Genomic DNA, 72089 nt, shown 5'->3' with positions numbered 1-72089 from the left:
ACACCCACGGTGATGCGTTGATTGGTTCAATGACATCCCCCTCCACCAGGCAGCGTAGCTCCGCCTCCACTGCATCACGGAGGGCGAGGGGAATGCACAGCAGAGGCTGGATAACGGGGCGGACAGACAGGTCAACAGTAGGCCGGTGAACAAATCCAGACATGCAGCCCAGCCCTTTAAACAGATGTGGGAAACGGTCGGGCCAGGAAATGGCGACCTGCAGGACATGCAGGTCCCTCGCATCAGTCATAGTAAAGCCCAGGGCGAGGAACAGATCAAGACCCATGATGTTGGCTCCCCTCTGTGTGATGTAGAACTTGGTGTCAGGGGCACATTGTTGGTCATATCTGACAGGAAGGCGGGCCACACCCAAAGTGGAGATGGGGGAGTGGCCATAACCCGACAGAGCGTTACCTGCTGCTTCCAAAGGCACGTGTTTGAAGAGTCAATCATACGTGCATTTGTTCAGTATTGACACTTTTGCCCCCGTGTCCACCAGGAGCGGTACGCTTGCTCCACCCACACGACATGTGCAATGCTTGAGTGAGGTCTGTGGGCTCTGTATTGTGTTGATTGGAACAACAGCTGTATCTGAGTGGGCAGGAGGGGAGCGACAGCAGCGTGCAAAATGATTCATCATGTTGCAGTTACGACAGCGCTTGCCCACAGCAGGGCATGACTGATCTCTGGTTGCATGTCTAGAGGAGCCACAGTTATTACAGCACTTGGGCCCGCCCTCTCTAGGGCCTCTGTCCACTCTCTGTACATCCCAACTGTCACTCACCACGTCTGCAGCAGCGGTCCCCGCCGTCTCCTGAGCCACAGTCTGAACTGACGGGGCGAATGACGTCACAGGCTCGTGCACAGCGCGGCCCAACTTGCGCACCTCCGATAGAGCCGTTTCCAACTGCTTCCCAATCACTAACGCATCCGCCAGTGTCATGGAGTCTGGCTCCAGTAACAGCCTCTCTCTCAGCTGGTTACAGGACGTTTTCTCTATCAGTTGGTCCACTATAAGTCCATTCTCTAAAACCCCAAAGTCACAAAGCCTAGCCAGCTCGCGCAAGGCAGACACAAAGTGCGCGACCATCTCACCCGGCTTCTGAGCCCTCTGACGAAACTCAAAGCGGTGCATGCGTCGGCTCCTTCCCGTGCTGAAGTGAGACTTTAGGGCCGCGGTAGCTGTAGCATACGAGCCATCCGTTAACGTGAGTGTGGCGAAGATCCGCTGTCCCTCCTGGCCGAGGCAGTGGCGGAGGAGCGCGCACTTCCTATCCTCTTCCAAATCCGAGTGCCCCAAAGCCAGCAAATAATCCTCAAACGACCTCTGCCATCGATCCCAGGGAACAGCTGGGTCACTGGGGACGGGTAAAAAAGGTGGCGGCGGCGGCAAAATCAAGTCAGCCATCCTCGCTAAATAGGCTAAATAATCACACCATGTTGCTCGTTTCATGCTCTTTACTTCCCTGCCGTAAACCCACGCTTTTACAACAATGCCGTACATCGGGTGCAGTAACTCTTAAAGGCACAGTAACATGTACCTAAGTTAACAAGGCCAACCAGGCCGTAACATAACGTTATCAGACATAACAACCACCACCAAGCATCCAGTCAGCAATGGGTCGTGCCCGGCCACAACCCATTGCTGCGCAGCAGCTATAATTTTAATTATATTTCATTGGGGATACTGTAATCCTTTAAGGGACCACTCTCATTTGTTTTGAAACCTATAAATAGCATATAATACTATACCTTTCCCCGCTGTGTAAGTACGTTGAGGGCAACGTATACTTATTTATAGTGTGCAGTAGCTATAGTAAAGATAAATTAAAATGTGCAATGTGTATACAGTGTTCCTGGCCATGGCATAAGGGGTTATCATACCAGTTTTTTATAAAGCAGGCTCTGGTAATGTTATACCTTCAAGGATTTTAGTAACCACATACTACTACTGATGTTGTAGAGGTTTTAAAGGCAGCCGTGGGGGACCAGTTCCCACCATCAGCTGTCTCTCTCAAGGGCCTGGCTCAGGTCTTGAAGCTTGCGTTGACACGGGTGTGTCTGCAGGACACGGTCTAATAATCTAGTACTTCTAAATATCCCGTCCTGTTCCGGACTGCTATTGGCTTCGTCTCCTGAATCACTCTGCATGGGGCGTGGTGTTCGTGGCATAGTTAAGAAGAGCTCATTCTACTTGATGTCATACTTCGTCGGCAGGGGCATCACATCTGTCATGATGTCACAGGGCAGCATTGTGATGTCATGGATGGACTCAGGGATGTCATGTGATGGACTCAGAAGGCCCAGAATGTGCCCTGGGAGCTGGCCGGCCCCTGGTGTTGATGCGAAGTCTCCGAAACAACTGACATAATTATTGTTATTGTTATTATTATTGTTATTATTATTGTTATGATTGCTATTATTGTGATTACTATTATTATTAGTATTATTATTATTATTATTAGTATAATAATAATAATAATAATAATAATAATAATAACAATAATAATAATAATAAAGTCTAACATTTAGTCATTTCTGGTCATATCAAAATCAAGACTGAGCAATTACAACATTTTGATCAAACACAAATATAAGTAAAATTAATAACAAAAAAGAAGTCAGAGGTCTAATCATAAATCAAAATCTGATTGATTGTCTGTACTACCAACAGGAAAGACAGATCCTCAAGAACAGATTGGAGAGCAATCGAATCAAGCTGGAGTTAAAATAAATATTGCAGTTGAATTCAGGGAATGTGGGGTATAGGGATATATTTTCTTTTTTAGAGGAAACTGGACGAAATAGAAGAATATAGTCAGGATAGTGTTTTAGAAGTCCGTTCTGATCCACACTCCATTTCAGAAGGTGGCGGTAATGCACCATAAGTTGTTTGCCAACCGCCATAAAACACTACTAGAAGAAGAAGAAGCTGGCCTGAGTTTGAAGTTCCTGCGCGGGTTAAGCCATGAAGATGTTCACTTTTTGGCTCTCATCGGATGGTCTCATGGGATTAGCAGTATATTCAACTAAAGTAAGCAGGAAAGGTAAGTCCACTACTAGTAACAAATGAAGTTAGACCAGCCAAATCTGTGTTTTTAAGTCACGCAAAGTGACGCTAATGGCGTTAGCATTAACGTTAGCATTGAGCTAACGCTAATGTTATGGGCTACGATTGCAACTCCCCAGCAAGCTGTTGTTACTGTTAGCCTACATTACTAACGTGATTATAGGTACAGGACACACTGGGCTGATGTACCACAGCCTGCCAGTTAACTTTCAGACCATGTCCGGCTAATTTGAATGAGTTTAGACTTAATTTAGTTTAAAGTGTGTTGTTACTAGTTAGCTTGCTAGCTAGGAGTTCTCTTCACAATGCATGGCTTGCAGAAATGGAAATTCTGGGCCAAACTCAATTTATTTGGTGCAGGGTAATGGATAGCACAACTTAGTTGTGTCTTCTGATTTACTTCTCAACATGTGCTCATTAGCTCAGTGTCTATCAAAGTGTTTGTATGCAAAATGAGAATGTAGTGGGTAGCTTCAGCAGCACACATTGCTGTGTATTAATGTGTAAATGTATTCTTGTTAAGTTAGCTAAGAAAGCAGTATGATGAAACAGTATGAGATTTTGGTTGATTAAATTGATTGAGGACAAGGATGTTTGTACTCTATAGACCAGGAAATAACTGGGAGCCTGTAAGATGTTTCCCACCTGCTGCTGCAGTGTCCTCCCTGAAATCCATCCACAGCTTTCCCCCACCTGGATTTCATCTGTCTCCCTCTGCCTCTATGCTTCAGGTAAAATCTATTAGACTTCTGAGTACAAACTTGCTTGAATGATTCATAATTCACTGTATGAGAGAGTGACTGAGACGCTTTTATAGAAATGTCAGAGAAACCTGTATGTAAGTCATGCCTTTGCATATCTTTGCCAACAGCTACAGTGTGTCTAGCCACATATGTTCCGCTGTTCTCTGTTCCTCTGTGATCCACTCTGAACTCGCGTCACACAGCATAGCATAAGGAAATTGGGGAGTCAAGTGTTCAAAACTCTCTGCTACCAGTCTCCGACGTCCAATCACAGATCCAAAGATATAATAATATCCCTATGGAAGCCAGTAGTTTAGGCGGCAGTTAAAATGATATTCCTGCATGAAACAACCTTTAAAAAGCAGTCTTTCCACAGCCTGTGCTGAATTTACAGCAGGGTGTTTGATCTCACTATCATGGTGCACGCGTCTGAGCAAACATACAACATTGCAGTCACACGGATACGGCAGCACATTGATCAAATCATCAAATCAAGTGTTGAACTTGAATGATTTGTGTCTTGTAAGGACATACAGGCTAGGCACCACAAATATGGTGCATGACAGAAATAAAACTGATCTATCTAGTATCTATCCAGTGCACCTGGGAAGTAAAACTTCATGAAATATTATTATATCTTTGGATCCGCGATTGGACGTCGGAGACGGGTAGGAGAGCGTTTTGAACACTCTACTCCCCCAATTTCCTTATGCTATGCTGTGTGATGCTAGTTGAGAGTGGACCACAGAGGAACGGAGAACAGTCAGGCTGGGGACCTTCAACCTGCCTCTCGTCTCAACATCGCCCAGCAGATACAGGTAGAGCTGTTGTGTGGTGTGTTTCATTTCATGTTCACATGGATGACCAACAGAAGTTTGATGACCACTATTGACAAAGGCGCATTATCTCACAACACTACTATAGACGGTTTTCACAGAATGGCCAGTCCTCCACTTTAATGATTTTTTTAATGCAACAGGAAGTGAGCTGGGGTTCAATTTAGAATGTTTTTGTTGTCAAGTTAAAACCATTTATAATAAGGCATTATGACTGCATACAACCACACATAACATTACACTGCGTCATTGTATGGTAACACACTTGTCTGCTATCTTGTCTCTTGTGTCTGCTTCCAGGGCCAACCAAGTGATGCATCTGCCTCCCCCTCTGTCCAGCCAATGGACACCTCCACTGCCATCCACTCCAACTCCTCACACCTCTTCTGCCCAGTCTGAGGACAACAGCCCATGCTGGACCCAAGTAAGAAAACATCTGCATCTCACACTGGATATGCAGTACAAGCAACTTAAAAAAAAAATCTACTCCAAATTACAGGATTATTATTAACTTGTTGGATTAAATGTGGATGCAGGGGAATGTGATTGGCTCATTGTTGTTATACAATCTCTTTACTTCCACGGTGATAGACAGCTTGAAGTCTGGCATTGTAAGTGTGTATCTAACTTCTGTATCATGATGTACTTACTGCCGGGCACATTATAGAGAGCTAAAGTGAACGTCACTTCCTGCCTTTCTCTCGGTACGAGCATCTGGAAAAATATGAATGGGGGTGAATGGTGAGAGACAATACTTTTTTGATCCCGTTTGAATTCTGCCACGGGGTACACATGTACATTTGTCAATTTAAAAGATAACTTTGCAAGTCAAGAAAGTCGCAGTTTGTTCTGAAACTGAAACGTAAGGTTTAGTTTTGTCAATCAACTACATCTCTCGTGTCTCACAATACGTCACACCATCAACAACGTGGACTGGCAGGAGAGATGTCACTTATGCGACTGGTTGTGCATAGTCTTTCTGATTTATAACTTATAGTGGCACAGTTTTACCACAAACTGCGACTTTCTTGACTTGCATGGTTATCTTGTAAATTGACACAAAATTACATTTGTACCCCGTGGCACAATTCAAACAGGATCAAAAAAGTATCGTCTCTCGCCGTTCACTCCATTCATATTTTTTCAGATGCTGGTACAGAGAGAAAGGCAGGAAGTGACGTTCACTTTGGCTCTCTATATAATGTAAATCCAGCTTACAGTCCCTGGCTGGCTCACTATGCTGCTTCCCAGCCGGGGAGAAAGGCGCTGCCGTCATGCCGCCAGGAATGAGCCATGAACCGCGGATGGGACATTGTGAATAGCGATATTCTAGAATGAGAGTTATGAAAAGCCAATTAAATTACATAGGCCTTTGCATTAACATTAATCCAAGTAATCTTTTGCATGCTTATCTGCACAGATATGGACATTTCCGGTGATCTGTGCCTCCTTGTGCTGTTTGATGCCCGCCCGGTAGTGATGCGCGGGTCACCCAGAACCCGCCGGGTCCCGCGGGCTGGGCCGCCCCGCAGGCAGGCTGGGTTGGCAAATTATGAAAATATCGCGGGTGCGGGCGGGGCAGGCTCAGAACGTGACAAAGCAACATTATTAAATAATTTAGAGCAATGAAACACGCAGAGTAATTAACCTTAAAGACGTTAACTCTCTCTCGCATGTAGGTACACACAATCAGACAGACTCCTGCTGCACTCTCTATAGCCTACATGGAGTAAAGAAACGCTTCAATGAGGTAGCCTATGTGCTCTCAAAACAAACACTTTGGAAGGATTATTCGCTGTAATTATTATTTGAAGTGTCCATATAATGCCACCGCAGATTTTCTGTTGTGGACTCGACTGTGATCTATTTGTCAACTTTACTGCAACGTGAGTAGGCTGTGAACAATTGAGTGCGCATGAGGTAATTAAAAGAAATCAGACAGCGAGTCTGGCCGTATCTGCAAGCCGTGTGCGCACCTGCTGCACTACTACGTTTAGCCTACTACTGCAACAATTGAGAGCGCATGAGGTAATTAAAAGAAATGGGGAAGAATAAGAACTGTTTCTGTAGCCTGCCTAGTGCCTACCTCTATACCTGCTACCTCCATTTGAAACACTGCGCGGTCACGCCATCCGCACTTTGGGGAAGCGTAGTCGGTCGCGCTATCTGAAGACCATGGATTAATTGAAGAAAGACCGACATGAAAGCAGCAGCGCAACTCATCCAGAGCAGGCCTAGGCTACAACTGTTGTCGCGCAGGGCAGCATGTGAGTGTCTGTGTGTGTGTGTGTGTCTGTGTGAGAGAGAGAGACGGGGGAGAGAGACAGAGTTATTAGCTGCTTTGCACACCTTGGAAGCTCTGCTGTGCTCCTCCTGCGTCCGGAGACATATTACATTAAATTGGCCGTTGCGGGCTGCTGGGTTGGGCTGGGTTCGGAATTTTCAGATATTTTAACGGGGCGGGCGGGGCGGGCTGGCTCCGATGACGGGTTGGGTTGGGGCGGGCCTTAAAAAAACCTGACCCGCGCATCACTAGAAAGTAGACATCATTATTGTAGTAAGCTAAATTATTTCATACTTGTAAAATAAAACTAGAGAAATTATTCCATTTTCGATTTGGGTCTTTTGAGAGGGGGGTGGGTCGTTCTCGCGTGGGATCCTTACGTCACCTGACAACTTGGTTTTCACTTTGAAAAACATGTCAAAGAAGCTGTCTGAGAGAGCCAAGTCATTAAAAAAATCGATCCTAACCCCTAAACTAAAGATTATTGCTCCTAAGGGACCCTAAAGCTGCGTTCACACCGACCTATTAAAGTTTTTCGCTGGCATCGAAAATACGCTCTCCGCCCGGGATGAAATATCCCAGCTCGAGCTAAATTACGCTGGCATCAGTCGCTCCCTGTTCAACGCTGATTGGCTGCCGTGTGAGAGTGTGTCAAATATCACACTGGCTTGGAACAAACCGCTGGTTATTGTGTGGCAACAAACCGCATTGACAGCTGACATGAAGGCTACGTTCACACAGCCAGCCTTAGTGCTTGAATCTAATCTTTTCCCACCTAAGTGACTCAGGTCAGTCTTTTTTATGACTGTGTGAACAGTACAAGTCACATTGAAAGTTACTTTTTTAAAGATGACCTGGGCTACTTTCAAATGTGGAAAAACATCAGATTCGAATCTGATGTTTTGGAATGTGACTCCGGTGTGAACAGACATCTTGCCCATATCTGACTTAATGCTTCAATGTGACTTTTACGTCATTCCAGAGCGACATTCGTCACTATTCTGCACTGGCGGGAGGAGGGAGGACCAGATTGTGATTACAAACATGGAGGACAGCTGCGAGGGAGGTAATCAGTGGAGGAACAGTGAGGTTTTAGACCTCATAAGTATTAGCAAGAAGTAGCAGCTATTGCTCCACAGAAAGCCATTATTAAAAAAAAATCTAAAAGCTCTCTTCCTCGCTATCATCTGCACCTATATTCCCTGTCTTCCACTGCACAATAACTTGTAAATTGAACCGTAAACAACAGATGAAACAACATCGTCAGCTACCGCCATGTTTACTGCTGTCTTCTTCTGGGTTTATGTAGAACAGCAGTGTGCTGCACATGCGGGTCACTTCAGGTCCGCGACCTGTTCACACTGGAGTCTGATATGGGCCACTTTTAAAAAGTCTGTGTGAACAGCCACACAAAAAATCAGATGTGAGCAACAAATCAGATTCAAGCACTAATGTTTGCTGTGTGAACATAGCCGAAATGAAGTCTGTACTAGCTCACGTTAGGAGCACGCTGATAGGCTTAGCTTGTAAACAACTACAGTGGCTCGTAGTGGACAAATATCATGACATTGCGTAACGTTATAGCCCCCAGATGTCCGTCAATTATTGTGCCTGTTGACGAGCGATTTAAACAGAGCGACAGAGTGATTCCATAGGGTTGAATCAAGCGACAGAGAGAAAAATAAATATCTCGGTGTGAACACAGCTTTAGGAGCAAGAAATAAATGAGCACAGAATGATTAAAAAATGAGGAGGCTCTAGTTAGTCTCAAGAGATCAGAATGAGCAACAGATTTTTTTGCTATGGTTAGATGGATAACAGTGAAACTATGATCAATATAGTATTTTTTCTATGTTCTCCAATTGTGTTAACTATTAACTACTACTAACTTAACTACTTTATTCAGAATTGACATCACAACATACGTTTACTTGCATTTCGCTTATGGTTATCCGCTTGTGTAAAGTAAAGGTAAAGTCCCACTGATTGTCACACACTTGAGTGTGCGAAATTTGTTCTCCGCATTTGACCCATCCCCTGGGGGAGCGGTGAGCGGCAGCAGCACCGAGCTCGGGAATCATATGGTGATCTAACCCCCCAATTCCAACGCTTTGATGCTGAGTGCCAAGCAGGCAGGCAAATGGATCCCATTTTTATAGTCTTTGGTATGACTCGGCCGGGGATCGAACTCACAACCTCCCAGTCTCAGGGCGGACACTCAAACCACAAGGCCACTGAGCTGGTGTAAGCACACAAATTGAAATATATCATGAAACGACAATGGTTTAAGCAAGTGTACTCAAACTTTTGACTGAGTAATGGCTAACTTAAGTTCTGGCCAAGGGACAACAGTTGGAAATTAGCCATCTGGCTAACACTGTCACATTGACAGTGATGTTATGTGCACTGTAGTGCGAAAGCATGTGAACTAAGCACAAGGCCAAAACACATGCTGTGTGGCACTAAAAATCATTTTCCAAGGTTGGCAGGTCTGCTGTAGCAAGAGTGAGCAAAATCTCAGAACACTGGCAATTGTACAGGAAAGAGGAAATGTCACAATTAAAAAAAAAAAAGATAGTGGAATATCCTCAACTGTTATGTACACAAGGCTGAATTAATTCAGTGATAAGCTCAGTGTCTTCTTGCCCCTAACTGTAACTTCTGTTCCAGCTACTAATGTTGGAGAAGACTTGCTGCACTCACTCTCCCGGGATGAAATCAACAATCTTTTTCCCGGTCCTGAAAACTTCCTGAGGCTGTATGGCACCTTGTGATGTGAGACAAAAGGGTCAGTGCAGGGAGCACGTCAGTGCAACACCAGCCCCCTGCAGGAAGCACCAGCACCCCAGTGCAACACCAAGATCACAGTGATAACATGTATGTGGTATTGCATTTAATATACTGTATGCATCTGTGAGTCTTTGGATGAAAACGTTAGGCCACGCAACAGCTTTAGTGTCTGTCCAGGGATCTTAGTATTCCATTCATTTGTAAGAGTTTGGAAACCTAATATTTCCCAATACTTTTTTCTTCTGATGTAACCTGCAGCCAGCACCCAAGTGCCATGCCGATCTGAAACCAGCAATGCCAGTCACTTGCAATGAGCACCGCAGAGCAACGCCAGGATAGCAGTGATGAAACATGTATGTATTTTTTAATACTCTGTATGCAATATTGCAACAATACATAAGCCCACAGTCCACATACCTTTTGTTTTTGGGTCATGGTTTCACTACGCATTTTATGCATAAGGAGAAAAAAATGCTTCCATTTCTAAAATGGAAGCATGGAAAATGGAAATGCTTATTAGCAAAAAATCTATTTCTGGTCTATAATATGAAAGTATAAAAAAACACTTGCAAATGTAAAAGTGCTTCTTAGCCATGACTACTTGTAGGATAACCTAGGTAATAACATTACGAGACATTGTACATTTTATTTTCGAAGCAAATAGATAGCCGGAGCTACTTTCCTGATAAAACAGGAAATGTCAGGAAAGTAGTCTCTTATGGGGTTGTGTTTCTGTGGCTTTCTCTTTAAAGCTGGAGTGAGTACATTTACAATTGCTGGAGTGAGTACATTTACAATTTGTTTATATAAACAAATGTCCATTACGTTCAAGGCATTGCCAAACAAGTTCCCACAATGCTGTATTTCTCAATATACCAGAGTTTTCAATCTGACACAGTCGTGCCCGACAGGTAGAAAACTCAGGTATACTGAGAAATGCACAGAGAGAGTTATGTGGTGCAGATAGGCTTAATCAGCATTGTGTGAAGTCGTTTTGCAATAGCTGAATATGTGCATAACATAAACATTTGTTTATGTTATGCACTCCAGCTTTAAGCAGCGAGGCCCAGTTCCATGTCTTTACGGTGAGACTTGTGCAGTATATTGGATACTGCATGCCTACATTATGTTTTGTACTTTGTCATTTTCACAATGACATAAGGAGAAGTGTTCACACTGTGATTTTTGTTTTAAGAGTCGCTTTATTGAAACTTGGTTTCAGTATCTGGTCAGCAAAAAAATTATACAAAATCTTTTTCTCCGATTTGATGTATAATGATTGTTTTAACTGTGATGGTTTTTCTAATTGGTAGTTTTCTAATCTTTTACATTGACTTTTGTCATCTAGGTTTCAGAAGACCCAAACGGTTTCCTGCGCCAACAACCTCTATCATCTCCAGTTGTGGTCATCAGTGAGGAAAACTGCATGATCGCCATGGGAGCATTGATTGACCTTGTCAATTGTTGTCTGAGCTTCAGTTCTGTGTTGTAACAGTCATGTTCTGCCATTTCACATTCAAGACCTTTTAAATGTGTTTTTTTTCGATGTGAATATATATGTTCTCAATCATGATGTTCATTTACGCTGAGTTAAAAATAATTTGCGTGCTTTTAAAACAAATAATTTTATGTTACATGCATGTGACATTGTGTCCATGTGGGGGTGTGCGAAGAGTGCTCCAAGTGGTGCTCTGCTTTAACTCCCTGTCGTGGGCGTCCCCCCCCCCTCCTCTCTTTCACTCATTCAGAGCTTCAACACAACAAACATGGCTGCTGTGAGCACATACGGTCTTGTCCGGTCTTGTCTTGGACATGGACAGAGCGAAATATGGGATTATTTTGCTTACGTTACATTGCTGACAGTGACAGGGACTGACACTACATAGCCCGTCAGTAAACAATGTTTAAAAGTGCGGAGGCGAACTGGCGAAGGGAGCTGACCAAACGCCGACAAACATCCCGACTTAAAAGAGCAACAGGTTAGCGAATGTGATCGATAACCTAATTACATTCCCTCAAATAAGTTTTTTATTTTGTGACGAGCAAACATTTTTCACCGTCAGTTTGACGAGGAAATGTGCTCAGTACGAGCGACCCTCTGCCAAGTAACATTATTGAGTCATGACGCTGTTTATTTAATAGGGTGATCTGGTTGTAAAAATAAAACATTTACATCAGAAAGACATTGAAAGCAGTGATTGATAAATGAAATCCAATGTTTTTCTACAAATTGCATCATTGGGAGGTTGATTCTGGCACTCAATATTAAGGGTGGGCAATATATCGATTTTATATCAATATTGTGATATGAGACTATACATGGCAAGGCTGTCCAAACCCTTTTGAATGGGGGCCAGATTTGATAATGTGAAAATACCTGGGGGCCAGCTACTTTCTGTTGTATCTGAATTCTGTTGAATTGATACAGTACATAGAAGTTATGGCAAACTTAGTCTCGATGCCAGACCCATGAGAGTTCTTACGCTGATACACTAGGTTACTGCATGCTGCAGAGCTCTCTCTGGGTCTGGGACACTTTCCCTCAGAGGGCTGGTTATGGGAGGGAACCGTTCACTTGGCCAGTCATATGCCAGTGATGGCTTCAGTCCTCTCCAATCAGTAACGACTTTGCGATCAGACAACACGGGAGGCGCAGCCCATTTGCTCTCTCATCGGTGCTACGACCTGTCACTCATTCAATTTCAACCCGCCTTCAAAACCAGCAGTGGCTGTTAACTGGCACAGACTCACTTATGTAGTATACGGAGCGCAGCGATTCAACGTAATATTTGAGTCTGGGGAGAGACTATGGCAAACTAAGACAGATGGAATTGAATGCTTATGGGAGAGGAGAGTGACTGCTGTGAGGAAGATGTTGAAGATGATGATGGCTAAGACACATCCTTGTTTTACTCCTACTTTGACGTAGAAGGGTCAGACTGTTGTCCACTTATTTGAACGTGGGCTTGCATGCCGTCATGAAATAGCTTTAGAATGGAGAGGAATTTGGGTGGGACTACAAATCGACTGAGTAGGTCCCAGAGTAGCTTTTGATTTACTGTGTCGAATGCCTTCGAGAGATCAATGAAAGCCATATACAGGTCTTGCTTATGTTCTCTGCACTTCTCCTGGATCCAGGCAGTGGTGGCCGATACAAATTGGCACTGACCTCAAACTATCCAATCAGACAAAAGTTGACATTTTCTCGGAAACGGAAGGTCAGATCGAGATGCCTATAAAGGACTATAATATATTTTCTCACCCCAAATCCATCCATGAGTCTCTACGAGTTACAGTTGCAGAGATACGTCCGCCCTGCATGCAGGACTACAGGAGAGACATAGAGGACAGCGAAGTTGGGGGTTTAAGTCACTGATCAAACACTCGATTTCAGTGATTGCTGTCAGAATATAGAGCCATTTAACACTTATTTTAACACAAAAACATTGCTGAATGTACCTTTAATGTGATAATCAAATTTCTTACGTTCTGAAAATAAATCCTGTTTTCTAAAATTCTGTATTCAATGTTGATTTTTTTCTTTTTGTGATACGAAAGTTTTGACATCAACCAGATTTAAATTTCTACCCATGTCTAGCCAACATTGGAGGCTGATGCCTAGCCAACGTTGGAGGCTGATGTCTAGCCAACGTTGGGTTTTAATGGCAACCCCAACCAAAATTCTGTGTCTATATAACGTTGGAGGCTGATGCCTGGCCAACGTTGGAGGTTGACGTCAAAACCCCATGTTGAGTAGACCTCAACCCCAACCAAAATTCTATGTCTATCCAATGTTTGAGGCTGTCTATCCAACGTTGGAGGCTGATGTCTAGCCAACGTTGGGGGCTGATGTCTGCCCAACGTTGGGATTTGATGTCAACCCGATTTTAATTTCCAACCAAAATTCTACATCTATCCAATGTTGGATGCTGATGTCTAACCAACGTCAGAGGCTGATGTCTATCCAACGTTGGAGGCTGATGTCTTGCAAACGTTAGGTTTTGACGTCAACCAGATTTTCATTCTCAACCAAAATTCTACATCTATCCAACGTTGGAGGCTGACGTCTATACAACGTTGGGGGCTGATGTCTGCCCAACGTTGGGATTTGATGTCAACCCGATTTTCATTTCCAACCAAAATTCTACATATATCCAACGTTGGATGCTGATGTCTAACCAACATCAGAGGCTGATGTCTATCCAACGTTGGAGGCTGATGTCTTGCCAACGTTGGGTTTTGACGTCAACCAGATTTTCATTCTAAACCAAAATCCTACATCTATCCAACGTTGGAGGCTGACGTCTATACAACGTTGGGGGCTGATGTCTGCCCAACGTTGGGATTTGATGTCAACCCGATTTTCATTCCCAACCAAAATTCCACATCTATCCAATGTTGGATGCTGATGTCTAACCAACGTCAGAGGCTGATGTCTATCCAACGTTGGACGCTGATTTCTTGCCAACGTTGTGTTTTGACGTCAACCCGATTTTCATTCTCAACCAAAATCCAACATCAGTTCAACGTTGGAGTCCAACGTCGATATGACGTTAAACTGACGTCCCGTGCCAGCTGGGATATAAACAATTCAAACAAAAGACACACATGGGTCCACAATATGTGTGTGCATCATGTCATAGATTACTGTTTCAACATCAAGTACTGAAATGCAAGAAAGAGCTCTATGCAGGAAAAGGAGAAATGGTCGCTTCTATGGCTAGGAAATGTATCACTGAAACATATCTTCACAAATGTAGTGACACTTGTCTTCCAAATTGTACTTTCAAAAGTGGTCCTACTGGGCTTTTATGGCTATGTTACACGTGTCACCGGAAAATCCTTATTGGTACAATGCCAGCCGAAAGTGTTGCAAACAATTTGCATTTAGATCCTATTCCACCACAACTCAATAATTTGAACTCAATTGAACAGCACCTAATAGCAAAAAATATTCCATTCATGAAAATGCTGGCACTGCCGCGAGGTGGACAAAATGGTGTGCATGGACCAGTAATATGTGTCCCTTCAAATATCAGTGACATAACAAATGTCCTTCCAAGATCGGATAACGACGATATCATTATTCCTGTTAAGTTGAAGAGAAAGTTGTCTTACAAAGGCTTTTATGAATATCAGCATGTTCACGCAGAGAAAGTACGGATAGCGGTGATATATTTGAAAGACAATAACATATGGTATAAAGATGTGGAGTTCAATAATGAATGGGTAAATCCCTTAAGCAGAATCGAGGAAGAAATTGAGGAAGAAGCAGATGAACATAATGACAATGACAACTGTGAACCAATGTGTCCAGACCACAATCAAAGTACAACATCTGAAATTGAGGAAGAACCCATAGATGAAACACTCTTTGACAAACAGCAACATGGTATGTTCATGGACACATGTTTACAACCCATTGACATTGCACAAGAAGTTTTGGATCAGCACTTTGACCATATTATATCTGTGGCACCAGCAGAAGGAAATAGCCCTGTAAGATTATTAATGGATGAAACTAATGAAGCAAAATGTTTTCCCGTGCTTTTCCCAAGAGGACATGGAACCTTTCATGATCGCAGACCTGTGAAGTTGACATTATCACGATATTTGAATGTACGCATTCAAAATGCTGATGGAAGATTTGGAAAAAATGCAGTTTACATATTCTATGCACAATATTGGTCAGAGCTTTATCAGGTTGTATCAAACGTCTCAATAGCAATGAGAAAAGGTCATGAAACAGACAGGCCTGTAACAGCCGAAATGCTCATGAACCAAGACTCTCTTCAAAGGATTCTGAATTGTGATCAAGGCTACAAATTCATGAAACCTATAAGAGGTACACCTGCTTTTTGGCAAAGTGCACAAAAAGACTTATTTGCCATGGTGAGGCAATTGGGAATTCCAACATGGTTCTGTTCCTTCTCATCTGCTGATTTACGATGGCCAGAATTTCTGGAATGTATCCTGAGAGTAGAGGGATCCACAAAATCCATTGATGAGCTTGACTGGTCTGAGAGATGTGGCCTGTTACAAAGAAACTCTGTGATAGCAGCAAGAATGTTTGATCAACGATTCCATTGTTTCCTCAAAGACGTAATCATGTCCCCAGCACAGCCAATTGGTAAAATTGTGGATTATTTCTACAGAGTGGAGTTCCAGCAACGTGGATCACCTCATGTACACTGTCTATTCTGGGTGGAGAATGCACCTCAAATTGACGTAGACGATGATGATGCTGTTGTAGCATTTGTGGATAAATATGTGACATGTGAAATGCCGCCAGATGATGACACAGAGATGCATGAAATTGTCTCAGCTGTACAACAACATAGCAAAAGACACTCAAAAACATGCAAAAAAGGAGGCACAACTTGCAGATTCAACTTTCCTAGACCACCGACGAACAATACATTTATTACAAGAAGCAAGAAAGAAGATGAGAAAGACAACAATGCAAATGAGCAATCAGAGGAACATACCTGTTCAGAAAACTCCCCAGATGATGTAGTAAATGAAGAAATGCGTAAAGCCCATGCAGCAAACATTGTAGCAAAGGTGAAAGAAGCAATTCTGGACCCTAAAGCCACCTTTAACTCTGCCGACTAATTGTTTGCCTCGATTGGCATTACGCAGGAAGGATTTGAAGCTGCATACAAAATGGTAACAAACAAAACCACTGTTGTTCTGAAAAGAAAGATTAGTGATGTTTGGGTCAATCAATATAACAGACATCTTATGCGCTGCTGGAATGGAAACTTGGACATCCAATATGTGTGCGATGCGTACTCCTGCATTGTTTACATCATCTCTTACATCTCAAAAGCAGAGAGAGAAATGGGACTATTGCTGCAACGTGCACAAACAGAGGCTGCAAATGACAACATGGATGCTAAACAGGCTTTGAAGAAACTTGGCTCTGTGTATTTGTATAACCGAGAAGTTTCTGCCCAAGAAAGTGTCTATCGTCTAACCAACATGAGGCTTAAGGAGGGATCTAGAAAAGTTGTGTTTATTCCAACTGGTGATCACACAGTGCGTATGAGCTTGCCACTCCATGTCTTGCAAAAGAAAAATGCTTGTGACACAGAAGAAGATCAATGTGATGACACAGGCAACAAAAATATATGGATGACCAGCATAACGGAAAGATATAAAGGTAGACCTAAAAGTACAGAGTTTTCCCAAATGTGTCTGGCTAGCTTTGCATCTGAATATAGAGTACTGTCCAAATCGGAAAGATCAGCACGCAATACCATTGCATTGAAGGATGACTTGGGATTTGTAAAGAAGAGAACACGTACTGATGGTGCTGTTGTACGGTATGCTCGGTTTTCAGCTACCAAAACTCCGGAAAAGTATTTCGAGAGCATTTTACAGCTTTTTCTACCCCATTACACTAATGAGGAATTGAAACCATCAACATTTGCTACCTTTGAAAGCTTCTACTGTACAGGCTTTGTAAAGACCACTGATGGCATTGAGGCTGTAAAATGTGTTGTTGACACAAACAGAAACCTGTTTGAAAATGAGGCAGACAAAATTGAAGAAGCTCAAAAAGATGTCGAAATGAATGGTCCTATGGAAGATGCATGGGCAGAAATGTGTCCTGAATCTGAATTGGAAAGACTGGAAGATCGCAAAAACAAAGAAAAAGAAACATTGGATACTGAAAAAATTGGTGAAGACATTCCAGATTTACAGCCCAAACAAGACCCTGCCTATACAATTGAACTCAATGACCACAGAATGCCAAGGCCAGAGGCACTGAAGCTACTTTCCTCGTTGAATGAGAAGCAATCCAGCATTTTCTATCAAATCCGTCAATGGTGTCTACAAAAGGTTCAAGGGAAAAATCCTGATCCATTTCATGTGTTCATCTCAGGAGGTGCTGGCACAGGGAAATCACATTTGATCAAAGCCATACATTATGAAACATGCCGTATTTTGTCACAATTGTCTGACAACCCAGATGAAACACACGTGCTACTGACAGCTCCAACTGGTGTTGCAGCCTACAATATCAACGGAGAAACAATACATCGCAGTTTTTCAATTCCAATCGACGCATCTCAACAATATAATCCTCTGGGCCAAGACAAAATCAACACTTTGAGAGCAAAGCTGGGAAACCTCCAAATTTTGATCATTGATGAAATTTCCATGTTGGATCATAAGCTTATGAGGTATGTGAATGGCAGATTGAGACAGATAAAGCAGACCGGCGATTATTCTCCTTTTGGAAACGTCTGTGTTATTGCCGTTGGCGATTTCTATCAATTGCCCCCTGTGAAAGGAAAAGCCCTCTATACAGAGCCAAAGGATTTTATAAATTTATGGGGAGATAACTTTGCTCTTGCTGAACTTACAGATGTTGTGCGACAAAAAGACACAAAGTTTGCTCAATTACTGAATCGCTTAAGGAAACACCCTAAGAATGAAGACCTTGAGAAGTCAGATCTGTGCATGCTACAGAAATGTGAAACAGGTGAAGGAGAAGAAAGTGATGCTTTACACATTTATGCCACAAATGCACAGGTCGATGACCACAATTTCAACATGTTAACGAAAACCTGTTCTGACACTATTAGCATTAATGCACAAGATTACGAAAAGATTGCCAAAGGTGGAACACTACAGAAACAAAATGGATCTATCAAGGTTCATCAAACGTGTCTACCAAAAACACTCTGTCTTGGAGAAGGTGCACGTGTCATGCTTCTGAAAAACGTTGATACATCTGACGGACTAGTTAATGGGGCATGTGGCACTGTTTCTAAAGTGTATTTTGGAGATGATAAAACATTCCCTTCAATGATCTATGTCACTTTTGATGATGAGAAAGTTGGACGAGCTGCACGATGTAAGAAACCATGTCCACAACTTGGATTTGAACAAGCAACTCCAATTGGGCCTGATGAAGACAGAATGATTTACACCACTGCTGTACGCCGTCAGTTTCCATTGAGATTAGCATGGGCTTGCACTGTTCATAAAGTCCAAGGTTTAACAGTGGAAAAAGCAGTAGTTTCTCTACAAAGGATCTTTACTGCAGGACAAGCATATGTAGCTTTGAGTCGGGTGACATCTCTAGAGGGACTAATAATTGAAGACTTTGACCCAAAATCTATATATTCCAACAATAAAATTGAAAAATCACTCCAGGAAATGCCTGCATTCATTAAACCATCAACACAAGTACCACTGCCATCATGCAAGATACTTTTGCACAATATACAAGGACTATCATCCCATGTTCAATGCATAAGACAAGATGCAAGATACATGGAGGCAGACATGATCTGTGTTACAGAAACGTGGCTTGCACCAAATAATTGCAATGATGACACACATGTCAATGGATTTGTCTTCCATAGTAAACCACGGCATCTTGCATATGACACAAATGGAGAAATGTTTGCAGAATTGCAAGAACAACAACATGGTGGCGTTGGCGCCTATTGCAAAGAAAACATGCAATGTCATGTTACAGATGTGCCCTGCATAAATATTGAATGTCTCCTATTGGACATCCCACAACTGGAAACACAAGTTGCAGTGATTTACAGACCATCATCATATCAGCTTTCAACATTCCGCAGCAAGCTTAATGATCTGATTACCCATATGAACATGAAAACAGGAGGCAAAATCATCTTGGGAGATTTCAATGAAAACCTGATGGTAGCAAGTTCAATTAAAACACAAATGGAACAACATGGGTTCACTCAAGTTGTAAATGAGCCTACCACTGAGAAGGGGACTTTGATCGACCACATCTACATCAAAGACATTGACAACAAAAACATATGTGTAAGTATAATGCCCACATATTTCAGCTATCACGAATGTGTTGTACTTAATTGGTATTTTTAATCTTGACACTTGGTCTTATCTGTATGTATTTTTACATTTTTGTATTGCATTTCAAAGGCATCCAGAACCAAACAAGGAACCTTCATAAAATTGTAAAAACTTTGAAATTATTATTAAATTAATTAAATTAAAATTGATCTTGAAAAAAAATACAATTGTTACTCCATGTTGACCACTTTATTGTAGTACTGCTGTAGTACTGCCACAGCTAGGGTTGCCAACCGTCCCAACCCTTTGATGCACAACATATGCACATATGTTCAGGTCCTACCTGGCAGATGTTGATTTTATGATTTTATTGTTTTATTAATTTACTGTTTTATCATTTTTTTTACTGATTTTAGTGCTGTTTCTTTTGTTTTTACATATCTATTTTATTGTTTTAATGTTGCCTATGTTTTTTCTATTTTTATTCCTTTTTAGTTATTCTACATATTTTTATCTATTTTATTATGCTGCTTATTTCTGCTCTGTACAGCACTTTGTGCCCCTGTGGCTGTTAAGGCGCTTTATAAAATTAAAATTAAGCCCATTTTACAAGCACAGCACTTTGAAGCAGTAATCCATGCTTTTGTCACTACTTGGCTGGATTACTGCAATGCACTTTATATGGGAGTGAGTGGATCCTCTGTTACTCGCCACCAGCTGGTTCAGAACGCCGCTGCGCGTCTTTTAACTAGCACTCGTAAGCATGAGTACATCTCACCGATTTTATCCTTACTCCACTGGCTCCCCGTGCATTTTAGGATTAATTTTTAAAATTATTTTATTTGCTTTTAAAGTCCTTAACAACCTTGCCCCACCCTACCTCTCTGAGCTGTTGCACTTCTATTCACCTTCCCGCTCTCTCAGGTCAGCTGACCAGCTGCTCCTAACTGTGCCTAAAACTAGGCGTAAGCTCAGGGGGGACCGTGCTTTCGCCCCTAAACTGTGGAATGAGCTGCCGCTGCAGATTAGGCAGGCCTCATCACTGTCGCACTTTAAAAGCCTCCTAAAAACACACCTTTTCTCCCTGACTTTCGACACCATGTAGGATGTTGCTTTTATTGTTTTATTGATTTACTGTTTTATCGTTTTTTACTGATTTTAGTGCAGTTTCTTTTGTTTTTACATATTCTTATTCTTATTGTTTTATTGTTTTAATGTTGCCAATGTTTTTTCTATTTTTATTACTTTTTAGTTATTCTACATATTTTTATCTATTTTATTGTGCTGCTTATTTATGCTCTGTACAGCACTTTGTGCCCCTGTGGCTGTTAAGGCACTTTATAAATAAAGTTGGATTGGATTGGATTGAAAATAGATGTGGGTAATTTTTGACCCATGTTGTGCATTGGAAGGGTAGTAATACAAAAATCATTTTTATTCAAAAAGTATGTAGAGAAAGAATAAAATAACAATGTTTAATGCCCAAAAACAAGTTAATTGAGGAATACCTGGAATACACTTTTCACTTTTGACCTATGTTGTGCATCAAAGGGTTAAAATACGGAATTGTCCCGTATTTGTAAACAAAAAGACGTGTTCTGTATTGAACTGATACGGGATGCGATCTGTCCCGTATTGGAGAAACTATGCAGTGCAAAGTGTGACAGGCTATTTGTATTGACCGAGAAACTCCATAGCCGCTACAGCTGCTCTGCCCCTCAGCTTGTCATGTTACATCCAACTACCCTAGAATGTGCTTCTCATTGATTGTTGTGAGTCACGACCAATGAGAAGCACTGTCAGCGTTGCTAGATTCAACTAAACTCTGACGACAGCACATTGAGTAAGCTATACATTGTATCTATACATAGTAACATGCCATTTTGTTGTGTTCAGAAGATTTAACCTGAAATCTAAAATGTTTTTAAACTAATGATTTAATCTTTCATAATACCAGGTTTTTTCTATTCAAAAGAATAATGTTGCTATTTGCATTGCTATATCAAAATACCGTTTGCACTACTGTTTATAGTTTTATTTTTTAATACAGCTGTTTTAGGCTATTAAGAATAAGAAACTTCTGTTTTATGACGCCCAAATAAAATTCTTGAATGATAATCTAGGAATAGGCTATGTGCAAAAACGGGTCAAATTCAGGTTTGCTTGTCTTACTAATAATGGGTGACAGCCCCCCAACCCACCCCCCGACTGTTCCTTATCGTGCGTTCCTTTATCGCAAAATAACTGGGATGTGGAGGCTAAATGACATCACATCCGTTTTGTTAGCGTTCCATTTGCAGAAAACTTGAGCTGGGAAGTTCACTGTTCATTGGTCAGATCCAGTCACTAGCCAGGCTAGCCATTGTTAGCAATAACAATTGACAACATGGCATTTCGCGGCATTTTGCGCATACAAACACTGCAGCCTCATGTCCACACAGATAGAAGTTAGGCAGTGCTGTGTGTACAGCTGATTTAATGAGACACAAACAAAACAGAAGTGCTAAACAATATTACTACAATTATAACTACTGTTGTTGCGCAGCGCAGCCATCTTGGGTTTTAGAGATCAGGGCTGCTGAGGCTCCTACGAGTTTGGAATGGGAAATACCAGCTCGGTGACGTCACCGTCCCAGCTCATGACCTTTGAAGTTGTAAGATTACCAGTCCCGTTATAAAGGAATGCACGATAATTTCCATTTCAAAAAGTTGGCAACCCTAGCCACAGCGGTGGGGACTTTTATTCAAGTGCATTGCTACAATGTAGTCACTAGGCAGTAGTCATGAAATGCACTGCCCCCCCCTGAAATCTGATTGGCCACGTCAGGTACCACTCCAAAATCCTGAGGGTGCTAATATCTGGCTTACATTACTGCCTTTCAGAGGCTGTAGCAGGCTCATTTTTTAAACTTTTTTAAAGCAATTTTAAAGCAATTTTTACATACCAATCATATCAAACTAGAATAACTAATACATCCATTGCCACCAACCATGTTATGCTAGCTGGTTGAGAAGGGGTCAAATAATGCTCCAAAGTAGGCGTCTAGATAGTGTAGCCGTAGATTCCCTGCCTACCAACACAAGGATCAGAGGTTCATGCCTCCATATTACCTCCGGCTTGATCAATTGACTACGTTTGCAGATGGGAAACCAGATAGAGAATTTGTGCCCCACATTAGTCAAAATGGCCTAAACACACCACTACTTTTATTTAAATGTTTTGTTGTTTACAAAAGTCCCCCATCACTGCTCTCAGAGCAACGCAGCAGTACATGGCAGTAAGATGGTCAAGATAGGAGTACATCTCTTTAAAAAAAATCATTGTTTGAATTTAATTGAATTTACTTGACATGAATTGGCTTGAATGGACTTGAATTGGCTTTAATCTGCTTGACATAGACTTAAATTTGCTTTGAGACTTGAATTGAATGTACTTTGTTTTTGTTGATCAATAAAATTCGTTTTTCTTTTTTTTTCCTTTTTTACTGACAGTATGTTGATGGGTACCTAGGGGCCTAAGTAAATTTATTTTCTTTTCTTCTTTTTTTACGTTAGCTTCAGTGTTAATTTTGGCAATTATTTTACATTTAGTGCTCTTAGGTCGCTTTCACATATAAGCTGTTTAGTCCGCTTTAACAGTGCCAGAGTTCATTTCCTCAGATAATGTGCTTCGTTTGCGTGGTGTTAAAGCGCAAACAACCTCTGTGGCGGAACAAACAAACAAACTCTGGTCCGCTTGAAAACGTGGGTCTCGGTTCGCTTCCAAGTGAACCCTGGTGCAGTTCGTTTGTTGTGTGAAAGCAAAACGGACTAAACACAAGAGTGCCATTGCATCCCATGCACTCATGCAGTGCATCATGAGTAGAAGATGGTAGAAGGGAGCAACACAAACACTGCGGCGTGCACACGTGTACAGTATACCTGCACGCCACGTCGTGACGTACGTCATCATAACATCACATTTCTCAACAGCTGGCTGGCTTGGCTCTCTCCTTCGGTACATAGGCTACTCTCATCTGGAGAATGAAATGTTCAACAGGCGCTCAGGATTATTCATGCTGCAATGCATTGTGGTTTGCAACCAGACCTTGCCCATCACTACAAGTACATAGTTACTAGACCACTCAAAATGATGAACAAGTCTAGCAGAAGTGGATCCCACAAACAGAAGAGAAAAAACGGTGCTGCTCCACAACAAGCTGAGGCTAGTACATCTAGCAATAGCAACAAGGATGCTGATGTGATCGTAATTGAAGAAAACATGCAGGTGTTGCAGCCTAATCCAAGACCAGAGGAAAAGGTTAACAACATTAGTGCTACCACCAGCTGACTACCACCACCACAACAACAACCTGAAGCTAGCAGTAGCACCAGCTCCCAATCGCACCAGCAGTGATTCTACAAGGATCGATCAAGGACATGTTGCCGTTCACAACTAAAGAAGCATCTAGCTTAACCCGTGATGGGGGTTTGGGAGGTCAAATTATCATCTTCCAAATGGGCGAAAAATCACATGACAGTCATATAATTCTTCAACACCCTGAATGAATGAAGCTCAGAGTACTCTACTTAAATGTTCAGCACTCATCTGGAAGAACAACTGGAAGGACAGAAGAAGTACTGGCAAGGGGTGCTAAAGCAGTCTGTAGCTGTCATTCAGTTCTTAAGTGAAAGAAGATTGGCTTTTCATGGAAACAATCAATTACTTGAATCACCAAAGTATGCAAACTGTCTTGGCATTCTGCAATTAATCTACATTTCATCCTTTCCTGGCGGAGCATATCAATAAACATGGACAGAAAGATAGAGGTAGCACATCTTTAATCCAATGAACACAGAAAAACCCAAAAGCAACAGTACCTCAGTACATTGTTACAGATGGCCATCAAATTTGACCTTGTCAGGAACCTGGACTTGGATGAAGTTGTAACTGAGTTTGCCAATAGGAAAGCTTAGGAGAAGTATTTCTAAAGGCAACTGTACCAGTGCCCCCACCATTACTGACCTCTGCCTGAGCTTACATCTGCCTATGATCTGCTTGCTGCCTTTGCTGAGCTTTGCTTATGATCTACTCTCTGCCTGAGCTGACCCTTCTGACTTTGGGTGACCTGCCAGCATACACACAGTAAGTATAGCTTTACATTTCAAATGTTTGCAATTATTGATTATCATATACAATGGATGTTATCCCTCTCATGTCAATTACATACATTTTCTCCTTTTATTTCCCTATTTCTTTCTCTAAATTGTTCAAACAGAATGCTGTGCCACTCCACTCACTGATCTCTGCCTGAGTTAACTGCTGACCTCTGCCTATGATCTGCCCTCTGCCTGTAATCTGCTCTCTGCCTAAGATGACCCCTCTGACTATCAGTGACCTGCCAGCATACACACAGTAAGTATATATTTACATTTCAAATATTTCTAATTATTGATTGACACCATTTACACAGGATGTTATCCGTCTCATGTCAATTACATATATTTGTCTTCTCTTTGTGTTTCCCCATTTCTCTCTCTAGATTGTTTAAACAGATCTCTGCCTGAGTTGACTACTGACCTCTGCCTGTGGTCTGCCATCTGCCTGTAATCTACTCTCTGCCTAAGCTGACCCCTCTGTCAGTGACCTGTCAGCATACATACAGTAAGTATAGCTTCACATTTCAAATTATTCAAATTATTGATTGACATAATTTATAATGAATGTGATCTCTCTCGTGTTAATTACATATACTTCTCTTCTCTTGTGTCTCCCCAAAATGTTCAAATAGAATGCTGTGCAAATCAATTCACTGTCCTCTGGCTGAGTTGACTCCTGAACTATGATTTGCCCTCTGCCTGTAATTTGCTCTCTGCCTGAGCTGACCCCTCTGACTGTCGGTGACCTAACAGCATACGTACAGTAAGTATACCTTTACATTTCAAATGATTCTAATATTGATTGATGTAATTGACAATTAATTCTATCTCATGTTCATTACATATCCTTATTTTTTCTTGTGTCTCCCCAATTCTCTCCAGAATGATCAAATAGAATGCTGTGCCTGTCAATTCACCGATTTCTGGCTAATTTGATTCCTGGTCTGTCATTTGCCCTCTGCCTGCCTGCTCTGCCTGAGTTGACCCCTCTGACTATCAGTGACCTGCCAGCATAAGTAAGTATAGATTTACATTTCAAATGATTCTAATTATTGATTGACATCATTTACAATGAATGTTATCTCTCATGTTAATTACATATCCTTCTCTTATGTCTCCCCATTTCTCTTCTGAATGTTTAAACAGAATGCTGTGCAAGTCAATTCACTGATTTCTGTCTGAGTTGACTCCTGGTCTGCACTTTGCCTTCTGCCTATAACCTGCTCTCTGCCTGAGCTGACCCCTCTTGACTGTTTGTGACCTGCCAGCATACTGTACACACAGTAAGAATAACTTTACATTTCAAATTATTCTAATTATTGATTGACATAATTTACAATGAATATTATCTCTCATATTAATTACATATCCTTCTCTTATGTCTCCCCATTTCTCTTCCGAATGTTTAAACAGAATGCTGTGCAAATCAATTATCTGATTTTTGCCTGAGTTGACGTCTGACCTGTGATTTGCCCTCTGCCTGTAATCTGCTCTCTACTTAAACTCACCCATCTGACTGTCAGTGACCTGCCAGAATAACTACAGTAAGTATAGCTTCACATTTTCAATGTTTCTATATTGATTGAGATCACAACAGATGTTCTCCCTCTCAATTACATATTTTTCTCTTCTCTTGCATCTTCTCATTTCTTTCTCCAGATTGTTCCAATAGAATGTGGTGCCAATCCACTCACTGATCTCTACTTGAGTTGAACAGTGACCTGTGTCTGTAATCTGACATCTGCTTTCAACCTGTGCTGTAAAGGGGTGCATTAGGACTCCTGCAGAACCCAATGCAAATCTCACATGAACAGGCTGAAATCATGTTGGGGCAGGCAGTAATGGACGGCCAAAAAATAAACTACAGGTCCTGTGATTTCACCCTCATGTATTGCCAAGTAAGCCATCACTTCTGCCATAGATTATTTTTGGCAATGTGACCACTACACTGGCTGTCACTCTATGACTTGCTAGGCAACCCTAGCCCCTCTACTTGAAACAGAGACAGACTATGAGAGGAGAAATGACCAGAGAAACAAACAAAAAATTAACACCATGCCTGAGCTGACCTCTGCCTGTGATCTACTTTCTGCCTGAGTTGACCCCTCTGTGACCTGTCAGCACATACATTGTACAAGTCAGTCTGTGACTTGCTAGGCAAACCTGGCCCTTCTGCTTGAAACAGAGAAAGACACAGAGGAAAAGTAAGCAAAGATTTTTCTCCCTCAGCATGAAACAAGGCAATACAAATAGAGATGGCAGCGTAGGTTACACCAAGACTCATTCAACTTTTCAAACCCAGAAGAATGTTGCCCTGGAACAAGATTCAATGAGAGGAAGATCAAATTAACTCACTTTTATATATAATAGGATGGCAGATGCAGCTCATATGGTTTCAACAATTTACCCACCATGACTGAAGCAGAGAAGAAATGAGACTGTTAAAGCAGAAACAACAGGAGGGAGAGAAGATGTACTGGCAAGAGCTACTGAGATGTATATATGTATGAATGTAGCTGTCATTCAGTTCTTAAACAAAAAGATTGAATTTCCATGATGACAACCAAATACTTGACAGAAGGGTAGAGGCAACCCATTCCTATCCATCATCAAATGAACTTGGAACAATACAAATGCAACAATACCTCAATCTGTTGTCACAGATGGCCATTGAATCTGAGCTTGTCAAGAAACTGGACTTTGATGTAGTTGTAGCTGAGTTTGCTAATGGGAAAGGTTTATCTAACTGGAAACACCCTGAACATATGTCTAATCATGAGAAAAGCTCGGAGCACTCTACTTGCATATTATTATTGCTTGAACACTCAACTGGAAAGACTGTGAATGCTCAACTAGTACAATGGGAAGGAAAGAAGAGGTACCCAGAAGAGCTACTTTTCATGGCGACAACCATTTACTTCAATCACCACAAAATGCTAATATTCTTGACATTCTCAAATTAACCTCTGTTTGATCCTTTCCTGGCTGAGCACATCAATACACATGGACAGAAGGGTGGATATCCTATCTTTAATCTAAAAAACTTGGAACAACACAAAAACAAACAGCACCTCAGTGCAATGTCATGGATGGCCATTTAATCTAAGCTTGTCAAGAACCTGAACTTTGATGAAATTGTGTCTGAGTTTGTTAATAGAAAAGACTGGAAAATGGTTTTCTATGGACAACTGAGCCCACTATCTGCCTGACCTGACCTCTGCTTGTGATCTGCTCTCCACTTGAGATGACCCATCTGACTGTCTGACCTGCCAACATGTACACAGTAACTATGTTTAAATTTGTAATTATTGATTGATTGATCATTTACAAAGAATGCTATCCCTCATGTCAATTACATCTTACTCACTTATTGTCTCTTTTCCCATTTATCTCTCCACATTGTTCAAATATTGGATGCTGTCATAAGAACTCCATGACCTTACAACCATCCAACTGACCTGTTACCTGAGAAATCTTATATGAGAAAGTACCTCTCTATCTATCTATCTATCTATCTATCTACACACACACACACACACACACACACACACACTTGTAGACTTTTAATTCAGCCCTGACTACAAGTGTTGGTAAGTTATTTTTCCACAGCTTAATGAGAAGTTGACAGTCCCCTGTTTGACTTCATTGAGCGCTGCGGTACAAAAATGAAATGGTCTACAAAACCAAACCTGCCATCATCCATACCCAACTGTAGTGGGAGGGAGCTGTCCCTTGTAATCTCTGCTACAGTAGGTATTGTTAAAGGCCCATTCCGTTGGTTTTGGCGAGAAATAAATGTGCACAAAGTGTTTATTATTGGCACTGAGTGAATGCGCCTTGACGTCACTTAAAAATGGCGACCAGGGGCGTTTCTCTCCGACCAGCCGTTCAGAAGATACATGGAAAACCGCAGTTTCGAAGTGGATAGCATCTCCCGCCACAGTTAGAGGATGTGACGTCTCGCGCGTTCACGTCGAGCTTGCCTCTTGTCCTACGCTAACAGGAAATGGCTGAAGTAGCTTTTAACGTTACGCTCGTCGCTAGCTGCTAGCTAAAGGAAACAACAAACACAGACTCCAGAAAAAGTCCAGACTAAATAAATAAATATTTATCTAATGAAGCCCGTCTGGCCAGACAGCAGCAATGTGACCGACATCGGGGGGAAACTAGAGTCAGGACTGTGTTTTCGGTTCATGAAGGGAACTTGCTGCTTGTAGCTAGTGTAATGTGGTTTTGACCAGATAACGTTAGCTGCTTGCTAATGGATTTTCAAGATTCAAGATTTTTTACTGTCACTCCGTAGTACAAGTATCTGACCACCTGGTCAGAAACTCTGCTAACATTACCGTCTTGTGTTAAGTAATGCAACCCTAACGTTACTACCGTTATGCTTATGGTCATGGAACATTATTGTTTGACTGCATTTAGCTGCGGTGGTGATTCGTTAGCTTGATGCTATACGCGGCTAACTAATAGATTTAGCTATATTTATAGAAATTACCACCAGCCCCACTAATAACGTTACTGTCTTGTGTTGATAATGAATCTAACAGTCGGAAATATGCCTAACGTTAGCCTACTGTTTGACGGTAGGCTACCGTACATACAGGGGGAGCAGGCTATTTCCTGGCTTGTGCTAACATGAGTATCCACTTCCCGCAGCCAGCAGGCTCTGACTGCAGTGGGACTGCACATACTAGTAATGTTAGCTTGATGCTAATCGCGGCTAACTAATATTAATTTACATTTATAGAAATTACCACCAGCCCTACTAATAACGTTACCGTCTTGTGTGGATAATGAATTTAACAGTCCTAAATATGCCTAACGTTACTGTTATGCTTATGAAACATTGTTTGATTGTTCAGTTTGGTCAACTCCAGGCATTACCGTACATAAGGGGAGCAGGCTATTTCCTGGCTTTTGCTAACATGAGTATCGACTTGCCCGCAGCCAACGCAAGCCAAAACACGACCAAACATGCCACAATAACGTCCCCTAATTCATCCAGAATCCTTCCTGGGCATCTCGAGGCTGATCTGACCGATAAATTGTCCAGGTTGCCGTTTTCAAGTGACTTTTATGAGTTAACGTTACAAAGCAACGAACAGCTCTGCTGTTGCCAGGCAACTACTTGTGCGCGTGCGAGTATGGTGCCCGCGCGTCAGCTCGTTCACACGCTGCCTGCAGTTACACTAACGGCCACCGGCGTCAGTAATAGTGAGTTTTGACGGATTGGGCCTTTAACTAGTAACATACAATTTCTGTCTTTGATCATTTTTGAGATTAACAAGAGTGTCATCTCACCAAGAACTTCCCTAATGTTTTCATTCACCTGTAAGATTAATTGTCTTGATCATATGAATCACTTTGGCTGACTCTCATTGTAAATGTATATCTTTTCAACAATGTTACAGCTCCTCTGCAATTAATCAGCATCCTTAGCATCGCTAGAGTCAGGACCCTCAACAAGGTACCGCTATACTCTGCATCTCATCTCTTACATAGGTTCTTACATCTGATTTGTAAAAGCACATTGATGTTTCTATCCTATCAAAAAGTATCCCATTACCACTAGCACTCTACTAGAAAAGCTGTTGACCACAGTGTTGGCTGATGTGTGTGATTTGGGTGTATAGAGGCAGTTAAGTTTATTAAGATAACCATTAGGCATAGCATTGCAACCAGCAACTATTCTTCCTCTGGCCCATAAGCCTAGATGTTATTATGATGTTAGAGATATAAACCATAACATATTGTAAATATCTTTGCTGGTGGGAGGAACCCAGCGCACCTGTAAGACACCCACATAAGCATGGGGAAAACATGCAAACTCCATACAGAAAGGACCTGGGATGGAGTTTGCTGTAAGACAACAACACTAACCATTCCAACAATTCTGATAGTTATGTTGTATCATATTCACAATACACTATACTAAATGTGTTTACAGTTTGACTTCATTGAGAGCTGCAGTACAAGAATGAAATGCTGGTATATGAAGACAGCTCCCATCATCCACATCCCCAACTGTACTGCAAAGGAGCTGTCCCTTGCAATCTCTGCTACAGTAGGTATTGTTGACTGAACACATACACCTTATATATTTCATTAGTTTTGGTATTGAATAATATGCCTTCCCAACCATAACTTCCCTGATCTTTTCATTGAAGTCTAACTATCCTGACCATATTAATCACTTTGTCTTACTCTCATTGTGAATGTCTTTTTCAGCAGTACTGCAGCTCTTCTGTAATTTTCCCAGACCATCCTTGGCATCACTGCAGTGAGCACCATCAACAAGGTACAGTGGCACTCTTCATTTCTCCCTTACATAAGTTCTTAGACCTGATGAATATATAAGCACATGTCACATTACGCTTTTGTTTGTAAACAAACTAATTTATATTGTTTTGATCCTCCCAGAAATCAACCAGTTGCCACCAACAACCTACCATAGAAGCTGATGGTCATAGTGTTGACTTAGACCAATCTGGGAACCCAAATAGACTCTGGAACAGCCATACCTTTTTTAGGCTTCCTATACAACACACATCTTCCACCCAGAACATTCACCTCTACACAGTGCCACTCTGTTGTTATTCTGGTCCTCAATACTATTTAATATATTAGAATTTGCATGTTTAGCATTCAAAATAAAAGCAACACAATGGATGTTTTTTATAAGGCACCACTGCATGGAAGTGGACATCCCAAGCAGAAGATCTACCTGTACAGGAAGCCTAAAAAAAGATACAGATGTTCCACTCTATGTGCCAAAATAGACTAAGTTCCCAGATTGGACATGGTCTCATTACCACATTAGCAAAGTGGGCAAGTGTCCAGAGAGCCCTAAACCAATGAGGACCATTAACCATTGACGGCACTCTTTTGGTACTGCCCCCTGGTGGCAGTTTTCTGGACAGAAACTGAGATGATTGTATTGTCTATGTAATATATATTTGGCTATATATGTATAAATTAAGAGACTATAAGTCCTATATCTACATGTACTGCTTCAGCTCAAAATGTACCAAAGAACATAATGTGTAAAATAATTGTTGTAAAATTCAAATGATGTAAAAACAAAGCATGTCCTCCGAAGCGGGGGAGTGGTGGAAGGGTTAATAAAAATAAGAAAATAGGCCCTTTGCTGATTATTTTTTAATTGTTTAGATGCTGTTTTATCCAATTAAATTGTGTACTATCACTCATAAGCATTGAATGAGAACTCATCCAGAAGTCAAACTTTATCACTAACAAGTTCATCAATTACTTTTCTTTAAAAGAGGCTATTGTGCTGTACATGGTGTTTATAGAGCTAAATAGACCCGAGATAGCAGTTATTTAAGGGTCAAAATAATGTATACTATTTCAAAGTAATATGCTGTATGTTTGTGAGTTGCCCCATACTGTTGGGTGATCAAACATATTTGTATGTGGAGGCCACTAGAGGCTTGTGACAAATATCCATGTCCATGGACTGTGGTCATAATAATACATCTGACTGTTTGCTAATGTGTGATTTATCTTCATGGGTGAGTATTGACATAAACCATTCTTTACAGTTGTGTTAACTACCCTCTACAATATTACAATTCAGTTTATTACACGTTTTTGTCCTTGAATTAGCAGCAAAGACACCCCTATCCACGTCATCCTGGCTCTCCATGAGATAAGAGACTTCCAGTCCAGCTCTTCCCCAACAATACTCCTCATCACTAACTTCTTCCCAACTGCCATCAGCCTCATCAAGAACAGAAGACTGAAAAGCCCATGCTACTAAGGACTCTACCACAACCTCCCCCCAAATATCCCCCAAGCACAGCTAGTTCACCAACAAGCATTATCTTAACATTATCTTCGCCCCATACCATACACCAATTTAAGACTACAACCACCACTGTGATCTGTGGGACCGTTTTGATATTTTCAATGCATGTAACTATTTTAATAAAAGATATAACCCTACCTGTTCATGACTTTTCTTAAATATTTTCCCTGACAAAACCATTCACATGTACTACAGACCATGTATAGAAATACAATTTTATGAGAAAATATCAATTTTGGTTAAACAGACCTAAGATGACAGTAATTTCTTGTCAACATAACTTATACAATTTCAAAGTAATATTCTGTCTAGTTGTCAGTTGTCCCATGCTGCTGTTGGACCAAATTATTTGCATCTGTAGGCCAGTATGGGGCCTTGTGGAACACACATTTATGTCTATGAACCATAGTCATGATAATCCTGTTATATGTAATCTATTCTCATTAGTCAGTGTTGACTAATGTGTGGTAATGTGGTTAGTTTGGTCTGTATAATTAAGAAGTTTCTGCCAAACAAAATGTCTATCATCTGACCAACCTGAGGCTTAATTAAGGCGGGATCTACAAATGTTATTCAATGTTTTTTCAACTGTGAATCACACAGTGCATATGAGCCTCCCACTCCATGTCCTGCAAAAGAAAAATGCATGTGTGGACACAGTTGAAGATCAATGTGATGACACAGGCAACAAAAAGTTAAGGATGAGCAGTATAACATCTGCAATTTTTGTTTATATACTTAACTTAATGTGCATTTGCCTATATATGTGTATATTAAGAAAAACTGTGCTGTATCTACATCTGTATGATATATGATATTTTCATTTATATTGCGCCCCTCAACCAACTTTTACATTGGTCCAAGGCACAGCCTGGGGGAAATAAGAAATTAAAATAAATGAATAGACAGGACAATGGAGACAGGGAACCAGGCAGACGGACAGACAGAGAACATACTCATAAGCCCCACAGCAGCCAAACTCATAGATTTGTACTACATTCAGATATATGTATATTTTATAGACCATTGTAAAAACAAAACTATAAGATTTGCTAATTGTAACCTAGTTACTACTTGTAATCCTGCAGTGCAATAAACGGCACTATTAACCAATCAAAGTTTGGACTGTGGTCAGGCTCCATGTGTACACCAGATGCTGTGACACAATCACAATCACAATTAACAGAACTGTCAACCAATCAAAACTAGACCTGTGGTCTAGTCTATACCTGCACCAGATGTTGTAAATCACAATTAACACTACTGTCAACCAATCAGAGTGGAGTCTGTGGCCAGGCTCAGTATATATCTACACCAGATAAAATCAATCATTCTAGTCAGGAAAAAGACAAAGTTGCTACAGGTTGGTAGAAGAAATGCTTTTTTTAATATCCAATTTAAGCTTACAATCTTTACACATGAGGTGTAATAGTTTGTGCTATTATTGCTGACTTGTAAATGTCAAACCAATTAAGACAGTGTTCACATGCTAACTTATTAGCCAGTAACCAATAGGCCACTAGATGTTTGGTTTCCATTGAATTGAAGAAAAGTTTACACTACCTTAAAATGTTTCATTATGCCAATTCTGTTTACTTTAAAGAGACAGTGTGAATATGTTCACACCTACACTGTGTGTATTCTTATCCCTGTGTGTTTAATTCCAACTAATTAAAAGTAAAAAAAAAAAAGTTCTGTCTTATATGCTTATGCAGGCCAAGTACTACAACTAGTGCTTTCAGTCATCCAGTAACAAATAATGATGTTGCCTTTTACCTCCATTTCAGAAAATGGCATCGCCAGCAAAACAAGCGAAAGTCCAAGGATATGTACACGAACTGACAGAAATCAAACACTTCACCAGAGATCACTCCAAAACATACTTCAATGCCGTTATTCAAGAATCCACACAATTCACTAAACTAGTCTCCTTCAACACCCACCTGCACACCGCCTTCAAAACCGCACAAGATAAGAAGTAAATATTTTACATTCCTAGCTTATACACCTGCAACAATTTTAATTTCCTTCTTCTCTGTATTGCTTTACCCCGTCTACATTTTACATCATCTATCTACCCTTTAAACAACCAGCCATTTTTTGTAACCATTAACTTGTGTTACTGCTTTCCTACAACCAGACTACTGTCTGCCACTCAATGCATTTACCCATCCAGACAGTGACTCATCACAACTGCTTATTCTCATCATGCCTGTACTTTTGTCTCTAGAAACCCAATCCAACTGGACAACATTCTATACGCAGCACCATGGAACAACAAACCACCGGACATAAAACTCACATATTACTCACAAATCTCACACCTAAAAACTCTCACCTTCATGTACGACTCATCATTCTCTTCACAAGCCACCACTACAGACATCGCCACCATTTTGGATGATGGACGCCACTTCCAAAAAGTAAGTCTACTGTCCTTTCTTGCAACCTATGCCACAGCATTGACATTAGATAAAACATACAATATCATGCAAAAACACTAATTGCACCTACTGAACATTGGCCATAATCTCTTTGAATCTTTACATTTGAATTGCATAACTCCAAATTTTCTAAAGTCAACTTGTATGCAAATCGGGTCATGTCAATGTGAACTACTTGTTATAAAAGCTAAACATACTACTTCCTATCACTAATTTGTCTGTTTATGCCATGCTCTTCCACAGATCAACATCACAGGCAAAATTCTCCATCAAAAAAACCCCACAACACAAATGACAACCTCAGCCGGCACCCTCATGGACAAAACAACATTCCTCCTCACCGACCCAACTGGAACCATTGATCTGGTTGTGTGGGGGGACTGGAAACCCAACATTGACAACTGGTACAACCTGACCAACCTATCTATACATACATACAAACAGAAAAAATATCTCACTACCACCCCAACCACAATATCAACAACCACCACTGCACTTACATCATACATACAACCACCACCACCCACCACTCAAACCATCTATGGTGAAGTCGCTTCTGCCACAGTCACAAACAAATACTTCTGTTTTTGTTTGGCACCCATCCCCACTATAAACCTGGACTCACTCACATACAAATGTGAGAAATGCAAACAAAGACGCAAAACAGAAAAACTTACCTGCAAAACACATATTCGATTTTCATTGTCCATCAATAACCAGGAAACAGCATACACGATCCCACTTGCAATCATCACACCACTACTTAAAAAATCACCAAGACAAATGACTACAGACGAAATAGAGGAAGCCATACTCATGCTCAATCACATCAAACTGGACATAATGGACGATCAAATCATAGCCATGACTCAGACTGACCCCCCTGACTCAGACTGACCCCCCTGCCCCCGACTCCGTATAGATCATGACTCAGACTCTGACTCTAAGACTTGTCCCCTCACACAGCCCAGCACCTCCAACCCAGCCAAAGACAAGATCAAAATTGATTAATACTTTTCTTTTTACTTTTTCATTTCATACTAACTTATTATTTACAATAAAATCTTATTGTTTGAATCATATCTGCCTCTTTTGCTGTCTTTTGTCCCAGTTTTGTATGCATTATATCCTAACTCCTTTAGTCAACCTTAAGCTTACACTTTTATTGCCAACTTGTAGATGTCCACTGTGCCCAAGCTTACCTTTTTAAAACATCTGAATAACAGACAAGTAACTTGTTAACTGATAACCTATTAAGCCACTAACAGTTTGACTTAAAGGGTGATTTACACAACCTGAATATTAATCTTGTTATACCTGTGATGTCCTGGGACACTCTGGAGGCCCAATAGGGCCAATCATTCAATCAAACACTGCAACTCTCCACAGCTGCATAATCACCACACCAGGGGTGGAGGCAGCATTAGGGTAGGTCTGGCTTGCTTGTCTCATAGACAGAAGGAGACGCTCACCTGTCTGGTTGCACGTCGTGTCTCTCCCACACAAGGCACGACAGGGACTCTTTTGACGGCATTGCTCATTCCTGTAAACTGGTAGGCTATGCTCTGATAGCTGATGTTTTAATGCTGTTATGTGTGGCTGTGTTTTAAATTTGCTCTCTTTGCCCACAGAAGGAAACTGGAGAGCTTGATGCCGGCTGTATTTGGCTTTCACTCAATGCTCTGACTGGTATGCCGTAATGGAAATTGAAATTTACACTGTTTGTGTGTGTGCTCATTTTTTTTAATTAAAAGTTCTGTCTTATGTGCTTATGCAGGCCAAGTACTACAACTAGTGCTTTCAGTCATCCAGTAACAAATAATGATGCCTTTTACCTCAATTTAAGTAAATGGCATCGCCAGCAAAAGTGAAAGTCCAAGGATATATACACGAACTGTCCGAAATCAAACACTTCACCAGAGATCACTCCAAAACATACTTCAATGCAGTTATTCAAGAATCCACACAATTCACTAAACTAGTCTCCTTCAACACCCACCTGCACACCGCCTTCAAAACTGCACAAGATAAGAAGTAAATATTTTACATTCCTAGCTTATACACCTGCAACAATTGTAATTTCCTTCTTCTCTGTACTGCTTTACCCTGTCTACATTTTACATCATGTGTCTACCCTTTAAACAACCAGCCATTTTTTGTAACCATTAACTTGTGTTACTGCTTTCCTACAACCAGACTACTGTCTGCCACTCAATGCATTTACCCATCCAGACAGTGACTCATCACAACTGCTTATTCTCATCATTCCTGTACTTTTGTCTCTAGAAACCCAATCCAACTGGAGAACATTCAATACGCAGCACCATGGAACAACAAATAAAAACTTATTGTTTGAATCATATCTGCCTCTTTTGCTGTCTTTTGTCCCAGTTTTGTATGCATTATAGCCTAACTCCTTTAGTCAACCTTAAGCTTACACTTTTATTGCCAACTTGTAGATGTCCACTGTGCCCAAGCTTACCTTTTTAAAACATCTGAATAACAGACAAGTAACTTGTTAACTGATAACCTATTAAGCCACTAACAGTTTGACTTAAAGGGTGATTTACACAACCTGAATATTAATCTTGTTATACCTGTGGTGTCCTGGGACACTCTGGAGGCCCAATACGGCCAATCATTCAATCAAGCACTGCAACTCTCCACAGCTGCATAATCACCACACCAGGGGTGGAGGCAGCATTAGGGTAGGTCTGGCTTGCTTGTGTCCATACAGAAGGAGACGCTCACCTGTCTGGTTGCACGTCGTGTCTCTCCCACACAAGGCACGACAGGAACTCTTTTGACGGCATTGCTCATTCCTGTAAACTGGTAGGCTATGCTCTGATAGCTGATGTTTTAATGCTGTTATGTGTGGCTGTGTTTTAAATTCGCTCTCTTTGCCCACATGCCGGCTGTATTTGGCTTTCACTCAGTGCTATGACTGGTATGCCGTAATGGAAATTGAAATTTACACTGTGTGTGTGCTCATTTGTTTTAATTATCTTATCTATCTCTGCCCGCAGAAAGTATAGGAGAACTGGGCAGAGACTTATCCATTTGGCCCATTCGTGGCATGTAACAAGTATGTGTTTTGGTTGTTTTTGGTTTATTTGATTTATTTTGTTATATATTCCATTCTAATGGTGTGTGTTTCTCTTCCAACCAGACGGCAGACATATCTCAGTGTGGGGCGATCAGCCACTGTTTCCTAGGGCTTTTATTGTTGAGTTGAATATTTCCACTGTTGCAAAATATTCTGTGATTTCTACATGGTGATTAGACCATGATTTGTACAATACCAGTGCTGTGGTTGTGACCTAAACGTTGTCAACCTTTTGTACTCCTTTTTGGTCGACCACTGACTCACAGCTGGGCCGGGCCAGCGCGTCCTGACTCTGGGTGGGCTGTCGGGTGTCCGCCTCCACCTTCGTCGCAGCTGCCGGTGTGGGGCACTGGTGGGGGGAGCTTTTCTTCATCCTTCCACGTGAGGTGGTATAGTGATACGTCTTAGTCTTAAGTGTGCACAGGGTTGGCGTGTAGTTTATGTTGTTTGTAGTGGGACAACAGGGGAGTGCATGCTTCCCCTTTTTCTGTAGTGGTTTTCTGCATGCTGGCTTGTAGTGCTGTTTTCCCTCCTTCTCTCCTCCTCACTAGGTGTTCCGGTCGGTGGGCTGCGGCGGGGCGTGGGAGCGCGCTCAGGCACCCCGTGGCGGAGACGGTACAGGTGGTTGGCCAAACTGGATGGCCACAAGCAACTGTACTTTTAGGATAGGCAATTTTATTTAAACTTTGTAATAAAACTGATGATTGTTATAATATACACGTTCATGCCTCAGTGGTGATTCCATTTGAACCAAGGTCATTTATCCTTTTTTGTCATTGGGTCAAGCTCCTTCCGCTCGTTAAACAGAAGGTGGCGTTGTCATACTAGAAATTCTTAACAGGTGCATTTACAGACTCTTAAAAGGTGCATCCTAAAGTGCGGGTTACCACATACCTATACAGAGACACTATGAATGTACCATGTGGAGTATCTAGTAACAGTTAGGATTTTACATTAATTTCATGACAAATGGTTCAAATTCTGGCCTTGTGCTTATGCAGACCAGATTTATGACTACCACCACTACTACAAAAGCATTGGCTTTTCATTGTGACAACCAATTACTTAGATCACCATTCAGGAACAGTTTGTTTAATCCTTTCCTCACTGAGCACATCTATAACCATGATCAGAAGTGTACAGTACATATATACACACACACACACACACACACACACATATATACACACTTACACACATATACACCAACACTACTATTACTACTGCTACTACTGCTTGAACCCGGTCAGGTCACCAGATCTCAACCAAAATTTGTGCACTTGTGCACATACCAACTCTGACTAAATGTGCAATTCAGTGTCTATATTATCTGACATACACCCCCCAAGTCACCGGAAGCTTGGACCCCACATCGCCGCTTGCGGCTATATTTATTAGGGGTCCAAGCACGAAGTGCGTGGATCCCTATTGTATCTGTTCCGATTATTTATTTTTTTTTCTTCTTCTCCGGTAAAACTGTATGTACAGCAGAAACTGTAAGGCTCAGCATAGCCAGACTGGGCACATAGATTGTAAATGTGCCTCACTACTCAGAAACAAAAAAATACCCATATCGGCCAGATGGTGGCGCTATAACAGACCATTTCGCGTTATGGTCCATATCTTCTGAACCGTGTGTCCTATACTCAAAATTTCACTTCTCAGGGATTCCTTGGATCAATACGCATCTATCCATATAGGCCCCGCCCATTTGCGTGTGCCTAGATTTTCCGCCATTTTGAATTTTATCAAAAACCTACTTTTGCGAACTCCTCCTAGACCGTTTGGCCAAATCACACGGGCATTTTTCTGGGACATCTATGGACTACCCCGACCTAAAGTTATTAAAGGATTTTGGATACGTGAAACCGTTTTGAAATGATAAATGTCTAAACTTTTGTGTATTTGCTTTTGTTCTTTTCCTACCCTAAAAGTGTGTGGATCTCAGAAACCATACACCCCCCATCACCCAAACTTTCCACACAGGTTCACGACATCACCCACTACTCAGAGTAAAAAAATTACACCAATCCACCAGACGGTGGCGCTATAACAGCCAATTTCACGTTTGTCGGTCCATAACTTCTGAACTGCGAGCTGTAGAATCAAAATTCCACATCTACTGGTTTCCCTGGAGCATCATGTATCTAACCCACTAGGCCACGCCCATTTCTGTGTGGTAGATTTTCCGCCATTTTGAATTTGATCAAAAACCTACTTTTGCGAGCTCCTCCTAGACCGTTTGGCCAAATCACACACAACTTTTTCTGGGTCATCTATGGACTACCCCGACCTAAGGTTATTAAAGGGTTTTGGATACGTGAAACCGTTTTGAAATGATAAATCTCGAAACTTTTAATGAAACACACGCCAACACTAAATTGCCCACAACTCATTAACCGGTCAATTACAACTACTGCTGCTACTACTGCTACCACTCCCACTACTACCAACACTACTACTACTACTATTACTACTTCTGCTACTATTACTACTACTACTACTACTACTACTACTACTGGAAGTTGGAATGTAGCATTTTGGGTGGGGTTAATGTGTTTTGGGGTTCTGCATCTGCTGTAACATAATACACAGTTGGTTTAGATGTCACACAGTAATGCCCGATCCACAAAGACTTGACACCCACGTTTGAATAAAAACAAGTTTATGCCATAATAAGGTGACATCCGTACCTCGTCATTCCTGTGGAAGGATGGTGTAGGGGTAAAGTAGCAGACCCCAAAGCTGGAGGTCCTGGGTTCAAACCACGGCCAGGTAACTGTTTTATTTTTTGAAAATGTAGAATAAAGGTTAATCTGGATATAATTATGTATAACGCTGCTGAATACACACTGTGTACATAGCAGAATAACTGAATATGCCTATTCATGGTAATGTCATATTTCGACGTCATCTTGACATTCCTGTGTAGATGTCTAAATGATCCTCAAATCGGCTGTGATTTGGCCTAGTCCTGGACGTCACTGAAAGATGATATCAGAACATCATCATGATGTAATTGTGTTTGCTGGGAGCCTTCTTTCAGATGAGAGAGGAAAAACATTCCAATACATTATTGTGTCTTCACATGTGAAAGGTCCAAAAAGAGAATTCAATCTGAATTATCCTTGTCACTCATGTGCTCATTGTAACAGCACAACCCACACCAATTAGTTCAAACACCTCCATTCAGGGCATACTTTTAATGTAAAGTGGTGCATTATGTGTGTAATACAAAAATGTCCTTAATGGTAAATGGACTGCATGACAAGCTGCCATGCAGGGTGCTGGCTATAGTCACCAAAAGCAATTTCAGGGATAAACCCCATCAACCTTCTGTAGTGGACGCCACTACGCCCTATGGTTTGATGTGTGTGTGAGAAAGACACAATGACAACTGAAAATTCTGATTTCAGAACACAAAAGCTCCATCATGAGACAAGAACTAACCTCTCCTGTTGCAAAACACGTTCTTGAACACAGCCACGCAATCTCCAGCTAACATTTCCAAGATATTGAAAAAGTTCATGAAACACTGCAAAATAAGGAGGCAGCATGTGGGGTTTTAATTACTGTTACTGACTTACCTGTCTGAAGTTGAAAGTTTTTCATCCCACGTGGGGTTTGAACTTTGAGCGGCAATGGTCTTTAGTTAGCATAAGTCATGTGCTTTACCAAGTGAGCTATCCAGACTGTTGTTTTTAACTTTGTAGACCATATTATATGTATCTGCAGAGCCAGAGAAGTACTTGTCGTATTGACAGTATGTTCTACCCAAATACCACTTTCTGTCCAGATACTTAAAGGGATATTGTACACAAAAACTGCTTTCTGTCCAAGTACTACTTAAAGTCACAAGTACTTATGGTTTTAAAGGTGTATTCAACCCAAATACTACTGTCTGATCAAGTACTATCATTTTAAAGGTATATTCTGATGTTTATTTCTGCCCAGACTAATGAGGTGAACAAGAAAATGGAGATTGGCAGAAGTCTTGACGTCTCTAAGGTTGAAAACTGTTGATCCCTAGGTAAGGTTTGAACAGTGGGCCCCAAAATCTTCAGATATTGCCAATCTGGTTCTTTAACAAACCACACTGTTGTTTTCACCCTTTTAGTGCCTATCCTATGTATATTCAGAGCCAGATACCAAGTGTACTTACAATGTTCAAGGTATATTTTACACAAAACTGCTTTATGTCCAAGTACTTAAACTTTAACAGTATATTCCACCCAAATACTACAAAAGTACTTCTCATTTCAAACGTGCATGCAACCGAAATACACCACAAAATGTGAATAATTTTTTATACACTAATTGTACACACTATCAACACATGGATTTAATGAAGAGCTCTACACCTGAGACGTTTTGACATAATTGTTATATATATTTTGTTTTTTGTTTTGTGTTCGGAAATGTATTTAGTACCAGCTATTTTGTTTATTTTACAGCCTTGAGTTATAAATTTTCGGCAGCACGATGGCCTAGTGGTCAGTGATGTTGCTTCACAGCAAGAAGGTCATGGGTTCAAATCTTTCAGCTTCCTTCTCTGTCCACAGCTTCCTTCTGTGTTGTATTTGCATGTTCTCCCTGTCTTCACTTGGGTTTCCTCCCACCACCAAAAGACAACGTATGTTATGGTTAATACTTTAATGTCATACTGAGCTTAATATCATACTCCAGATCAGTAGGTGGCGGTACTGCACCTGAAAGCTAGCTGAAAGAAGGGGAAGACATAATTGTCATGTGACATCGTTACCACCACACTTGCAGAGGTAAGCATGGCTAGAGTATGAAGTGTTTGTGGCTCACCAAGGAATCAACTGTTGTAGTTTCAGAAATATGTAATTTATACCTGGCTGTTTTGGTAGGATCATCTGCTTTGATATTATGTAGTGATGGGGTAAATTGAGTTTTGGATTGGTTGAAGTATGGATTTCGAGGTATTTAATGAGCTGACTTGTGTGTTTGTAGAGTCAGTGTCCAAACTAGCATTCCAGTGTAAAAGCTTTATTAAAAGGACTTTACCAAGGCAGTCTTCTCAGATAAAACCCTTTATTTAAAGCCTTAGTTCATTTCAGAACAAAATAAAAAGCCACACTTGGCCTTCATCAGGGCAGTGTTGAATGAGGCAGTTTACACAGAATATAATCACACAGGTAGACAATTGTGACACCTGTTGAGGAGAAGGGGCCAAAAAGCATTATCTCACTATATGACAGCCAGTGGCATGGTTTGGCCTGGGCTTTCAGGACTATAGCACCGGATCTTTTATGAAAAGCCCAGAATATGAAAAATATTTATTTATCTTATTTATTTATTTTACAAATAATAGCTGCCCTCCCCTTAATGCTTTAAAGCCCTTAAAATAAAGCCCTTAAAATAATAATAATGGTATTGGTGATCAGAATTCCTCAGTCTCATCCTCTCTGTGTGTAAGTGAAATAAAGGAGGAGACATCACTCTCATCATAGCGTATCTGTAATGTAACAGTGAAACTACATCAATACAACCGTTCTTCTACATTCTCTAATTGTTAACTTCTTGTAAATGAAATTATGCCAATGCTGAATAATGCCCTCTCAGGACCCCTGATGGTCCCTGGACCTCACTTTGAGAACCACCAAACTAATTATTCAGTATTCATCTAAAATGGCATCTAAAAAATTGTGTTGGAAAACCAGTCAATTTTTCCTCCACCCCCACCTCCCTGCATGGGCTAAGCCCCAAATGTCTGCTGACCCTAGAGATGCCCCTGATGACAGCCCTTTGTACTGACCTCTGGTGGTCTTTTTTGATATTGGGGGGGGCTCCCTCTCTGTTCTCTCCCTCTCTATCAATTGTCTCTCTGTCCCTCTCATCTATCTCTCCTCCCTGTTGTCTCTCTCCCTCTGTTCTCCCACTGTTCTCTCTCTCCCTCTCCCTCTCATCTCTCTCTTCATCCCTCTGTTTGCCCCCCCCCCCCCCCCACCCCCCACCCCAAAAAATATATGATGTTCTGGTTTTCCAACACAATTTGTGCCATTTTATATGAATACTGAAGAACTAGATCGGTGGTTCTCAAAGTGAGGTTCAGGGACCATCAGGGGTCCTGAGAGGGCATTATTCAGCATTGGCTTAATTTAATTTACATGAAGTTAACAATTAGAGAAAGTAGAGGAATGGTTGTATTGATGTAGTTTCACTGTTACATTACAGATACGGTTACAGAAGTATTTCGAATTACCAATACCATTATTATTATTTTAAGGGCTGTAAAACATGAATTAGATATGAATTAAAGGGATATACCACTTTTTCGGGAGTTAAGCTCATTTGCCACATCCCCCCCACATAACCAAGATACACCATGCCTTACCGGCATTATCTGCGCAGTTTACAATGAGCTACAGTCGTGAAGTATAGTTAGTATCGCCATATAATGGAGGCTAATGGTACAGCTTTTAACAACCCACCAAAACACACATCTCATGGTGCCAAAATACATGTTGTGCTTTGGGTACTCACCACACGATGTAATAATAATCCAAAAATGCACATAATTGGTCTTTTTGGAAGGAAAAGAGGTTGGCGGTCATGTTTGGAAAGTAGTGCCGGCTACCTCTTTTCCTTCCAAAAAGACAGATTATGTGCATTTTGGATTAATATTTCATCGTGTGGTGAGTACCCGAAGCACAACATGTATTTTGGCACCGTGAGATGTGTGTTGTGAGAGGTGTGTTTTAGTGGATTTTTAACAGCTATACCATTAGCCAGATCACCATTTTGGTGTGCCCTGCACACCAAAATTACATTTTAAGAGACCAAAAGTAATTGGACAAAGTAACATAATCATCCAATTGTTCAATGGGTTCTGAATGAAATGTATATATCATCAATGAATACAAGGGAATGAAGTGAGTTGGTTAAATTTCCATTGCTATACATATGTGGACATGTATGCTTATCAATGGATCTAGTTGCCTTGTATTTATGGAAGCTGTGACTGCTGACAACAGCAGCAGGATGAATTCTGACATCCTTTGAGCAATAATATCTGCTCACTTTCAGCCAAATGCTCAAGAACCCATTGGACAATTCGATGATATGTTAGTTTGCCCAAGTACTTTAGGTTCTAGGCATGCACCGATCGATCGGCACGTGACCGGAAATGGCCGATTTTCACTTGATCGGCCTCGATCGGTGATCTGCGCCGGTCACTCTAAAATGCAGATTCTGTGAGCCGATTTTCAAGTGACGTGCGCGCACCCAAAAGCAGCGAGACAGAGACGGATGAGTTGCAGCCAAAACAAAAGCTGCCACTACACACATGCCACAGCATGTCTTCGTCGGTGTGGAGCCGCGGAGGGGCAGGGTAGGTTGGAGTCCACAACAGTCTGAGCGGCTCGCTTCACCTCACCAGCTCTTCCCCGACCAGCGTCCACTTCACTGCTGCTGCTGCTATCTGTCAGTCACGACTCACGTTGTAACGTGGATACAGCCAGGAGAGGACTTGTGTTTCGTATTGCGAATAGAACAACGAACATAATAATAAAACGCATCGGACCAGTGTGCGAGATGATTTTTTTTCGAATGGCGGATTAAAAAAAACGCGCTCTGTGTGTAAACTACAATATTTAAACGGAGTCAACTCAAACTCATTTCCTCATCTAGGCTACTCAATAACAGCCAAATCCACAACTGTAGAGTGGGCATGGCTTCGAAGGTCTCTGGGCTCCAGAGCTATAGGCTATAAACTCCTTGTCCATGGATAACATTTTGACGTTTATTTATTTTATTTTATTCGTTTATTTGGTAGGGACATATACAAAAAAAACATTAAACCCCATAGGGGTCCATCTGGAGCCCCTGTTCTGTTGCACCTTTTTTCTTTTGGAAAAGTAAATGCATGATAGCTGTGGGATATACTGGAATTAATTGTTTCATATTCATTGTATTTACACAAAAAAGAAAAGCTCTGTCCAGTAACCTGGAACACTTTTATTTTGAGATGTTTTTGAGTGAGATCGTCCTACCTCATGCAAATGATAAGAAATGTGACATGAATGTTAATTTTCTATTAAAGCAAAGTAAAAATGTAAAAAAAATACCCTGCCAATTATTGTTCTTAGAAAAAATCGGCAAAAATCGGTATCGGCAAGTCAGACTATTCAAAAATCGGAAATCGGAATCGGCCAACAAAATCGCAATCGGTGCATCCCTATTTGCTTCCTTAAAATGTAATTCCTACACTGTACTGATTTGGATGTAAATTTAAAGCTGGAAGTCTGCTGTTGAATCACATCTTGATTGTTTCATCTCACCATTGTGGTGGTGTACAAAGCTTAACTGATAAAGATTGTGTCCAATTTCCAAATATATATGGAGCTAATTGTGTTTTATATTTTTCAGATGCCGAGAAAGAAGAATTTTGCCAAGAGCGAAGCAGCCAAGCGGAGGCTTGCTGCGCGTACTGAGGTTGTGCCACCTCTAAAAAAGGCTCGTACTGAAGAGCTTGCGACTCCTGAAAAGGAAGCGCAGCTTTCCCTGTCTGAGGTTGTGCCACCTCTAAAAAAGGCTCGTACTGAAAAGTTAGCGACTCCTGAAAAGGAAGCGCAGCTTGATTTGTCTGAGGTTGTGCCACCTCTAAAAAAGGCTCAATTACTAAAGCTAACGACTCCTGAAAAGGAAGCGAGGCAGCGAAAATGTCAGGAAATGACTCCAGGAGTGGAGACATGGACTGCGCCTATATGCCCCTCAAACTGCCCCTCAAACTGCCCTCAAACTGCCCTCAAACTGCCTGTCAAACTGCCACTCAAACTGCCTGTCAAACTGCCTGTCAAACTGCCATGTCAAACGCCTGTCAAACGCCTGTCAAACGCTTGTCAAATCATTGATCAACATGCAAATAACTGTATTTGTCAATATACTGATGACATTAATTGCCATGCTATTGATTCCATTGCAGGTTGCCATTGTGATGCCATTCGTAGCCAGACTGCTACAATCAGAAAGTCAAAGTTCCCTCCTCCTGTCAAAGATTGTGATAATCATGCACAACCAAATGTGTCTAATTTCTCTTCTGATCTTGGAAGTGTTCCATGTAATTCCAGAACTGTTTCAGACATGATGGTAAGTGCTGATTGTCAGCCAGCGGCACGAGTAATCAAAGGCTCATTTGATCAAGGAGACAGACGATTTGGAGCAAATGCTGGTAAACAATGTGCAGTAAATAGTCTAACTGCAATATTGAAAAGTGTGCTCACTAATGTGCTAACATGGTCAACAGCAACCTTGGATGATGTTCTGTATAAAGGGAACCAGCTGTATACTGTAATGAGACGACAAGGCGCAATCAATGATCATATAGATGGGTTTGTTGCTATTAGTGAATTGCCCAAGGAGCACACACTGTGGAATGGAAAAATGGCAATAGATTATGCTGACTCACTTCCTGGATTACTTTTTGTGGATGTGGTTGACTCTGAGCTACAAGATATTGTTTGGTCGTTTGATGAAGCAATGAAACTAACATTTGCTGCCTATGATGCATGTTTGCTGACTTTTTCAGAAGCTACCTGTGCGATCATCAAACGAGGACCATGGTATGCCTTGATAGATCCACATGCCCGGAACACAGATGGCGCTCTTGATGATGGAGGTACAAGTGTTGTGGTGTACCATGATACTATTGATTCACTGTACGGACATATTACTATGCTTGCTATGTCATTGGATGCTGTCGGAAAAGATTTTGAAATTACTGGTGTCAGAGCTGTTGTGAGTCATATGCAATCAGGTCCACAGAAGTTCAGGTGTTCACCTACCAGAAGAGACGACACAAATGAAAAGAATGTCTTGCAAGGTAAAAGTGCAACCAAAGCTGCAGTCACCAACATGGCTGTTCCAACGACCTCGCAATCTGGTGCAGATGAAGTTACTGTAATTGGTGAGTCGCAGGGTACACCCTTTTCATTTTATCCCTTCACAGTTCAGGACCAAAGAAGACTTTGTGCAAAACTAAATATTACCTATATTGCTGATGATACTATCACCAGAAAATACCCTATTCCTATGGGTGACCCTTGTGATACGCAGTTCATTGCAGCGGATGGTAACTGCTTTTTTAGAGCTCTATCATATGCGATCAGCAACGACCAAAGCAATCACAGGAAAGTCAGAGTTGCTGTGGTTAAACACCTCCAGGACAATCCATGTGACTATGTCCATACCCTCAGACATGCTTTTAGTTCTGTGGAAACATATCTGAAACAATCACGGATGAAATATGTTGGAAGTTGGGCAACTGAGGTTGAAATACAGGTAGCTGCAGATCTATTTGGTGTAAACATTTTTACATACAGCCAACAGAAGTGGTTGAAGTACAGCTCTACCAGCCCAAATGCAAACAAGGGGAGAGCAGTATACCTGAAACATTGCAACAACTCGCACTATGAAGTGGTCTCCTGTGTCAAATTGAGAGATTCCGGAGAGTGTGCTTTCATGTGTAGCAAATCAAACAAACATAGCACATCCAAGGGGACGTCTGTGTCAAGTGACCGTGATCTTACAAGGAAAAAGAAGGCATATGAGACGAATGTGCAAGGAAGGATTGAGCATGCATATAAAAGGTATCATGAAGACGAGGAGCACAGAACCAAAAAGAAGCAATGCACTCAAGAAAAGTATACCAATGATGCACAATACCGGACCAAAAAGATCAAGTTGGGCAAAGAAAAGTATGCAGACGATGAAGAATACAGACAAAACCTCATTAAGCAGGGCAAAGAAAAGTATGCAGACGATGAAGAATATAGACAAAACCTCATTAAGCAGGGCAAAGACAAATGTGCAAAAAATGAAGAGTATCGACAAAAGCTCAGGAGCTCCAGCGTGAATAAGTACAAGATTGACAACGTTTTTGCTGAAAACCTCAAACTGACAAATGCAGAAAGACGTGCCAAACAAAGAGAACAATCGCAACAGATGGACAATGTATATAAGCAATTCAAATGGAAGACACGCATGGGTCCGCAATATGTGTGCGCATCATGTCATAGACTACTGTTTGAACATCAAGTACTAAAATGCAAGAAAGAGCTCTATTCAGTAAAAGGAGAACTGGTCGCTTCTATGGCTAGAAAATGTATCACTGAAACATATCTTCATAAATGTGGTGACACTTGTCTTCAAGATTGCCCTTTGAAAAGTGGTCCTTCTGGGCAGTTATGGCTATGTTACACGTGTCACCGGAAGATTCTTGTTGGTGCAATGCCAGCAGAAAGTGTTGCAAACAATTTGCATTTTGATGAAATTCCACCACAACTAAACAATTTGAACTCAATTGAACAGCACCTAATAGCAAAAAATATCCCATTCATGAAAATGCTGGCGCTGCCACGAGGTGGACAGAATGGTGTGCATGGACCAGTGATATGTGTCCCTTCTAATATCAGTAACATAACAAATGTCCTTCCAAGATCAGATAACGACGATATCATTATTCCTGTTAAGTTGAAGAGAAAGTTGTCTTACAAAGGCTTTTATGAATATCAACACGTTCACGCAGAAAAAGTACGGATAGCGGTGATATATTTGAAAGACAATAACATATGGTATAAAGATGTGGAGTTCAATAATGAATGGGTGAATCCCTTAAGCAAAATTGAAGAAGAAATTGAGGAAGAAGCAGATGAGCATGATAACTGTGAACCAATGTGTCCAGACCACAATGAAAGTACGACGCCTGAAATTGAGGAAGAACCCATGGATGAAACACTCTTTGACAAACAGCAACATGGTATGTTCATGGACACATGTTTACAACCTGTTGACATTGCACAAGAAGTTTTGGATCAGCACTTTGACCATGTTCTATCTGTGGCACCGGCGGAAGGAAACAGCCCTGTAAGATTATTAATGGATGAAACTAATGAAGCAAAATGTTTTCCTGTACTTTTCCTGATAGAAAACATCATTTCAAATTGAGAAATAAAATGTTTGGAGGTCACAGTGGGGGGAGGACTTCCTCTCCCCAAAGGGGACGAAAGGCCATGAAGAGGTTAATGTTCCGCCAGGATGTCAGATAATGGGTTCAACAGATGGTTTGGTTCTGGTTATCAGTAAGACTCCTTTTAAACTGTTATCTAAGGATGGTCTGTTAACCTTTAATGGATATATGGTCTCTGCTCAGTCAATTTGGGGACAAGTCTGGAAAAGATTACAGGTTTATGGTGACTTTCTAAGACAAATGGCTACGAGAACATTAACAAAAGTGGGGGGACATTCCACGAGGACAAGGTGCCCGCAGCATGCAGGCAGAATCATTGTGAGAAGGTTCACAGTACTATATATTTTTAAGAAACTAGTGAGTGATGTTTTTCTTTGATGCTTGATTATTATTGCTCATTATTCAATCTTCTTGTTGCTTTTTGATATTATGTTTATAGTATTCACTTAATTGCAAGTATTTATCATTTAACTTGTATTAGAATACTATTCAGTATACTTATAGAATAGTACTAATTTTTACTAATTACTTTTTATATTGTATTGCATTGATGCATATTGTGACTATATATCTTACAGATTGACTGAGTGGATTTGATATTTTATGAAATAAAGTTGGGATTATAAACTCGATGACCACAGAGAAGGAGAGGACTTATTTTAAGGCTTTGGTGTGAGAAGAAGGGCCCCAGGATTCGAATCTCATTGGGCCAAGGCTTTGGTCTCGGGGAATGAACACATTAAAATTGTGATTATGAATTAACCAAATACATGTATGATTAAAAACTTCTTTTTCAGGTCAGTTGAAAGGATTTCTTAGTTATTTTTCTTTTCATTTTAATTTTAAATCCAGCTATTTAATAAACTGCTATGCTTGACTGCTTGCTTGTAAAAATTAAGAAACCATTTGGATTGCATCCGTGGATTTCTGATCCAAATTGGGTTTTACCTAGACGGGCCTAAATGGGGTGAGATTAGCTCATGACAGCGTTTTTACTTAACCTCTATGGTTGAGAGATTTCCGTCTGCTCACCGATTCTGTGACAATTGGATCTTTATTGCAATGTTGTAAGCTTTTGCTATGTATAACGCTGTGTATGGAATTTAAATGTATCAAAGCTGGTAAATATTAGTAAATGTATTGACAGTTGTTTTATTATCAAGGAAAGTTATTAGATGACTATTAGTGCATGTGTACTTCTGCTAAAATGCCATGACATAATGATGAGGGTCCCAGAGGAAGAAAAAACACGCCTACCAGGGAGAGGGGGACGGCTAAGGAAGGCACGCCTACCAAGATCCTCCCAGCAGGGAAGTGGTTAAAAACCAGACTGAGAGGAGAACACAGGGTGCTTTTTCCATCTTTTGATCTCTGCTCTCTACAACTGGTTCTGGTTGTGGCCCACGGGAGAAAGAAGTTTGAAACTGGACCCAGAAATTTCTGTTTGTTGGTATGCATATTGTTTATTGATTACTTGATTCTGCTCTGTATACTGCAATTATTTCTATATAAAAGAACATTTAATTATCTGAAAATCATTTTGTCATTCTGGTTTTGTCATAAGTTGAAATCAATTGGACACGTGGGAAAAGTATTAACAACCTTTAAATCACCTTCTGATCGGAGGCCAGGTGCTGTCCTTGGGGACAGGGGCCGGACTGGAATCCAACTTTTCCCAAAACAAATGGTGACCCTGACGTGATGGTGACGGCATGACAGAGTGACAACGTTCTGACCAAGACATCAGCATTCGGAGAACAGTTAAACAACAGGCCCGGGCAAAAAACAGGTGAGCAGAGACCTTTTTAACAGAATTCTGCAAATTGGCTATCTCTAAAAACTGTTGTTTAAATTGGACTCCATCAAATGCTGTTATAAATTTATAAATACACCAAATTTAGATGTAACAGAGCGTTTCAGACACGTGTTTGGATCCTGTGAAGGGTAGAATCCCCAAGACCGGTGGGCTAGGTGTACGCGTAAAAAACATCTGCCCAAAGGCCGCGAGCTTATGTGAGGGAATAACAGTAACTTTCTCAAGACCAAAAGTTTAGTGAGCATATGTGAGGGATTAACAGTAACTTTCTCAAGATCATATAGCTTAAGTGCATGTGAGGAATAACAGTAATTTTCCAAAATCATAGCAAAAATATATATATATACAGAATTGGCGAATTATAAGCAATTAAAATAAAAGGTTTTTGGGAACAGTGGGGCTGGGTCATTTGCAGAAGCAAAATTCAACCGTTAGGACACGGTGCTCTGCAGATTTGTGTGGAAATAAAGGGGTGGATAGTATTATATCGAGTACTGTCTCAAAAGGAGTAACGGTGTGCTGAGATAAGTGAGAAACACCCGGTTTTGCAGCGCTACAGGTTATCACTGTAGTAGAAGGTTCTGCAAAATTATCTCAGTATCACTGGCTGAAATAGGACCACTCCATCTTTGAAGACAGCAGTATCGAAAATTGTGTTCAGTACGAAATCATTTCCTCTCTGGCAGTACATTTCTTATCAGGAAGCAGTACCGAAAAGTATACCAAGTAATAAAATGGGGAAGAAAAACTCAACATTCGGAGAACAATGGACCTCAATAGTTAAATATATACTTATGTCTACTTCACTAAATCAGAGAAAGAAATTATTGTCCCAATTAGACGAGCTTAAAACCTTACACCAAAAACGAGGGGATTTCCCGGGAGATTATGACAGAGGCAGAGGGATCGATCAGATCCTGAGAAGGATTTGTAAGGAAAAAGGTGATATGAAGTTAGAATCTATCACAAAAGCAGCAAGCGCAGGCTTGTTCACAAAGAGAGGTCTAGCTAAAAAGGCAGCGACACAAACCGACACTCATGCTCTATATTTGAAAGTGCTTATGGCACATAACGCTGTCAAAAGTCCAGAGGAGCAGAGGCTTGTCACTTCTATGTTTGTTGAACCATCCCCTGAAACAGACGCAGATTTAGTGGCCAAAGTAAGAGAGAAATTTACTGGAGACCATAAGCAGAGCAGAGGAATGTATCCAGTTCTGTCTGAAACTTTTCCCCCACCATACGAGGAAGGGATCCAGGCGCCCGTGGTCTCGTTCACAGGATCATTAGACGTTAAAGGAAAAGTGGAAATAGCAGAAGAGGGAGAGACAGAAAGAGAAGAGACCCTGAGAGAGAGAGAGGTTTTAGCCTCACTAATATTAGATGACGACAGAAAAAGGCAGATGAAACAATTGGACCGCAAACAACAAGCGGTGGAGGAAAAGATTGAAGCACTGACAGCGCAGATGAAAGAGCAAGGAGCGTTCGAGCGTCAGTTGAATTTTGACGAAGGAAGTGTAAACAGCAATCCAGGAAGCGGTCAAAGTCCCCTATTTTCATCTCTTATTGGTTCATATAAACCACAGGTCAATTCAACCAGGAAAGAGGGCAGGAGTGAAGTTTCAATACAGCAGGAATATATTTCCCCAGCAGAGGAAAAAGAAGGGAGGAGAAGATCTGATGAAGGGCTTTGATAGAGAATGGAGGGAGGGAGAAAAACAGAAGAATGCGGGTGGGGGCTAGGAAAGCAGAGGAATCTGAATGCAGCAGTGAGGATGAGACAGGAGACATAGGGAGACAGGGTAGTAAAGACTTGAATGATTACTCAGCGGGGGAGGAGACAGAAGAAAAAGGGGAGATAGAAGAAACAGTGGAAATAAGAGGTGTCATGAAGAGAAAGACAGCATCCAGATTTAGAGCCCCACACGTCAGACACCCTATGAAGTTGAGGACAAATAGGGCGGGGGAATTAGTAGCTCATGGGCAGCAAACAGAAAGTAAACCTTCACTTCAGACACCTCTTATGGTGAACGCACAAAACCCAACGGGAGCTTTGATTTATACACCATGGGCTATTAGAGATCTCAGCCTGTTAGTAGATGCTCTGCCCAGCCTCCGCCAGGGTGCTGCCCCTTGGCTGAGGGAGCTAGAGAAAAAGACTGCAGCCTCGCCTTTAGCTATGGCGGACATGCGCGCCCTCATTATGCAATGTGCCGGGGCAGGGGACCTCCAGCAAATAGAGAACATCGCGCAGACCACGCTTATCCTAGATGGGATGGCATTCGGCCCCAGCAGACAAGCTTGGGGAAAGGCGCTCCGTGAAAAATACCCGACCACCACAATGTCCGCGGTAGTGATGTTCGAATGTAAAACCGACGAGTCACCAGAAGATTATATGGCTAGGATTAAAGAGAACTGGGAGACTCAAACAGGAATAAACTTGACACATGACGGGCACAATGCCACAATGTTTAGAGGACAGGTGTTATCCAGCCTGCCCACCCCAATTAGAGACAAAATGGAGGGAGTGCCCGCTCTCCATAAACAGTCGTTTGGCATCTGGGAAGATCATTTGTTACATTTCTTAAAAGAGGCAAAAAAGACAGCATTAAAAGATCAGAGTGACATAAAGGAACTTCAGACCAGACTGCTTAGGATGCAAATAAAAAATGAGGAATTAAAAGCCACAGAGGGGAAAGCAAAGGGGAAGAAAAAAGTGTCAGAAAATGGGGACAAAGACCAAACACCTGAACCCATGATGGCTCAGCAGGGGTCATATTATTATGGGCCGCCACAAAGGCAATACTACCCAGGAAATAGGGGGGGGGGGAACCCAAATGTCAATAGAGGGGGGTATCGGGGTGGAGGTCCTAACAGGCAAGGTGGTAGTTTAGTGGGGACCACATGCTTTAACTGTGGACGGGAGGGTCATTGGCGAAGGGATTGCACGATGCCCCTGAAGCCACGAGGGGGTTATCAAGGACAAAATGGATATCCGACATATCAGCAACAGGGTCCCTATCAGGGGCAGGATTTCCAAGAGGGCCCGGCTCAAGGTCAGCAACCTGCTCCACGACAGGGGCAGAGCTTCCCCGGGGGCCCGGTTCAATATCAAGGCGCACCCCCGGCATCTGGCCAAAGGCACCAGAACTTTGTTCCTGACAGTGGACCTGCCCCACAAATGTGGGAGGGACAATATTGACACACCCCGAGAATCAGTGAGAGGAGCATGACAGACCCCCTAATTCCAATGGACGTGCAGGGGGAAAGGCTGATGTTTATGGTGGACACCGGTGCCCGATACTCTACTCTAAATGAGGAAATAGATCAAAGTGCTCTCTCACAAAATGCAGCTTCGGTAATAGGATTCTCGGGACACGCCGAAAAAATGACACTGACCGTTCCTCTACCAGTTAAAGTAGGTAGACAAAGATTCAGTCACCAATTCCTCCATGCACCCAAATGCCCGGTCAACTTGATGGGCCGAGACATCTTGGTCAAAATGGGAGCTACTGTGTTGTGCTCGGGAGACGGGCTGACTGTCCAATTCAAAGATGGACATACGATTCAATGTGCTACAAACATGGGATACAATCGCCAAATGATACTGTCGGATAATAACACGGTTTCCCCATATGAAGTGGACATTTACTGGGGACTGATACAGCCAGAGAGCAGCCCTGAAGCAGTTGGCATGTTGTCCACCTTCCAAAAATGGAAGACATGGATATACCAGGTCTCCAATGATCCATATGTGCCTGTGAAAGATCCCCACCATGTTACTCTGTTCTATGACAGAGACTCAGAAATCTCTGAAATATACAAAGAGGGTTTCCAAAATAAAATAGAAGGCACCACGTGGGAAATCAAGTCCCCTGGAATTCTAATAGGAAAAGAAGGAGTTGCAGCCATGGTCACTCTGACAGAAAATCAATTAGAATGGTATGAACATCCTGACACAGCCCAGCCTCATATGTCGATCCTGTTAAACCCAGGGTATGAGGCTCGAGCGTTAGGGCCCATGGTAAAAAGGCTCTGGCTGAAAACCCATGATTGGCAACGGTGTTTGGAGACCCCAAATGTCATGTACTCCCCCTCGGAAGATGCATACATGCTGGAAATTTCAATGTCAGATACAATGAAATTGCAGCATCAGACTATGACTAGAGAACATGGGCGAGAAAAAACTGATCATCCCGACGCAGATCGGATGATGGCCTCTATTCCTGATAAAGTATGGGCACGGGGACCGACAGATGTGGGGAAGTGTAAAACTCCACCAGTAGAATTCAAATTGTCGGAGCACAGGCCCATATATCAGAAACAATATCCGCTCAAAAAAGAGAGTGAAGATGGTATTTCTGACACCATAGAAGGACTGATTGAATCAGGAGTCCTGGAGAAATCTGCCTCAGTTTGGAACACACCGATACTCCCAGTGCCAAAACCTAACACAGGCAAATATAGGATGGTACATGATCTCCGAAAAATAAATGAAATAACCAGCACTGTTGCGCTCCCTGTACCAAATCCATATGCGGCGTTATCAAAACTAACTCCAGCACATAGATGTTTCTCGGTGATAGATCTCGCAAACGCGTTTTTCTGTCTTCCTCTGGCTAATGAGCTCCGAGACATCTTCTCTTTCACATTCAAAGGAGAGAAATGGAGGTACACTAGACTGCCTCAGGGGTTTGTTCTCTCTCCGGGCATATTCAATCACACCCTGAGGGAAATAATGAGGCCTTTAGTGGTCCCCACAGGTACGATATTGATACAATATGTAGATGATATATTAATTGCCTCGCCAACAGTGGAATCCTGTCTGGAATTCACTCAAAACGTCCTAGTGCATCTGGGAGAACACGGATTCAAAGTGAGTAGGAAGAAGGTGCAGTGTTGTCGCAGCACCGTTACTTTCCTAGGACGAGAAGTATCACAGAATGCTTCAGCCGTATCGCCCGGCCAACTCAGATCCATCAAGGACCACGCAAAACCCGAAACAGTCAAAGAAATGCTATCCTTTCTAGGTCTCACTGGGTATAGCAGGAATTATGTAGAGTCCTACGCAGAGAAAGCTGCTTTGTTGAGAGCCCTAGTTGCTGAACAGGGCATCAGAAATCTGAAAAACAGGTTAAATTGGACCACAGAAGCTGAGCAACAGTTCATTAGTCTGAAACAGGAAATGTCGTGCATAACGGCCCTTGCTGTTCCAGACTACGGAACGACATTCTATCTGGATGTGTCAGAGCACAGTGGAGTGACAAGTGCGGTTCTGTTCCAAAAAACTAATCAGGGAAGACAGATTTTGATGTATTACAGCTCTCAATTAGACGCTATAGAAAAAACAGAACCAGCATGCACCAGGTATGCTGCTGGAGTGGCGAAAGCCATAAGCAAAACAGCACACATAGTGCAACATCACCCTCTAGTAGTTTTAACAACACATGGGGTGGTGGCTTATGTGACGTCAAGCGCGTTTACCATGTCTGGGCTCAGACAAACACGCATAGAAAAAATCCTGCATCAAGACAACCTAACGTTTGTACACGATGGAATAAATATGGCTGACAGCATGAAAGGGATGCCGATGCACTCTTGTGTTGAGAGGGTGGCACAGGAGGTAAAAATTAGGAAAGATCTGGAGAATGAGCCTCTAAAAGAGGGAAGAGTACTGTACACTGATGGATGTTGTTACAGAGACCCCATAGAGGGCCTAAAAGCAGGATACGCAGTCGTGACTGAGGAGGAGGACAAACCGGGTCAGTATAAACTAGTGAAAGGAGGACGCATTCGAACCCATCCCTCGGCACAGAGGGCAGAGCTGGTGGCTGTGAAGGAAGCATTAGACCAGGCAGAGGGAGAAGAAGTGACCATATACACGGACTCGAGTTACGCCCACGGGGCCTGTCACTATGATTTAGCAAAATGGTTTAGAAATGGGTTCAAGACAGCTTCAGGCACCCCTGTGAAACACCAGCAGGTGGTAGTAGAGTTAGCGTTTGCACTCATGAAACCCTGCAGAGTAGCAATAGTTAAATGCAAAGGTCATGACCCGAGAGATTCCAGTGTAGCCAGGGGAAATGAAGCAGCTGACAAAGCAGCAAAGAGTCAGGCAGGATATGTTGACGCAGTGCAAGGGATCTTGCAGGCATCAAACGACACCCCTCCCCCACATCAATCATGCTCAGAGAATGATTTGATAAACCTACAGGAAAAGGCAGGGGCATATGAAAAGAACAGGTGGTTGAACAAGGGAGCCACTAAAAATGGAACACTGTGGAGAGCTCACGATGGGAGGTTGGTTTTGCCGGCAGGTTTAGCCCATATGCTGATAAAGGAAGCGCATGGGATGGAACACGTAGGGAAGGCACGAACATTGGAAAAACTGACACAATGGTGGCATCCTGATATAACCAACATGGTGACAGAGTTTCTGGCGACGTGCAAAATTTGTAAAGAACATAACCCTAGACCAACAATTAAGCCACACATGGGGTCCTTTCCAGTCCCCACAGCGCCATTTCAAGAAATAGTCATTGACTATACGGATATGGGTTCACAACAGAGGGTCCAGGGATACAGGTATCTGCTAGTAATAGTGGACACTTTCACCAAATGGGTAAATGCCATTCCTGCTAAAAGAGAAGACTCTAAAACAGTGTGCAAGTATCTGATTAACCATCATATTCCGACCCACGGATTCCCCCAGGTGGTGAGATCAGATAATGGTTCTCATTTTAAGAATGAGGATTTACAGACAGTAGAGAAAGCATTGGGCATCATCCACAAGTTCGGCGCTGTTTACCACCCTCAAAGCCAAGGTGCGGTAGAAGTCACGAACCGGATCTTGAAAGATAAAATGGCCAAGATACAAGCTGATAGCAAGCTGACATGGATTCAAGCTCTACCGATTGCTCTCAAATCACTGAGAGAATCGCGCAATCCCAGTACAGGCTATTCCCCACACGAGCTCCTCACAGGAAGAGCGTTCCCCAGTCCGGCTAACATAGACAAAAGTGTTAGTATGTTGGATCTAGGATCCATTGATCACCAAGAGTACTACCAATCGCTAACTGCATTGGTAGCCTCCATTTCATTTCAGGCAACGGAGAAAAGAACCAGAGAATCTAAGCCACAAGACACACCCCACGTGACGGAGGGAGACTGGGTGTATGTCAAAGTAATCAAGAGGCACTGGCCAGCACCTCGCTGGAAAGGACCATTTCAGGTATCACAAGCAACCTCACATGCTGTGAGGCTGTTGGACAAAAAGGATACGTGGTATCACGTTAACCAGTGCACAAGAGCTGACGCCCCAGAAAGGAGTTTAGCAGACACTAGAGATAACATTCTAGAGTCATCACAGGGGCAAGATGATGAGACCCTATCTGGGAGTCCAGAGGCAGCGGCTGCTGTTTCTGGAGTGGGTCTGTGAACCGACAAAAGTGGTAATCAGTTTCCTGGTGGTGTGTACGGTGTATCTCTCACTTATAGTGGCTTTTCAAAACATGGAACGCAGAGACCTGATTATCACAGATGACGTAATGACAACAACAGGAAACACTCACCCCAATGACTTGACTGACCTGACAAAACCCCCCTTCCAGAATCTGATTTATACCCCCAGACTGACAATATCCCCTGCTGAGAGGGGCAAGGCTCCTCTAACACCAGGGAGGAAGAGGAAATCATTAAGAGGCTCTCATCCCTCTCTGGTTTTGGAATTTGAGGAGGGGTCAACAAGCACTATAACCATTGATTTTTGTGACGTAGCTATATGCCAGGGCGATCAGAGTAGATATAGGAGATTTGTCAAATACCTATGCGTAGGGGAGACATGTGGCGGTGCTAACAATGTCTATGGATACACTGTAGCTAACACCGGTAACGATTGGGGCTATAACAAGGATCACTCACTTAAAAATAGGATAACATTAATACAAGGGACCGATTATGAGGACGGGAAAAGTAACCCAGTATATGTTACTCTCCATGGGGCGAAAACCTCAGACTCAGGTGTATATCTCCTAGCCGCATACGAGTATCGACGCATGTTTGGTACCAGTCAAAGCCCCGCCAATGATCCAAAAGGGAAAATTACTATTCGGGTGATTTCCCCTCCAAAAGAGCAGTCACCAGAGAACACGTCTCCCGGAAACATAGTGAGCCACATTTATAGGGCCAGCAAGCCATTCAAATTAGCGGATGTTGTCAGAATAGAGACAGGTTTTTATAACAATAACGAATGGATGAATAGGATGGATGCACAAGCAAAGCTGCTGAACAATAGGACTGATTGTGTCATTTGCTCAGCAGCTCGGCCGGCTCTATTAACTGTGCCCTCTGTGCTTACCACAGCAACCAACGGGGGGGGAGCTGGCCCGATGACTCTGCGATGCGTGCTGGATTTACACCTCACCTCTCACCCAGCAAAAACATGTTTAGGACTAGAGGAATATTTTCCAATGACAGACAAGAACGCCATCCCACCTGTTTTTACTCCTATCCCAGCTAATCACACTTGCATCACAAGGATGGGGAAAGTCCATATGGGCTATCTGGATAAAGAATGGTGCAGCAGGAATTTTGATTTCACAAATAGTACCACATACAGTGAATTTCCCATAGCCAGATCTGATTTATGGTGGTACTGTGGTGGCCGAGTCCTATACAGTACTATGCCCCGTGAATGGGGAGGCACGTGCACGATTGTGTCATTAATCGCTCCTATAACCGTGACCCCCATGAGCATTGATGAAATTGATGACGCAGTACAGAGGTACACCCCCTTGATGGCAATGTCCCGTCGCAAGAGAAAAGTATCGTCATATGACTGGGATCTTAACAAGAGAAAAGTATCGTCATATGACTGGGATCTTAAAGAAGGACCAGTATATATTGACGCGATCGGAATTCCGCGGGGTGTCCCTTCTGAGTATAAAATAGTAGATCAAATTGCTTCAGGATTCGAATCATCAATTTGTTGGTGGTGCACGATTAATAAAAATGTTGATCGAATAAACTTTGTGCATTATAACGTCCAGAGACTGGCCAATTTGACGAGGGATGCAGTGGAAGGAATCGCAGAGGAGCTACATGCAAACTCACTAATGACATACCAAACACGAATGGCAGTGGATATGTTATTGGCGGAAAAGGGAGGCGTTTGTTCTATGTTCCCAGGAGGATTATGTTGCACGTTCATTCCAAACAATACCGCTCCGGATGGATCAGTATCCAGGGCCCTGGCCGGACTAAGAGCACTGTCAAATGAGATGAAGGAACATTCAGGTGTTTCCAATCCACTAAGCGACTTCATGGGAAAATGGTTTGGTAAATACAAAAATTTAATATATGTAATGTTCATGTCTCTCAGTGCTGCAGTGGCTGTTCTGGTTTTGTGTGGATGTTGTTGTGTTCCATGTATTAGGGCGCTGATCCTGAGATGCATAGCTGCGGCAATCGAGGGCAGAGATGAAGCGGTTCCTCTCCATATGCCACTGTTGAATCTGGAGGATATGGAATTGGACCGTCCGGTCCCGCATTGGGACGAGATAATGGAGTAAGGTTCACACCTATTAAATAGGTGTGAAAGAGGGAATTGATAGAAAACATCATTTCAAATTGAGAAATAAAATGTTTGGAGGTCACAGTGGGGGGAGGACTTCCTCTCCCCAAAGGGGACGAAAGGCCATGAAGAGGTTAATGTTCCGCCAGGATGTCAGATAATGGGTTCAACAGATGGTTTGGTTCTGGTTATCAGTAAGACTCCTTTTAAACTGTTATCTAAGGATGGTCTGTTAACCTTTAATGGATATATGGTCTCTGCTCAGTCAATTTGGGGACAAGTCTGGAAAAGATTACAGGTTTATGGTGACTTTCTAAGACAAATGGCTACGAGAACATTAACAAAAGTGGGGGGACATTCCACGAGGACAAGGTGCCCGCAGCATGCAGGCAGAATCATTGTGAGAAGGTTCACAGTACTATATATTTTTAAGAAACTAGTGAGTGATGTTTTTCTTTGATGCTTGATTATTATTGCTCATTATTCAATCTTCTTGTTGCTTTTTGATATTATGTTTATAGTATTCACTTAATTGCAAGTATTTATCATTTAACTTGTATTAGAATACTATTCAGTATACTTATAGAATAGTACTAATTTTTACTAATTACTTTTTATATTGTATTGCATTGATGCATATTGTGACTATATATCTTACAGATTGACTGAGTGGATTTGATATTTTATGAAATAAAGTTGGGATTATAAACTCGATGACCACAGAGAAGGAGAGGACTTATTTTAAGGCTTTGGTGTGAGAAGAAGGGCCCCAGGATATTCGAATCTCATTGGGCCAAGGCTTTGGTCTCGGGGAATGAACACATTAAAATTGTGATTATGAATTAACCAAATACATGTATGATTAAAAACTTCTTTTTCAGGTCAGTTGAAAGGATTTCTTAGTTATTTTTCTTTTCATTTTAATTTTAAATCCAGCTATTTAATAAACTGCTATGCTTGACTGCTTGCTTGTAAAAATTAAGAAACCATTTGGATTGCATCCGTGGATTTCTGATCCAAATTGGGTTTTACCTAGACGGGCCTAAATGGGGTGAGATTAGCTCATGACAGCGTTTTTACTTAACCTCTATGGTTGAGAGATTTCCGTCTGCTCACCGATTCTGTGACAATTGGATCTTTATTGCAATGTTGTAAGCTTTTGCTATGTATAACGCTGTGTATGGAATTTAAATGTATCAAAGCTGGTAAATATTAGTAAATGTATTGACAGTTGTTTTATTATCAAGGAAAGTTATTAGATGACTATTAGTGCATGTGTACTTCTGCTAAAATGCCATGACATAATGATGAGGGTCCCAGAGGAAGAAAAAACACGCCTACCAGGGAGAGGGGGACGGCTAAGGAAGGCACGCCTACCAAGATCCTCCCAGCAGGGAAGTGGTTAAAAACCAGACTGAGAGGAGAACACAGGGTGCTTTTTCCATCTTTTGATCTCTGCTCTCTACAACTGGTTCTGGTTGTGGCCCACGGGAGAAAGAAGTTTGAAACTGGACCCAGAAATTTCTGTTTGTTGGTATGCATATTGTTTATTGATTACTTGATTCTGCTCTGTATACTGCAATTATTTCTATATAAAAGAACATTTAATTATCTGAAAATCATTTTGTCATTCTGGTTTTGTCATAAGTTGAAATCAATTGGACACGTGGGAAAAGTATTAACAACCTTTAAATCACCTTCTGATCGGAGGCCAGGTGCTGTCCTTGGGGACAGGGGCCGGACTGGAATCCAACTTTTCCCAAAACATTCCCAAGAGGACATGGAACCTTTCATGATCGTAGACCTGTGAAGTTGACATTATCACGATATTTGAATGTACGCATTCAAAATGCCGACGGAAGATTTGGAAAGAATGCAGTTTACATATTCTACGCACAATATTGGTCAGAACTTAATCAGGTTGTATCAAACGTCTCAATAGCAATGAGGAAAGGACATGAAACAGACAGGCCTGTCACAGCCGAAATGCTCATGAACCAAGAATCTCTTCAGAGGATTTTGAATTGTGATCAAGGCTACAAATTCATGAAGCCTATAAGGGGCACACCTGCTTTTTGGTAAAGTGCACAAAAAGATTTATTTGCCATGGTGAGGCAATTGGGAATTCCAACATGGTTCTGTTCCTTTTCATCTGCTGATTTGCGATGGCCAGAATTTCTGGAATGTATCTTGAAAGTAGAGGGATCCACAAAATCCGTTGATGAGCTGGACTGGTCTGAGAGATGTGGCCTGTTGCAAAGAAACTCTGTGATAGCAGCAAGAATGTTTGATCAACGATTCCATTGTTTCCTCAAAGAGGTAATCATGTCTCCAGCACAGCCAATTGGTAAAATTGTGGATTATTTCTACAGAGTAGAATTCCAGCAACGTGGATCACCTCATGTACACTGTTTGTTCTGGGTGGAGAATGCACCTCAAATTGATCGCAAAGATGATGATGCTGTTGTGGCATTTGTGGATAAATACGTGACATGTGAAATGCCACCCGATGATGATGAAGAGATGCATGGAATTGTCTCTGCTGTACAACAGCATAGCAAAAGACACTCAAAAACATGCAAAAAAGGAGGCAAAACTTGCAGATTCAACTTTCCACGACCACCAACTAACAATACATTTATCACAAGAAGCAAGAAAGATGATGAGAAAGAGAACAGGAACATCCCTGTTCAGAAAACTCTCCAAATGATGTACAAAGTGAGGAAATGCCTAGGGAGCAGGCAGCAAATATTGTATCAATGGTGAAAGAAGCAATTCTGGACTCTGAAGCCACCTTTGCCTCTGCTGACGAATTGTTTGCCTCTATTGGCATTACTCAGGAAGGATTTGAGGCTGCGTACAAAAGGATCACAAACAAAACCAATGTTGTTCTGAAAAGAAAGGTAAGTGATGTTTGGATAAACCAGTATAATAGACATCTTATGCGCTGCTGGAATGGAAATATGGATATACAATATGTGTGCGATGCCTACTCCTGCATTGTTTACATCATCTCTTATATCTCAAAAGCGGAAAGAGAAATGGGATTACTGCTGCAACGTGCACAAAAAGAGGCTGCAAATGACAACATGGATGCTAAACAGGCTTTGAAGAAACTTGGCTCTGTGTATTTGTATAACCGAGAAGTTTCTGCCCAAGAAAGTGTCTATCGTCTGACCAGCATGAGACTGAAGGAGGGATCTAGAAAGGTTGTGTTTATTCCAACTGGTGATCACACAGTGCGTATGAGCCTGCCACTCCATGTCCTGCAAAAGAAAAATGTCGAAGATCAATGTGATGATACAGGTGACAAAAAGATATGGATGACCAGCATAACGGATAGATATAAAGGCAGACCTAAAAGTACCGAATTCTCTGAAAAGTGTTTGGCCAGCTTTGCAGCTGAATATAGAGTACTGTCCAAATCAGAAAAAGCACGTGATCCCATTGCTTTGAGTGGTGACTTGGGATTTGTAAAGAAGAGAATACGCACTGATGCTGCTATTGTACGGTATGCTCGGTTTTCAGCACCAAAAACTCCAGAAAAGTATTTCCAGAGCATTTTACAGCTTTTTTTACCCCATTACAATGAGGAGGAATTGAAACCGCCAACATTTGGTACCTTTGAAAGCTTCTACAGTACAGGCTTTGTAAAAACTGCTGATGGCATCAAGGCTGTGAAATGTGTGGTTGACACAAACAGAAACCTGTTTGAAACTGAGGCAGATAAAATTGAAGAAGCCCAAAAAGATGTCGAAATGAATGGTCCTATGGAAGATGCATGGGCAGAAATGTGTCCTGAATCTGAATTGGAAAGACTGGAAGATCATGAAAACAAAGAAAATGAAATGTTGGATACTGAAGACATTGACGAAATCATCCCAGATTTACAGCCAAAACAAGAAGCTGTCTGTACAATTGAACCCAATGATCACAGAATGCCAAGACCAGAAGCTCTGAAGCTGCTTTCCTCATTGAATGAGAAGCAATCCAGCATTTTCTATAAAATCCGTCAGTGGTGTATACAAAAGGTTCAAGGGCAAAATCCTGATCCGTTTCATGTGTTCATCTCAGGAGGGGCTGGCACTGGAAAATCACATTTGATCAAAGCCATACATTATGAAACATGTCGTATACTGTCACAGTTGTCGGATAACCCTGACGAAACACATGTGCTACTGACTGCTCCAACTGGTGTTGCAGCCTACAATATCAACGGAGAAACAATACATCACAGTTTTTCAATTCCAATTGATTCAGAGGCAACATATCATCCTCTGGGCCAAGACAAAATCAACACTTTGAGAGCAAAGCTGGGAAATCTTCAAATTTTGATTATTGATGAAGCTTCGATGATGGATCATAAGCTTATGAGGTACGTGAGTGGTAGAATGAGACAGATAAAGCAGACCAGTGATTATTCTCCATTTGGGAACATCTGTGTTATTGCCGTTGGCGATTTCTATCAGTTGCCCCCTGTGAGAGGAAAAGCCCTTTATACAGAGCCAAATTATTTTATTAATTTATGGGGAGATAACTTTACTCTGGCCGAACTTACAGATATTGTTCGTCAAAAAGACGCAGATTTTGCTCAATTACTGAATCGCCTAAGGAAACACCCTAAGAATCAAGACCTTGAGCAGTCGGACATGTGCATACTACAGCAATGTGAAACAGGTGAAGGAGAAGAAAGTGATGCTCTACACATTTATGCCACAAATGCACAGGTCGATGACCACAATTTCAACATGTTGGATAAAACATGTTCTGATATTATTTGTATTGACGCAGAAGATTACGAAAAGATTGCCAAAGATGGAATACTACAGAAAAAAGATGGTTCTATCAAGGTTCATCAAACCTGTCTACCAAAAACACTCTCTCTTGGAGAAGGTGCACGTGTCATGCTTCTGAAAAATGTCAATACATCTGATGGACTAGTTAATGGAGCATGTGGCACTGTTTCTAAAGTGTGTCTTAAGGATGGTAAAAAAAAACCCTCAGTGATATATGTCACCTTTGATGATGAAAAAGTTGGAAAAGCGGCACGATGTAAGAAACCATGTCCACAACTTGGATTTGAAAAAGCTACTCCAATTGAGCCTGATGAAGACAGAAAGATGAATACTGGTGCTGTACGACGTCAGTTTCCATTGAGATTAGCATGGGCTTGCACTGTTCATAAAGTCCAAGGTTTGACAGTGGAAAAGGCAGTTGTTTCTCTGAAAAAGATATTTGCTCCAGGACAAGCATATGTAGCTTTGAGTCGGGTGACATCTCTACAGGGACTGATAATTGAAGATTTTGACCCGAAAGCGATATATTCCAATGATAAAATTGAAAAATCACTCCAGGAAATGCCTGCATTCATTAAACCATCAACATACGTATCACTACCATCATGCAAGATTCTATTGCACAATGTACAGGGACTCTCATCCCATGTTCAATGCATAAGACAAGACACAAGATACATGGAGGCAGACATGATCTGTGTTACAGAAACATGGCTTGCACCAAATGATTGCAATGATGATACACATGTTAATGGATTTGTCTTCCATAGCAAACCACGGCATCTTGCATATGATACAAATGGAGAAATGTTTGCAGAATTGCGAGAACAACAACATGGTGGTGTTGGTGTATATTGCAAAGACAACATGCAATGTCATGTGCCAGATGTGCCCTGCATGAATATTGAATGTCTTCTATTAGAGCTCCCACAGCTGGAAACACAAGTTGCAGTGATTTATAGACCATCATCATATCAGCTCTCAACATTCCGTGCCAAGCTTAATGATCTGATTACTCATATGAACATGAAAACAGGAGGCAAAATCATCTTGGGCGATTTCAACGAAAACCTGATGGTAGCAAGTTCAATTAGAACACAAATGGAACAACATGGCTTCTCTCAAGTTGTAAATGAGCCTACCACTGAGAAGGGGACTTTGATCGACCACATCTACATCAAAGACATTGACACCACAAACATCTGTGTAAGTATAATGCCTACATATTTCAGCTATCATGAATGCATTGTACTTAATTGGTATTTTTAATCTCTAGACTTGGTCTTATTTGTATAGATTTTGAGGGACAGAGCCTTTACATTTTGGCATTGCATTCCAAAGAAAGTCTGAACTAAACAAGAAACTGACAAATTGACTTGCATTGACTTGAATTTGCTTGAAATTAGTTTCAATTGTCTTTAATTGGCTTGGATTTAACTGCATTTGTGTTTGTCTCTCAATAAAACTATATATACATGTATACTTTTTTTTGGTGATTAGGGGCCCAAGCAAACATTTTTTTTCTTTGCTTCTGTGTTAATTTTGGCAGCTATTTTAGATTTAGTGTTCTTCTTAAGCTCCAAACGCACTGGGAGCATCTGATAGTAACATTTTGAAGTCCACCCATTGTTTTAAATGGCCAAATGTGCACCAATAGTGTTCTGACAGGTGTTGCACTGCCTTGACCCCCGACTCCAACCCCGTTTAGATTTTGGAGCGTCAATAAGAACCCAACAGTAACCAGAGCACTCTCAGCTCTCTCTTCCCTCTGCTCCTTTCTGTGTAGCCACTTTCATCCAGTCTGTCGCCACTCTGCAAACAATTTCACCGCAGTGTAATATAGCAAACATGTAAAATATAATGCGAGACTATGAACAAAGTGCAAATGCTCTTCTAAACACATCAGCATGATTCGGCAAAAGTTTGGAGAGAGTGGATTGCTTTATTTCCTCAATCCTCATCCGCACAATGCTGCCTTCTTTTTCTCCACTCATCAGACCGCGGTAGGATGATTTACAGCCTCAGAGTAACAGGTGCTCAAAACTAAGCGGAAATTGACGTGTGTCAAAATTGCTCCCAGTGCGTTTGGAGCATTAGTCTTTGAATTAAAACGGCCAATAGTTTTGTCACATTTTAATCATATGTTTTCAGTCCAGTTTTAGTCAACAAAAAGTCATTACATTTTAGTCAGCTTTTACTCTTTACTTTTAGTCAAACTGTTTTATATGTTTAAACTACTTTAATTAGCTGATTGCAAGGATTCGAAATAGGAATCAGTTTTTGGCCACTATTTTATATTCAGTCTTATTCTTAGTCTTAGCATGAAAACTCTTATTAGGTTTAGTCACATTTTAGTCATGTCTATGCTTGATAGTTTTGGTCTAGTTTTCTAACAACTCAAAACATTTTATTCCAGTTTTAGTCAACAAAAACTCTATACATTTTAGTCAACCTTTCATCATTGCTTTTAGTCCAAATGTTTTTTGTATTTAAACTAATTAAATTGGGGGCAATTACAAGTATTGGAAATTGGAATCAAGATTGACAGGTTGTATGTATCTTGAAATTTAACATTTAACACTTTGACTAGTGTAATATCTCGATTCCATACCAGTTTGATAGCTTTAACCTTGACTTTACCATCAATTTGCCCATCCCAATTTTAGCAACTATTTTAGATTTAGACCAGCACAAAAATAAGATGGATTATGTGATCCTGGATAGCCAAAAATAGGTTTTGCAAATCCGCATCAGTTTTATCCAGATGAAACCCTTTTGAACAACCGGGCCCTGGTTATTAATTGTAGTCACATTTTGGTCATTTGTATCTTTTGTAGTTTTAGTCTAGTTGTAGTTTTGGTCAGAAAAAAGAAAAAGGTGTTGAATAGGGGTTTTCTTTAACAAAATTAAGATTTGGTTTGCTTGGGCCCCTAACCCCTAGCTGTAAAAACAAAATTCTTAAAACAATCCAATGTACTAATTTATGCTTGAGTTTCCCGACATTTCTCTGATCGACATATGACTCTGTTCCCTCGGAAACTCACCAAAGTAGCCTCAGTTTCCTGAACAGGCACAAGGCATTATTCATGCTGCAATGCATTATGGTTTGGAACCAGACCTTGCACATGTGCATTTCATTCCAAGTACATATTCACCAGACTGCTCGAAATGATGGATAACTCAAGCAGAAGTGGATCCCACAAATAGAAGAGAAACAATTTTAGTGCTAGCAGCAGCCACCTTCCACAACAATCTGTTGCTGGTAAAGCTAACAATAGTGACAACAATGCTGCCGATGTGATAGTCATTGAAGAAGATGATGGTGCAACCTAATCTGAGACTGGATGAAAAGTTAAACGTTGGTGCAGCAGCCAACCACCACCACCACAACAACAACACCAATTACCTGAAGCTAGCTGTAGCAGCAGCTCCCAATTGCAGCAGCAGTGGATTTTGAAAGCTGATGATCCGGCACTGTAGGGAAAAAAATCAATGAAGAGGCTCACGCTGTTGTTATTGATTGAGGACCGGGTACCTTTCACCACTGAAGAAGCAACTCTTAACCCATGATGGGGGTTTGAGTGGTAAAAAAGCTCCATTACTAATGATCTACTGAGCTGTCGGCTTCCAAATGGGGAAACAAGTTTCACAAGATGGTGTCATGTTGTTCAAACCCTGACGGGAATATTTTATGTTTGCTCGCATGCTCTTTTCAACAGAGAACAATCTTATTTGTTAGTAATTTATCTAACTGGAAACACCCTGAAAGTGTGTCTGATCATGATAATAGCTCAGAGAACTCTACTTATGTTATCATTGCTTTGGCACACATGGAAGGAGGACTGAATACTCAACAAGTGCAACAATGGGAAGGAGACAAGAGTTACTGGGGCAGAGTATAGCGGTCATTCAGTCCTTAAGTAAAAGAGGATTGGCTTTTCTTGGCAACAACCGATTACTTTGATCACCACAGAATACTAACTATCTTGGTATTCTGGAAATAATCTGATCCTTTCCTGGGTAAGCACATCAATAAACATGGACAGAAGGATACATGCAGCACATCCCATCTTTCAGCTAAACAACAGCACCTCAGTGCGTTGTCACAGATGGCCATTGAATCTGAGCTGGTCACAAACCTGGACCTTGATAAACCTGTGACTGAGTTTGCTAATAGGAAAGCCCAAAAGAAGTCTAAAGGCAACTGTGCCTGTACTACCCCATCAACTGACCTCTACCTGAGGCTGAGTCTGTCCACACTCTGCCATTGACTTAGGCTGACCTCAGCCTACAATGTGCTTTCTGCCTGAGCCGACCCCTCTGACTGTCGTTGACCTGCCAGCATATGCAGAGTAAGTATAGCTTTACATTTCAAATTATTCAAATTATTGATTGACATAATTTACAATGAATGTTAACTCATGTTAATTACATATCAGTCTCTTGTTTCTCCCTATTTCTCTCCAGAATGTTCAAACAGAAGGCTGTGCAAGTCAATTCACTGATCTCTGCCCGAGTTGAGTCCTGAACTGTGATTTGCACTCTGCCTGTAATCTTCTCTCTGCCTCAGCCGACCCCTCTGACTGTCGTTGACCTGCCAGCATACGCACAGTAAGTAGCTTTACATTTCAAATTATTCTAATTATTGATTGACATAATTTACAATGAATGTTAACTCTCATGTTAATTACATATCATTCTCTTGTGTCTCCCCATTTCTCTCCAGAATGTTCAAACTGAATGCTGTGCGAGCCAATTCAATGATCTCTGCCCAAGTTGACTCCTGAACTGTGATTTGCACTCTGCCTGTAATCTTGTCTGCCTCAGCCGACCCCTCTGACTGTCGTTGACCTGCCAGCATACGCACAGTAAGTATAGCTTTACATTTCAAATTATTCAAATTATTGATTGACATAATTTACAATGAATGTTAATTCTCATGTTAATTACATATCCTTCTCCTCTCTTATGTCTCCCCATTTCTCTTCAGAATGTTTAAACAGAATGCTATGTGAATCAACTCACTGATCTCTGCCTGAGTTGACTCCTGAACTGTGATTTGCACTCAGCCTGCTATATGCTCTCTGCCTGAGCCGACCCCTCTGACTGTCGTTGACCTGCCAGCATACGCACAGTAAGTATAGCTTTACATTTAAAATTATTCAAATTATTGATTGACATAATTTACAATGAATGTTAACTCATGTTAATTACATATCAGTCTCTTGTTTCTCCCTATTTCTTTCCAGAATGTTCAAACAGAAGGCTGTGCAAGTCAATTCACTGATCTCTGTCTGAGTTGCCTCCTAGTCTGTGCTTTGCCCTCTGCCTGTAATCTGCTCTTTGCCTGAGCCGGCCTCTCTGACTGTTGGTGACCTGCCAGCATACGTACAGTAAGTATAGCTTTCCATTGCAAATGATTCTAATTATTAATTTACATAATTTATAAAGAATGTGATCTCTCGCGTTAATTACATATCCTTCCCTTCTCTTGTGTCTCCCCATTTCTCTTCAGAATGTTCAAACAGAATGCTGTGTGAATCAACTCAATGTTCTATGCCTGAGTTGACTCCTGAACTGTGATCCAAGCAGACGCCCCTAATGACTAGAGGAGGCACTACATCAGCGACCAAGATATAGCATGTTTTGGTGAAGGGGTTCCTATATGAAGGAAACCCCTAGGGGGCATGGGGAAAACATGCAAACTCCACACAGAAATGCCCTTTTGGCAACCCCACCCGTGCAGCGGACACTTGAGGACATGCACGCATTCCTTCAGCACTCACAGCTTCCCAGGTGGGAATCGAATCCAGGACCTTCTAGATGTGAGACGACGGCGCTTACCACTGCCCCACCATGCC

This window comes from Poromitra crassiceps (assembly GCF_964638095.1).
Source record: "Poromitra crassiceps genome assembly, contig: HAP1_SCAFFOLD_92, whole genome shotgun sequence".
Lineage (NCBI taxonomy): Eukaryota > Metazoa > Chordata > Actinopteri > Beryciformes > Melamphaidae > Poromitra > Poromitra crassiceps.
This window is presented reverse-complemented; position numbering follows the sequence as displayed.